General features: G+C 35.2%; 2 protein-coding genes across 5 annotated transcripts; one reads left to right on the top strand and one right to left on the bottom strand.

Annotated features, from left to right (window-relative positions):
• The first annotated feature begins 42858 nt into the window (after positions 1–42858).
• LOC110640839 (microtubule-associated protein 70-5) lies at positions 42859–48436 on the top strand. Its single transcript, XM_021792365.2, has 11 exons — positions 42859–43150; positions 45485–45570; positions 45658–45723; positions 45811–45981; positions 46086–46256; positions 46340–46495; positions 46645–46791; positions 46895–46966; positions 47053–47643; positions 47736–47884; positions 48014–48436. Exons 1-11 carry the CDS (start codon positions 43042–43044, stop codon positions 48030–48032), a joined length of 1737 nt encoding a protein of 578 aa, XP_021648057.1. The 5' UTR covers positions 42859–43041; the 3' UTR covers positions 48033–48436.
• LOC110640816 (pentatricopeptide repeat-containing protein At4g16390, chloroplastic) lies at positions 48179–52302 on the bottom strand. Of its 4 annotated transcripts, none has more exons than XM_021792327.2 (2): positions 50146–52302; positions 48179–48303 (listed from the first exon to the last, which is right to left on the bottom strand). In XM_021792327.2, the coding sequence occupies exons 1-2, from the start codon at positions 52159–52161 to the stop codon at positions 48223–48225; spliced, it is 2097 nt and encodes a 698-aa protein (XP_021648019.2). In that variant the 5' UTR covers positions 52162–52302; the 3' UTR covers positions 48179–48222. The 4 variants fall into 4 exon arrangements, with proteins under 4 accessions (XP_021648019.2, XP_021648037.2, XP_021648044.2 ...); XM_021792345.2 differs by lacking the exon at positions 48179–48303 and adding an exon at positions 48311–48615; XM_021792352.2 differs by lacking the exon at positions 48179–48303 and adding an exon at positions 48311–48601.
• Positions 52303–72089: the final 19787 nt, after the last annotated feature.

Below are 72089 nucleotides of genomic sequence, written 5' to 3'. Positions count from 1 at the left end.
TCAATAACACAACTTAGGCCATTACACAAAATTTCCAAACATGCCGTGTTGTACACCATGACAAGGCAAACTCACCCTACTAATAGAAATCAATGAGGGAGGTGGCAAGCTAGCTAATGAGTACTCATCCAAACTCACCTCCTGACTAGAAAGCCAAAGAGGGAGGAATATAGTCAAACTCACCCCATAAATGGAGGAGAAACATAGTGATATTGCCATGCCAAGTGTGAATAAAAAACAATTTAAATCAAGTTATTCAAATATTTCATACAATTCACAAATCATATTTCATTCTAAACTTTTTATTTACAAAGTAGGCAACACACTATTTTTCAAATAATATTTTCAAAGCCATAATAATCAAAATTATTCACAACATTTATTTCAATAATTGTCAAGTAGAAACAAAGAATTTTAAGTTTGTTGTGCACAAACCTGATGTGAGTCACCTCTAGGTCTTGACTTAGTTTGCCCTATCCTTTTCTAGGTCTTTTTCAGCTGAAATACGAAATTTATAGTGTTTCAGTATCTTATCTCACAATAATTCCAATAATTAATTTATATATGTTCAATTCTAGCTCCAATATGCTTAAACTTACATTCTTAAAAATTTTCATGTTGAGGTTACAATTCATGGTACTATTCAAGTCAAAATATTGACTTTCTTATGCTTAATAGGTATGGGAAATCCAATTATACCCACATACCACATTTTGGTTACCTAACTTGTTGGTTTTGGTCATTTTCTCAAAACTTAAGTCTTTTAGGCAAACTTTCAAATTTTCAGTTTTGGTGACCTATTTTGCACTATTCCATTGGTCATGTTGCTATTAAAATTTGGCCAAGTTTTCTTCATAAAAGTTGTTCCTTATTGTCTTAACTTTATTTCCCTTTTTTAATCACTCCATTTGGAGTTTTTTAGCTTAAGTTATAGCCATTTGAACATGGCTGGCCGGAATGGCCTAACCCAGATTTTCTGGGCACCAAAACTGGTTCTGGTAGTTTTAAGTTACTAAATTTGGGTGGCTAAATGACTTGGTTAAGGGCATAATTTGAGTTTGTGTTCTTCATGAAAATTGTAGGTCTATATCTCAGCTTTTTACTGGTAAAATTGCAGGTTATTTGGACCTGCCTAGCCCAAGTTATGGCTAAATGAACAAATACTGTTCATTTGGTCATTTTTGTACAGGGTAGATTGCCTAATCCGGATTTGGCCAATTTGTTCACTACGCTATAGTCACTTTTTAGGCATGATTCCTAAATGAAAAATGTGTCATTTTGTGTCTAGTTTCATCCCCAATTGGCCTCACACCGATTGGGTTGGTAAATTTTTAGTTTTGGTCCCTGAAAGGAACCTTAGTCATGCTGCCTGCATATTGACCATATCCAATCCGAATCTCCACTTGATTCCCACACTTCCAACATACCACAATTGGTCACATATAACCATTTTTCAGCTCAAACAAGGTCAAACACACCATTTAACTAATTCTCACATTTTTCCTCCCAAAACCCTAGGTGCCAAATCTTAATTTTCATGCAATTCAAATCTAATGCATTCCAATCACCAATATATAGTTTACATACATAATTCAACTTAAACACCCATTCAAATACATCAATTCATTTGTTAGAAGAAAGAATACAAGTAATGAAGGAAAGGATTGTGTATTTATCTGTGTCTTATTTACAGAGATGTTAGATCTATTTATACATGAGCTGAAAAATGGTTATATAACTTACTGCTTTTTACTCTAATCTTCTTCTTATTTCTTAATCCTAACTTAATTGGTAGCTCCACTATTTCTAAAATTCCAACTCAGTAATTTGCTCTTATCAATACATCTTTCATACTATATAACGCAAGCAATTCACCATGAAAGGTTCTTGTTGTATCTCCTTCTCCAACTTAACCATCAGAACATTATCATTCCCTAATACCTTTTGTAGGGAAAATGCTCATCATGGTTAAGTAGATGCCCTTAAACCTGTAAGTTCTACCTTAACTAACCATGGCAGTTGTGAATGTGTGTTCTGCCATAAATCCTGACAAGTTACCTTACACATTCATTCTCTTTGATATTGATACATCTATTGCCATAGCTTTCCAAACTTTAACCTCAAAATTACCCATATCTCTTAATATCCCACTTCAAGTTTCAACATCTCCTTGCTACTAATGTGCTCTTTCTATAGAATATCAGCTACACCAACCATTAATTGTACCACTATTCCACCTGACATCTTAGAATTTATAATCTTTTTTAATTCTCCATTTGTCCTCCATATTTATGATCATTTGTCTAATGCCCCTTATACTCTGCTATATTCTGGAAGATAAAGTATTGATAGATTCTTCCAGAACTAACTCTAGTCTTACAAACAATCACTCCTCTGATCCTTGTACTTCCTAATAAATTATGAGAAACATCTATACCTATCTTGTCCCATCCTGTCCCCTACTAGTGTTTTGTTACTTATTATCATACTGTCACTCATGTTTCCTTACAAAGTTATCCTGTTGATCATACTAAAAATGCTTGCCTAACCCCCAATTATAGACTCTAGGTGTCACCATTTTTAATTCTAACATTAAATCTTTGTGCCATTATCTCTCATTCTTTTCTCTCATCATGCATATTTAAATCTATTAGCTTGACTTTTATTCAACTTACTCCTACTGACTTTGCTTCTTTATCTAATAAGACAATTCAAGTTACTGTTGCACATCTTCTAGTTACTACTTACCTTGGTTGCATACCTTTCTTAACTTTCCTCATGCTATTAACAATCTAAAAGGTCCTTGTCCCATTACCCCTTATTCTACCTTGGGGACAGAAAATAGACAAAGTCTAATCCATATCCTATAACTTTGAGCTCTATGTTCTAGTTTTGAACACTACATCAACTATGACCTGTTTTGAGTTTTGCACTTCTGGGTTCTATTGTAAAACCCTCCCGGTAGCAACTCCGTACATTCTACTGTTCCGGTGACCAGTGTCTGTCCGGACAGCTAGAACGTTCGGAAAAATATTTTAACTAAAGTGAGGAACCATAATTAACTCAAATATTAATAATAAAAATTTAGTAAAAATTTTAGAAATAAAATACAACCAAGTTAAACGAGCCAGTGCCCTAGCGATGGGTAACCCAGAGGGAAGTTGCGGTTCTCGCAACTAGGAGCCCTAGACCCGAGGGAAAAATTATAAAATAATTTTTGGGACTCCAGAGAAGGGTCATTGAGGTTCCTAAGGGATTAGAATGCCAAGAAAATATTTAGAAAAATTTTTCAATCGGTACAGACAATTTTGACCCGTTAAGCCAAACGGAGGGCATTTTGGTCATTTCGCCTTCAGAGGTGATTTTTGGCCGACTTGTCCAATTGAGTAAATAATTATTATAACATAAAATATGAATTAAGGGTGATGAAAAATTAATGTAAAGCTAGTAGAAAAGAAAAATCAATAAAATGCCAAATATGACATCATTATGATGTCACTTAAAAGCTTCCACTAATTATAACTAAACAACCAATTAATTAACCAATAAAAGAGATAAAATTAGACCAAAGGAATTAAAAATGCCATCAGCCATCTTCCTCCCCAAACCATCCGAACCTATGCCTTGCCCTAAACCTGCATTAACACCCCATTCAAGCTTAAAAAAATCTCTCACACCTCACCCTAAAACCCTAAGTCACCTTCACTAAAGCTTATCTACACACCCTAAGGAAGCTCTAAGCAGCCACAAAGAGGAGAAATTCTAGAGTTTTCACAAGTTCAATAAGTTGAGCAAAGAGGTTAGTGCCTATTTATACACCTATCTTTCTTATTCCATGTTAATGACTCAAAATAAGTGTGAATTTGTGAACCAAATGAATAAAAGTTAAGTGTATGTAGCCCATGGATTTCGGCTGCCCCTAAGGAAGGAACAAGATAGAGTGTTTTTGATGGACTTGGAGTGCACTAGAGATTATGTTTAAAGTATGTAAATATAAGTATAATGGATTAGTTAGTTAATTAAAGTATGTTGTGAAAACTCATAATGGGAATTAGGGTTTTGGGAGTGAAAAATTGGACTTGGCTTATGAAATGATTAATGGAAATTCTAATGGTCAATTAGCAACCATTTGAGGCAAGTTAATCATAATTTGAAGTGAACTAAAGTGTTACAAACCCAATTGGTAGGCTGCCTAGTGACAGCAGCAATGAGGCTGTGAGTCCAGCCTGTTTGGATTGCCATATCTTTGACTGTGTAGGTTCAATTGGTGTTTGGCCAATTGGACATGAAACTAGACTTATAATGGCACAATTTTTCTGAAGAAACCATGCCCAAAAGACCAAAGCAAGTGGACCAAAAGTTGGCCCCAATCCGGATACCCTGCAAGCAAATTCTGCTGAATGACCAAATGAACAGTAAGGCCATAACTCACTGTAGAATGGTCCATTTGACCTGAAATTTTTACAGCAACAAGATGAGATATAGAAAAACAACTTTCATGAAGAAACCTACCCCAAATTATGACCAGAACCTATTCAACAAGGCAGTGGCAGTCACTGTTCATGGTACTGTAGATTTGGTAAATTCTGCAGATTGGAAATCCGGCCAGCTATGGTTTTTGGACCATATCTGGAGTTACAAAACTCCAAATGGAGTGATTCAAAAAAATGAATTAAACTAGACAAAATAAGGAACAACTTTCATGTTTACCATTTCCTCAAATTTCCAATGTAACAGTCCCTAATGGAACAGTAAACTTATGGTACAAAAACTGAAAATTCTGCCCCTTAGTACTAAGCTTGGAAATGGATTTGGTGATTAATTCCAACAAGTTTTAAATGCAAAATGTGGTACATTGGGAGTGTTAAAACCAATGCACCTATTTTCTATCCAAAAGTCAATATTTTTGTTGACTAATGAAGTGAATAGTGACACCAAAACTTGAAATTCACAAATTGAAGAATTTTGAAGTATCAAATGCCCTAGTATACCTAACAAGATTGGTTTGGATAGTTTGGCATGCCAATAGGGTTCAGTTAGCAGTACTGCACATGGCATTATGTCATTCTGTGATTTTATGGCTTTTAGCCATTTTGATATTGTGTTGAGACTTGGCCTCGTGCCTAATATTATTCTGACTTGTTAGCTGCTCATTTGCACACACAGAGATACATATGTGACCGATGGTGTGGCGGCGAGGTACTCGATACGATGCGGTTACCCGTTTATCCAGTCCAGTCGTTCAGTATAGGTTACTTGGGCAACCAAATGAATGAAAGTGGACAAAGTTAACGAAATAAATGGATATACAAATACAAAACAAATAAGACATATACATTCAATGCATATTTATTTCTGTTATTTCTTTCCATTTTATTATTGCACCACTAAGTATCATTGCTTAGCGCGTTGCTTTTGCCACGCGTAGGTTCTGGAGATACTGATCGTGAGCCCAGTAGACCGCAGACTGGGTGAGTCCATCCTGCAGCTCTGCACAGTGTCCGTGTCACCTCACCTTCCACAGTGCATTGGTAGGACACTAGGCTTCATTTTGGGTATTTTGTAACCAATTTTTATTTTCCTTTGTGTAAATGAAACTTATGTAATGTATTTTGATGTTCATGTAAATAATAAATATTTATGGTTATGTATGGAAAAATTTGAGTATTTATTCATTGCTTATATATGAGTACCCTGAGAAATGTTGTTGAAAAATATTGAGTTTGTGATGACATTGGAGTTTGAGAATGATTGAATACGATTATTGGAAGTGTTTTTCACAGGTTCCGAAGAACTGTTTTCTCCATTTTTAGCCGGTACTCTGCCGGATTTTCTATAAAATGTTCGGAACCTCAAATAAATTATAATTTCGATAAATGGCTCAAATATATTATATTTCACAAGTTATATTCAAAACTATGACAAAAATTGATTAAATTAAAATAGAGGGTGCCGATACACCGTGTGACATTGCTTACTCGGATATACTGTACACGGGTAAGGGGTGTCACATTTACGGTTTAGGCGTTTCTGGGCCTAGATTGAGTCTATACCATGCATTGCATTTGTAAGAGTCGAGGTGACACTAATGCAGATCTGTTTGTCTTTCTTATTTTGAATAGGATATAGACCCTACATCTCAGAGGGTAATTGAGGAGGAAGTGGAGAGTCATGCTCCACCTGCAGCAGCTGAGACTGGGGGTATGGGAGAACTGCTCGCCACTCAAGCGAGCACCTTTCGGCCTCCACAGGCCATGTTTCAGCAAATGGCCGAGTTCTTCAGACAAATGGTTGGGGTAATGCCAGCAGCAGCACCACCACCACCACCTCCACAACCAAAATCACACCTAGAAAAATTGAGAAAATTTGGAGCAGTGGACTTCTTCGGCAAGAGAGAAGATGATTACATTGCGGTAGAAAATTGGTTGAACGAGCAGTGAGTTCTAAAATAACTCCACTGCACCCCAGAGCAAAACTTAGAAACTGCCATATCTCTATTGCAAGATGATGCATATGAGTGGTGGGATACGGTGTCGATGAAGTCTGACGAAGCTATAACTTGGGACTTCTTCCTCTCCGAATTCAAGAAGAAATATGTGGGTACTATATACCTAGAAGAGAGAAGAAGGGAATTCATTAACCTGAGGCAGAGACAGCTGTCAGTGGCCGAGTATGAGAAGGAATTCGTAAGATTGAGCCGCTATGGAAGGGAGATAGTCCCTAATGAGGCTGAAAGGTGTAAGAGATTTGAAGAAGGACTAAATGACAACATAAAGATCCAGCTCACTGCCCTGGGAATCACAGAATTTACTAAGTTAGTGGAAGCTGCAATAAAGGTTGAAAAAGTAAGAATCAGTGAGCAGACCAGAAGGGATAGACAGCAGAAGAGGGGCCCGGGTCAGTCTAGTTTATCTCCTGCACCTGGGAAGAAGTTCAAGGGTCCACCGCACACGAGTTCGGGTCACCACACGGTCGAGTCGGTCTCGAGGCCGGGCCATAGTTTACCCCTAGGAGAGGTCGGTCCACACCATCGGTGGGCGACTTTCGAGGATGGGGTTGAGGACCAGCCCCAGCAACTTCTGCATGTCCACATTGCCTGAAGTGGCATAAGGGAGAGTGTTGGAGAGTGACTAGTGCTTGCTTAAGGTGTGGGTCAACAGAGCATCAGCTGAGGAACTGTCCACGCAGAACGACTACAGCTGCTCCAACACAAGCAGACAGACCTGCTCCTGCACCACAAAGGGGTAGGAAATCTGACAAATCTGAGGCAGTAGGACCATCACAGAGGCACATCCGAGCGGCAGAGAGGCGGATAACAGACCACCTACCAGAGCCTATGCCATTAGAGCTCAGGAGGAGCAAGATGCCTCGGATGTCATCAGGGGTACGTTCTCCCTCTACAATACACCTGTGCATGCATTGGTGGATCCAGGATCCACCCGTTCATACATCTGCATCAACTTACCCGTAGAAAGGGGGATACTAGTAGGGGAGAGTGACCAAGACATTCTGGTCACAAATCCATTGGGCCACAGTGTAATGGTGAACAAAGTATACAAGGGTTGCCCGTTAAGGATTCAGGGGTATGAATTCTTGGCAGACTTAAATGAGTTGCCCTTCCACGAGTTTGACGTGATTTTGGGAATGGACTGGTTGTCACGTCATCAGGCAATAGTTGATTGCAAATTGAAGAGAATTTCTCTGAAAACTTCTGAGGGTAATGAGATCACTGTTGTGGGTGAAAGGACAGATTTTTTGTCCAATGTCATCTCAACCACAGTTGCAAGAAGAATGATGAGAAAAGGCTGTGAAGCCTACCTAGCACATGTGGTGGATACTAGGCAGGCTAAGCCAAACCTGAGTGACATACCCATAGTAAGAGACTTCCCAGAGGTATTTCCTGAAGAATTACCTAGTTTGCCACCAGAAAGGGAAGTTGAATTTGCTATTGAGACACTGTCGGGTACAGCACCCATTTCCATTGCTCCTTATAGGATGGCACCCACTGAATTAAGGGAGTTGAAAACTCAGTTGCAAGAGTTGCTTGATAAGGGGTTCATACGCCCCAGTGTGTCACCATGGGGAGCTCGGTCTTTGTTTGTGAAAAAGAAGGATGGGACTTTGAGGTTATGCATCGATTACCGGCAGTTGAATAAAGTGACTGTGAAGAATAAGTATCCGTTGCCTAGAATTGATGATCTGTTTGATCAGTTGAAGGGAGTAGGAGTATTTTCTAAGATTGATCTCAGATCAGGGTATCATCAGTTGAGGGTGAAGGATGCAGATGTGCCAAAGACTGCATTCAGGACCCGATATGGGCATTATGAGTTTCTAGTGATGCCCTTTGGCCTAACAAATGCACCAGCAGCATTCATGGACCTTATGAACCATATCTTCCATCCATACTTAGATCGGTTTGTAGTGGTCTTTATTGATGATATTTTGGTGTATTCCAAGACCAGTGAAGAACATGATGAGCATTTGAGGATTGTTCTGCAAACCCTGAGAGAAAAGAAGTTGTATGCTAAGTTGTCTAAGTGTGACTTTTGGTTGAATGAGATTGCATTTCTTGGACACATAGTGTCAGCTGATGGGATTAGGGTGGATCCCAAGAAAATGGAAGCAGTGATGGAATGAAAGCCTCCCAGGAATACAACTGAGGTCAGAAGCTTCTTGGGGCTAGCTGGGTATTACAGAAGATTTGTGAAGGGATTTTCCTTAATAGCTGCTCCAATGACCAAGTTGTTACACAAGAATGTCAGATTTGACTGGAATAGCAAGTGTCAGACCAGTTTTGAGAAGTTAAAGGTTATGTTGACAGAGGCACCAGTGTTAACACAGCCAGTGTCAGGAAAGGACTTTGTGGTCTACAGTGATGCCTCTCATAATGGGCTAGGGTGTGTATTGATGCAAGAGGGGAAGGTGGTCGCTTATGCTTCCAGGCAGCTAAGGCCACATGAACAAAATTACCCTACCCATGATCTAGAGCTTGCAGCAATTATCTTCACACTGAAGATATGGAGGCATTACTTGTATGGTGAAAAGTGCTACATTTACACGGACCACAAAAGCCTAAAATACTTGCCAACCCAGAAGGAGCTCAACCTTAGACAGAGGCGATGGATTGAGTTCCTGAAAGACTATGATTGTGTAATTTACTACCATCCTGGGAAGGCAAATGTAGTTGCTGATGCTTTGATCAGAAAATCCATGACAACTTTGAGATCTTTGAATGCCCGTCTAACTTTGATTCGAGATGGAGCTATTTTGGCTGAGTTGCAAGTGAGGCCAAACCTGCTACAGCAGATTTTAGATGGGCAAAAGGCAGATGAAAAGCTAATGGCTATTATGAGTAAAATCCCAGAGGGAAAAGCAATTGACTATGGGGTGAAAGCAGATGGGTGTCTGTATTACAAAGGAAGACTGTGTGTACCAGATAATGGGGAATTGAAGGCCAGTATTCTGAAAGAGGCACACACCAGTGTATACGCTATGCACCCAGGAAGTACAAAGATGTATCATGATCTGAAGCTTCAGTATTGGTGGCCTGGTATGAAGAAAGACATAGTTGACTATGTGACTAAATGCTTGACATGTCAGCAAGTCAAGGCAGAACATCAAGTTCCATCGGGTTTGCTACAGCCTATACGCATACCTGAATGGAAATGGGATCGGGTCACCATGGATTTTGTAAGTGGTCTACCTCTCACCCGGAAGAAACATGATGCAGTATGGGTGATAGTTGATAGATTGACTAAGTCAGCACACTTTCTGCCAGTTAGGACTGACTACTCACTGGAAAAGTTAGCAGAATTGTATATCAGTGAGATAGTTAGACTGCATGGAATTCCACTTTCCATCATATTTGATCGAGACCCAAGGTTCACATCGAGATTTTGGAAGAAGTTGCATGAGTCCTTGGGTACACAACTCCACTTCAGCACAGCTTTCCATCCTCAGACGGATGGGCAATCCGAAAGAGTAATCCAGGTAAATAATTGAAACCAATGGAATTGATACAAATATTGAATTGAAATGATAAAAATAACATGAAATATATATCAGGTCCTTGAGGATATGCTGAGGAGTTATGTCATTGAGTTTGAGGGAAGTTGGGATAGATACCTCCCACTGGCAGAATTTGCATACAACAATAGCTACCAAGCTAGTATCCAAATGGCCCCGTATGAAGCACTGTATGGGAGAAAATGTAGATCTCGGTGTCTTTGGGTGAATTGGGCGAACAAAGCGGTGGGGCGGACACAGTGAAACAGACTGAGGAGAAAGTGAAACTAATCAAAGCCAATCTGAAGGTTGCCTCGATGCATGAAATCTTATGCCGACCTGAAGAGAAAAGAAATAGAATATGCGGTTGGCGACAAAGTGTTCCTCAAGGTGTCACCGTGGAAGAAGGTATTGAGGTTTGGAAGGAAAGGTAAGTTAAGCCCTAGGTTCATTGGCCCATATGAAGTCATTGAACGTGTGGGTCCAGTGGCCTATAGGCTAGCTTTACCACCAGAGCTGGACAAGATCCACAATGTGTTCCACGTGTCCATGCTCAGAAGATACCGCTCAGATCCTTCACATGTCATCTCAAGGGAAGAAATTGAAATACAGCCGTATTTGACATATGAAGAAGAACCTCTACGGATCCTAGCTCGGGAAGTAAAAGAGTTGAGAAATAAGCAGATTCCACTGGTGAAAGTGCTTTGGAAGCACCACAACACCGAGGAGGCAACTTGGGAAAGTGAAGAGATGATGAGGCAACCGTTCCCTCAACTGTTTGCATCATGTAAATTTCTAGGACGAAATTTAAATTAGAGGGGAAGAGTTGTAACACCCTCCCGGTAGCAACTCCGTACATTCTCTGCTTAGGTGACGATTATGCATGCGGGCAATAGAAAGTTCGGAAAAATATTTTAACTAAAGTGAGGAACCATAATTAACTCAAATATTAATAAGAAAAATTTAGTAAAAATTTTAGAAATAAAATACAACCAAGTTAAACGAGCCGGTGCCCTAGTGATGGGTAACCCAGAGGGAAGTTGCGGTTCTTGCAACTAGGAGCCCTAGACCCAGGGGAAAAATTATAAAATAATTTTTGGGACTCCAGAGAAGGGTCATTGAGGTTCCTATGGCATTAGAATGCCAAGAAAATATTTAGAAAATTTTTTCAATCGGTACAGACAATTTTGACCCGTTAAGCCAAACGAAGGGCATTTTGGTCATTTCGCCTTCAGAGTTGATTTTTGGCCGACTTGTCCAGTTGAGTAAATAATTATTATAACATAAAATATGAATTAAGGGTGATGAAAAATTAATGTAAAGCTAGTAGAAAAGAAAAATCAATAAAATGCCAAATATGACATCATTATGATGTCACTTAAAAGCTTCTACCAATTATAACTAAACAACCAATTAATTAACCAATAAAAGAGATAAAATTAGACCAAAGGAATTAAAAATGCCATCAGCCATCTTCCTCCCCAAACCAGCCGAACCTATGCCTTGCCCTAAACCTCCATTAACACCTCATTCAAGCTTAAAAAAATCTCTCACACCTCACCCTAAAACCCTAAGTCACCTTCACTAAAGCTTATCCACACACCCTAAGGAAGCTCTAGGCAGCCACAAAGAGGAGAAATTCTAGAGTTTTCACAAGTTCAATAAGTTGAGCAAAGAGGTTAGTGCCTATTTATACACCTATCTTTCTTATTCCATGTTAATGACTCAAAATAAGTGTGAATTTGTGAACCAAATGAATAAAAGTTAAGTGTATGTAGCCCATGGATTTCGGCTGCCCCTAAGGAAGGAACAAGATTGAGTGTTTTTGATGGACTTGGAGTGCACTAGAGATTATGTTTAAAGTATGTAAATATAAGTATAATGGATTAGTTAGTTAATTAAAGTATGTTGTGAAAACTCATAATGGGAATTAGGGTTTTGGGAGTGACAAATTGGACTTGGCTTATGAAATGATTAATGGACATTCTAATGGTCAATTAGCGACCATTTGAGGCAAGTTAATCATAATTTGAAGTGAACTAAAGTGTTACAAACCCAATTGGTAGGCTGCCCAGTGACAGCAGCAATGAGGCTGTGAGTCCAGCCTGTTTGGACTGCCATATCTTTGGCTGTGTAGGTTCAATTGGTGTTTGGCCAATTGGAAATGAAACTAGACTTATAATGGCACAATTTTGCTGAAGAAACCATGCCCAAAAGACCAAAGCAAGTGGACCAAAAGTTGGCCCCAATCCGGATACCCTGCAAGCAAATTCTGCTGAATGACCAAATGAACAGTAACTGTTCATTTGGCCATAACTCACTGTAGAATGGTCCATTTGACCTGAAATTTTTACAGCAACAAGCTGAGATATAGAAAAACAACTTTCATGAAGAAACCTACCCCAAATTATGACCAGAACCTATTCAACAAGGCAGTGGCAGTTACTGTTCATGGTACTATAGATTTGGTAAATTCTGCAGATTGGAAATCCGGCCAGCTATGGTTTTTGGACCATATCTAGAGCTACAAAACTCCAAATGGAGTGATTAAAAAAAGAAATTCAACTAGACAAAATAAGGAACAACTTTCATGTTTACCATTTCCTCAAATTTCCAATGTAACAGTCCCTAATGGAACAATAAATTTATGGTACAAAAACGGAAACTTCTGCCCCTTAGTGCTAAGCTTGGAAATGGATTTGGTGATTAATTCCAACAAGTTTTAAATGCAAAATGTGGTACATTGGGAGTGTTAAAACCAATGCACCTATTTTCTATCCAAAAGTCAATATTTTTGTTGACTAATGAAGTGAATAGTGACACCAAAACTTGAAATTCACAAATTGAAGAATTTTAAAGTATCAAATGCCCTAGTATACCTAACAAGATTGGTTTGGATAGTTTGGCATGCCAATAGGGTTCGATTAGCGATCGCACATGGCATTATGTCATTCTGTGATTTTATGGCTTTTAGCCATTTTGATATTGTGTTGAGACTTGGCCTCGTGCCTAATATTATTTACAGCTTGTTAGCTGTTCTGTTGCACACCTGGAGATACATATGTGACCGATGGTGTGACGGCCCGAGGTACTCGATACCCAATGCCAGTTTACCCGTTTATCCAGTCCAGTCGTTCAGTATAGGTTACTTGGGCAACCAAATGAATGAAAGTGGACAAAGTTAACGAAATAAATGGATATACAAATACAAAACAAATAAGACATATACATTCAATGCATATTTATTTCTGTTATTTCTTTCTATTTTATTATTGCACCACTAAGCATCATTGCTTAGGGCGTTGCTTTGCCACGCCGTGGGTTACGGAGATCTTGATCGTGAGCCCAGTAGACCGCAGATGGGTGAGTCCATCCTGACTCTACGATGTCCGTGTCACCTCACCTTCCACAGTGCATTGGTAGGACACTAGGCTTCATTTTGGGTATTTTGTAACCAATTTTTATTTTCCTTTGTATAAATGAAACTTATGTAATGTATTTTGATATTCATGTAAATAATAAAGATTTATGGTTATGTATGGAAAAATTTGAGTATTTATTCATTGCTTATATATGAGTACCCTGAGAAATGATTGATTGAGAAATGTTGTTGAAAAATATTGAGTTTGTGATGACATTGGAGTTTGAGAATGATTGAATACGATTATTGGAAGTGTTTTTCACAGGTTCCGAAGAACTGTTTTCTCCATTTTTAGCCGGTACTCTGCCGGATTTTCTATAAAATGTTCGGAACCTCAAATAAATTATAATTTCGATAAATGGCTCAAATATATTATATTTCACAAGTTATATTCAAAACTATGACAAAAATTGATTAAATTAAAATAGAGGGTGCCAATACACCGTGTGACATTGCTTACTCGGATATACTGTACACGGGTAAGGGGTGTCACATCTATACCTTGACATGTTCTTTTTAATGTCATCCTTTTCTAAGCTCTTAATCCTTACTTTTTTGTCTACCTTGTTTACCTTTCTTAGAACTGCATTTTGCCCCCTTTGTATCTTCAATATACTTTTCTTAATCTTATCCTAATTTGGGCCTTTAAGTTTTTTTTTTTTTTTTTTTTTTTTTTAACCAACTCCTTTTATCTTACCCAAATTCGAACTCTGACTATTGTTATTCTTTAGCTTTATTCTCTTTCTTAGCCTGACTGTCATGTTAGAAAATTATAGCTTTTTACTGTCTCTACCAAGTCATCTAAACCTCGATGTTACTCAGAATTGGTCCCTTGACCACTTTAGCTACTACTTCCACTAGCATTTAGGTTACCTCTTCTGCTACATTTGAACCGATTGTTTTAACCTTCCTTTTTACACTTCTTCTATTTACTAATATCCTATGCTTTATTTCTACTAACTTGCTGCCTTTACCATTTCCTTTGCTTAGAGTATACTTTTGTCTTGAGCAATAAGAAGTTGAAAAGGAACTAAGGGAATAGCAGTTGTGCATTTACTATGCAATTTTTGTTCTTATCCATTAGACTACAGACTACCCTTTACTACCTTAAGGTGGAGATTTATAGGGATTTTATTTTCTCATTTCAACTCAAGTAGCCAAACTTAAGGTACTGGGTAGCCAAAAAAGCTTTATGTACATTATGATCTTATCACTTATAAGTCCCATAGTGGGATTTGTGTCCTCTTTGGGTACCTGCACTAACAACTATTTATCACAGATTATAGTCCTAACTGGGATGCTATTCAGTAAGTCACCAACACCAATAGTAATCTGTTGTCTCTCTTGAAGGACATTATCATACTCTGCAGCACATTTGACAGTAAAAGAGCTACTATATCTACTACATTGCCACAACTATGTAAGGCTATGTGCTCTCTTATCATACTCTAAACTTCCCTAAAACATCATCTCATAGGATATGAACTTTACTCCTAGCCTCTGCTCTCCTTTAGGCAGCAAGGTTGTACTTTGCACCTCGCTAACACATTAAGGATAAACTATTCTTACTAAACTTTAGGCAAAACATCCATCATAACAAAAAAACTGTCCAAGATCCCATATCGAAGACCAATTGATCTCATTTAGTAGGTGCCATCCTTACACTGCTATTATACTAAACTTTTAATCCAAGATAGCTCATGCTTTAACTCTAGCTCATATTAAGGTAACTAAGTCTCTGACTTTAGTTACCACTAAATTGTGATCTTTGATACTTTAGCTCAAGGATTTAAACCCCTAACTAAGACTTTCGAACTTCTCCATAGAGATAAAACTCTGTCCTAGCATAATTGTACCAAAACAAAGGTTGTCTATTAACACCCTCATCATGGAACACCATGGGGATGCACATAGCTCTACACAATAATCCTACAATGCCCTCACTTTAGGTAGTCCGTACATTCTACTGTTTCAATGACTAATGTCTATTCGGACAGCTATGATGTTTGAAACTACACTCAAACTAGAGTGAGGAGGCATAAATTGACTAAATAAAGACCAAGAAAAATTAAGAAAAAATAAAAGAAATGAATTGCAAAGGAGTTAAACGAGCCGGGGTCACAGCGATAGGTGACCTTACCCGGAAGCAACTATAGATACAGTTGCCAATCCCAGACTCGTGGGGAAACCCTGTGAGACAAATAATAGGATTAAATTGAAGGCTTTAAGAAATTTAAAAGGCAATAAAAATGCTAAGAAAAATTAACAAAAATTTAATCAATTAGTACAGACAAATATAAACCGATAAACTTAATAAGGGCCATTTTGGCTATTTCAACCCTAGAGTTGAATTTTGACCTAAATGTCAGTTAAAATAAGAGAGATTAAAATATATAAAATAAATTAAAATCATGAAATTATGTATGGGAAAATGAAGAAAAAGAAAAGGAAAAAGAAAGATTTGAAAATATATATACTAATTAAATTATGACATCATAAATAAAATGTGACCAATGGGAAATTAACAACCAATTACAAAGAGATAAGAAAGAGTTAAAAGAGACAAAAACTCATTAAAAGTCATCTTCTTCCTTCTTGAGCTCCATTTTGGCCGAACCACTTTAAGTCTTCTTCCACCATTTTTTCTTTAAATTTCAAGCATGATTCCTCCCTTTTTCTCACCCCAAAACCCAAAGTCACCTTTACTAAAATTAATCCCCACACCAAGAGGAAGATTTTGGTTATCAAAAGGTGAAGAAATTTCAAAGTTTAGACAAGTCAAGAATTGAACTACAAGAGGTTATTGCACTAAACAACTTTCTCTTCTTCTTTAACTAGCAGAAGCATGCCAAACTAAGAGTAAATCTTATGAAATTAAAAGAAAATCTTGAGTATATGGGAACTTTAATTTTCAGCAGCCATAGGATGAATGATAAAGTGATGTTTTTGAAAGTGTTGAATTGGTTAGTGATGTGGATTCATGACCTTATATGCATTAGAACTTGGCCAAATTACACTTGACCCCAGAATAGTGTTTATAGTATATCTTCCACTAAAAAACTCTAATTGGGATGAGCCATACTGATCTGAAACCCTAAGAAATAGAGCTCCAACTTTGTTTTAGACATTGTCCTCAAATTATGAACATAAGGACCTTAAAAGTTAAGTCAAAGCTACTAACCTAAACCTGGACCCTAAAGACATAGGGTACCTGAGTCCAAGCCAGTTATTTGGTCATAATTAATTCTACAAAACTTGGAAAATTATAATTTAAATTTCTGAATGACCATAAGACATAGGGTAACAATTTCTATAAAGAATACTAGGCCTAATTTTGACTGTAACATATTCAATTAATTAGGTAAAGTGTAACTCTAAAATTTGCCTATTTAAAGAACCAGGATTAGGAAATGAACTAGTTATGGTTATTTGACCATAACTTGAGTTCTAAAACTTCAAATGACATGATTCAAAAGGAAAAATAAAGACAAGACATAGAGGAACAACTTCCATGAAGGAAGTGTAGCCAAATAAAGGCCACATCTTGGCCAAATTGCTAGGTGAATCTAAGATACTAAACTTGGACCTTGAGAAAGGTTCCTAATATAATTTGGCATATGAGATGAAATAAATTACAATAACTTGCTAAGCATGAAAATGACATGAATCAATGAAACAATGAGTATTAAATAACATTATTTTGCCCAGAGTACACTTAGAATCATTTATATAACTTGGATGGATTGGTATACCAATTAGGGAGTACAGATTGCAGTACTGCCCATATGATTGATCATTGACAGACAACGTATGTCTGAAATGGCTGTTCTACTGGCTTTATGCCTGCCTGATGGTCATAGTGCCTATTATTATTATTACTGGCTTATGCCTGCCCGTTGGCCTAGTGCTTGACATGACCGTTGTATACTAGATAGACATATGGATGTCTAACTAGTATACTCTTGTGTATCCAGTCTTTATAGTCTGTCATAGGTTACTTGGGCACATATATGAGTAACACATCTTAAATTTAAATAAGTACATGAAGAGATCACTGTCATGGATTTAATAAGACTGAATATGAAATATATGAATAAAAAAATCTCGATAATCTGTTGCTTCCAAAGTTTTATAAATATGTAATTAATTAAAAAATTTAGTAAATTTTATATAGACAATTATTTCAATTGTTTTATTATTTTTATTTCAAATTATTGCACCACTAAGCAGAAATGCTTAGCGCGTTGATTTTTCCATTGCGTAGGTACAGGAGAGCACCAGCAGTCACAGCAGTAGTAGGAGAGTACAGATAGAGAGGATCAGATCTGCTACAGGGTCGGTGTCACCTCACCAGTTCTGTAACACCCCTTACCCATCTACAATGCAGCTGAGCAAGTTATGCCACTTAGTGTGCCAGAGCACCAATTTATGTTTCTATTACAATTTATCCCTTTTAATTCATTTATTTTCAATTTTTGATAAATCTGAATTTTTCCGCAAATTTTATAGAAAATCCGGCAGAGTGCCGGCTGTAAATTGGAAAAACAGTTCTTCTGAACCTGTTTAAAAACCCTTCCAATATAATTTCCAAATCCAAACTCCAATACACACATTTCAAGTCAATCTCAAAATCTCAATCTCAAATCACAATACTATTTTCAAAACTTTTCTGTTCACTTCATCACTTGAAGCATATTCATAAATATTTCTCAACATTTCATTTATCAACATACATTATACAGAAAATTTCAGTAACATGAAATTTCATATATTTACATTATTACATAATTTCAAGAGTTTATAGTTACAATCCAACTAATACAAAATACAAAATACAAAATGCTACCCCACAGTTCTAATGTCCTACCATGTGCACTGCAGATGTGAGGTGACTCTGGACTCCAGATGCAAATCTGAAAGCTCACCCGGTCTGATGTCTGCAGGGCTCCCCAGCTAGGTCTCCAGTACCTGTGCGTGGCAAAAGCGACGCGCTAAGCAATTCTGCTTAGTGGTGACAATATAAAATAAAATATAATATAATAAAAATAATTATGCAGAATGTATGTTTACATTTCTGGGTAGACTTAATTTCTGATATTTATTGCAGTATTATTCAATTTAAGTTTGGTAAGATTTATTAACATTGCCCGAGTAACCTATACTAGTCGACTGGACTGGATAAATGGGTAAACTGGCACTGGGTACTAAGTACCTCGGACCATCACACCATCGGTCACATTGTGTCTCCCGGTGTCCAACAGAACAGCTAATAAGCTATAATAATCATCAGGATTAAAACCCAAGTATATCAACTCAAATAACATAGCCAAAGCCTATTATGTCACAGAATGGCATGGGAAGCCATGAAACACAGAATGGCATGAAGCCATATGCAGTGCTACTAACAGAACCCTATTGGCATGCCAAGCTATCCAAACCAATCTTGTTAGGTATACTAGGGCATATTACACTTTTAAATTTCACAATTTTTGAATTTCAAGTTTGAATGTTACTATTCATTTCATTAGTCAACTAAAATGTTAACTTTTGTATAGACAATAGGTACATTGGTTTTAATACTCCCAATATACCACATTTTGTATTCAAAATTTGTTGGTATTGGTTGCCAATACCATTTCTAAGCTTAATGTTCATTGGGCAGAATTTTCAATTTTCATGCTTTATTTTTACTGTTCCATTAGTCATTTTTGTAGTAGGAATTTGGCAAAATGATCAACATAAAAGTTATTCCTTATTTTATCTAGTTGAATTTATTTTTTTGAATCACTCCATTTGGAGTTTTGTAGCTCAAGTTATGGCCCAAAAACCACAACTGGCCTGATTGAAATTTTGTCCAGAATTTCTGGACTGACCAAATCTACAGTGTTAAGAACAGTGACTGCAACTCACTTTTTGAATATGTTTTGGTCATAATTTGAGTTAGGTTTCTTCATGAAAGTTGTTGATCTATATCTCAGCTTGTTGTTGGAAAAATTTTAGGTCAATTGGACATTTCTACACTGAGTTATGGCCAAATGACCAAATACTGTTCATTTGGTTATTTTGCCCAGGTAGACTGCAGGTCACCCGGATTAGGGAAAACTTTTGGTCAACTTGGTTTGGTTTTCTGGGTATGGTTTCTTCACCAAAGTTGTGCCATTATGTGTCTAGTTTCATGTCCAATTGGCCTTACACCAATTGGACCTCTATAATTTAAGTTATTGCTGCCTAAACCTACTGAACTCATGTCCAATTCTGTAGGTCACCAAGGGCAGCCACACCAAACCCAAATCCCATTACTCAACACACTTCATTTTTTATTAAAATCAAACCAAATGGTCACTAATTGACCATTAAAATCTACTTCCATCATCACATGGTCAAAGTCCCATTTTTCCACTCCAAACCCTAACTCAACATTTCAAACCATGCATTAGGATTGCATTTCATCAATCCACATAAAAGAGCCATATTGTGGGCAGCCATACTACCCTTTTAACTTCATTAAAATCATCAAAATCTTGCCCTAACCAAGGCTGCCGAAACTTAGGGTTTACATACAAATGGTATTCCATCAATTTCCTTATCATTTGCACTCATTCATAATTATTAAACATGAATTTAAAGTGAAATTCAAGTTTAGGTCACTAACCTTTATGGAGTGAGATTTCCCACTTGCTAGAATTGCTCTTTTCTTTTTCTTTTTCTTTTTGCTCCCAAAAGAATCACCAAAGTGTAAGAACACTTTTTTGTGTTGGGAGTATAAGGGTTAGTGGGGTGAAAGCTAGGGAAAATCAAGCTTTGAAAGCTTGAAAATGGTGGTTAGGGAAGGAGAGGTCACGGCAAGAAGAGGGTGAAGGAGAGAGGTCTGATTTTTGTTTCATTTTCCAGCCCATTTTATCTCTTTTAAATAAAGTTATGCCATGTGTCCTTATTAGATAGGTTGGGAGAACTTTAATGACATCATTATGATGTCTTAATGCCATTTTCTTTAATTTTCTCTCCATTTATTGTCTAATTAATTTCAATTAAATTTTTAATAATATTTAGTCATATTTTATGTTATATAAATTATTTATTTAACTGGATAAGTTGGCCAAAAATCATCTCTGAAGACGAAATGACCAAAATGCCCTCCGTTTGGGTTAACGAGCCAAAATTGTCTGTACCGACTGAAAATTTTTTTTTAAGTATTTTCTTGGCATTCTAATGCCATAAGAACCTCAATGACCCTTCTCTGGAGTCCCAAAAATTATTTTATAATTTTTCCCCCGGGTCTAGGGCTCCTAATTGTGAGAACCGCAACTTCTCACTAGGTTACCCATCGCTAGGGCACCGGCTCATTTAACTTTGTTGTATTTTATTTCTAAAATTTTTTCTAAATTTTTCTTATTAATATTTGAGTTAATTGTGGTTTCTCACTTTAGTTTAAATATTTTTCCGAACGTTCTGGACCGACATTGGTCACCGGAACAGTAGACTGTACGGACTAGCTAAAGTGAGGATGTTACAACTCTTCCCCTCTAAGAAAAATTTCGTCCTAGAAATTTACCTGATGCAAACAGTTGAGGGAACTATTGCCTCATCGTCTCTTCACTTTCCCAAGTTGCCTCTTCAGTGTTGTGGTGCCTCCAAAGCACTTTCACCAGTGAAATTTGTTTATTTCTCAGTTCCTTCACTTCCCGAGCTAGGATCCGTATAGGTTCTTCTGTATATGTCAAGTCCGGTTGGATTTCAATCTCTTCCATGGAAATGACATGTGAAAGGTCTGAGAAATATCTCCTCAGCATAGAAACATAGAATACATTGTGAATTTTATCCAGTTCTGGTGGTAAAGCTAGCCAATAGGCCACTGGTCTCACACGTTCAATGACTTCATATGGGCCAATGAACCTAGGGCTTAACTTACCCTTTCTCCCAAACCTCAGTACTTTCTTCCACGGTGACACTTTGAGAAACACTTTATCGCCAACTGCATACTCTATCTCTTTTCTCTTCAAGTCAGCATAAGATTTCTGTCTATCTGAGGTAACCTTCAAGTTAGCTTTGATTATCTTCACTTTCTCCTCAGTCTGTTTCACCAGGTCTGGTCCTACCAGCTTATCTTCGCCCAATTCAGTCCAACACACTGGGGTTCTACATTTCCTCCCATACAGTGCTTCATACGGAGCCATTTGAATGCTAGCTTGGTAGCTATTGTTATATGCGAATTCTGCCAATGGGAGGTATCTATCCCAACTCCCCTCAAACTCAATGACACAATTCCTTAGCATATCCTCCAGGATCTATCACATAATTCACATTGTTACTATCATTTCAATTTATTAATTGCGAAAATTCAATTAGTTTTTAGGTTTACCTGGATTACTCGTTCTGACTGTCCATCCATCTGGGGATGAAAAGCCGTGCTAAAACAGAGTTGTGTGCCCAAGGTTTCTTGCAACTTTTTCCAAAATCTCGATGTAAACCTTGGGTCTCGATCATATATGATACAGAGTGGGATTCCATGCAATCTAACTATCTCATTGATATACAATTCTGCTAGCTTCTCCAGTGAGTAGTCAGTCCTAACTGACAGAAAATGTGTTGACTTTGTTAATCTATCCACTATCACCCATATTGCATCATGCTTCTTCTGGGTGAGAGGTAAACAACTAACAAAATCCATAGTGACCCGATCCCATTTCCATTCAGGTATGCTTATAGGTTGTAGCAATCCTGATGGAACTTGATGTTCTGCTTTAACTTGCTGACATGTCAAACACTTAGTCACATAATCAGTTATATCCTCTTCATACCAAGCCACCAATAATGAGGCTTCAAATCATTATACATTTTTGTGCTTCTCGGGTGCATAGCATAAACACTAGTGTGTGCTTCTTTCAGAATACTAGTCTTTAGTTCTCCATTATCTGGTACACACACTCTTCCTCTGTAGTACAGACACCCATCTGCTTTCACCTCATATTCAGTTTCCTTTCCCTCTGGAATTTTACCCACAATGGCCATTAATTTTTCATTTGCCCTTTGCCCATCTTGTATCTGATGTAGCAGGTTTGGCCTCACTTGCAACTCAGCCAAAATAGCTCCATCTTGAGCTAAGGACAGACAGGCATTTAGTGATCTTAAAGCTGTGATGGATTTTCTGCTCAAGGCATCAGCAACTACATTTGCCTTCCCACGATAATAATCAATCACAGAATCATAGTCCTTCAGGAACTCAATCCATCACCTCTGTCTGAGATTGAGCTTCTTCTAGGTTGGTAAGTATTTTAGACTCTTATGGTCTGTATAGATGTAGCATTTTTCACCATATAAATAATGCCTCCATATCTTCAATGCGAAGATAATTGCTGCTAATTCCAAGTCATGAGTAGGGTAATTCTGTTCATGTGGCCTTAACTGCTTGGAAGCGTATGCGACCACTTTCCCCTCTTGCATCAATACACACCCTAGCCCATTATGTGAGGAATCACTGTAGACCACAAAGTCTTTTCCCGACACTGGCTGTGTTAACATTGGTGCTTCTATCAACATAGCCTTCAGCCTCTCAAAACTGGCTTAGCACTTGTCGTTCCAACCAAATTTCACATTTTTGTGCAACAACTTGGTCATTGGAGCAGCTATAAGAGAAAACCCCTTCACAAATCTTCGGTAGTACCCAGCTAGCCCCAAGAAACTTCTGAGCTCAGTTGTATTTCTAGGAGGCTTCCATTCCATCACTTCTTCTATCTTTTTGGGATCCACTCTAATCCCCTCAGCTGATACTATGTGTTTAAGGAAGGAAATTTCACTCATCCAGAAGTCACACTTGGACAACTTAGCATACAGCTTCTTTTCTCGCAGGGTTTACAGAACAATTCTTAAATGTTCATCATGTTCTTCCCTGGTCTTGGAATACACCAGAATATCATTAATAAAGACCACTACAAACTGATCTAAGTATGGATGGAAGATACGGTTCATAAGGTCTATAAATGCTGCTGGTGCATTTGTTAACCCAAACGGCATCACTAGAAATTCATAGTGCCCATACCGGGTTTTGAATGCAGTTTTTGACACATTTGCATCCTTTACCCTCAACTGATGATACCCTGATCTGAGATCAACTTTTGAAAATACACCGGCTCCCTTCAACTGATCAAACAGATCATCAATTCTGGGCAACAGATATTTATTCTTCATAGTTACTTTGTTCAACTGCCGGTAATCAATACACAATCTCAAAGTTTCATCCTTTGTAACACCCCTATGTTCGGTAGTGCGTACTACTGTTCCGGTGACCAGTGTTGTCCGGACAGCTAGGATGCCTAGAACTACACTTCGGTATGAGTGAGGAGACACAAAATAATGAAATACAAGAAAAGAAAATACAAGAAAAATAGAGGAAAAATAATAGCAAAGAAATGTAACCAAGTTAAGCGAGCCGAGAACCCTAGTGATGGGTGACCGCACCGGGAAGTCGCGGCGTGGACCGTTGACTAGCCCTGGACTGTGGGAAACCCTGGAAAATATTTTTAGGACTTAAATAGACCCCTATTGAAGTATAAATATCATTAGAAATATTAAATAAAAATTAAATAATTAGTACAAAGAAAAGTGGGAAATCGAAAAACGGACAAAACCCGTTGTTACCGAAAAATCAAGAATACAACCCGAACAGGGGCATTGTGGTCATTTGACATCCCGAATTGTCTTTTGACCTAAATGTCCATTAAAAATACATGATATTACACTTGGAAAATATAATGAAAAATTAAATTAGGGGTACCTAATGTAAATAGCCAAAAGTGGAGTGAAAGTTGGGTAATTAGCACTTAAATAATATTAAATCAATTTCTTATGTGAGTGGACCACTAAGGGATTATAATATGCATTAAGTGGGCAGATTACTCCACTAAAAATTCATCTTCAACCTTTTAAAACCACCATTGCCGTAAAGAAAGCTTTAGAAACCACCATTGTTGTCCCATTTGTGAGCTTCATGCATCCATGATCCAAGCTTCAAGTGGTTAGGGTTTCTTCACTAAAAGTAACCACCACACCTTGGGCAGCATTTAGGGAGTGAGAAAGGTAAGTTTTGATGAGTTTTTAAGAAGCTTCAAAATAGGTAAGTTTGTGTTTTTGAATATTGCTTCGTTAAAGTTTGTAAGGATATTATGGGTGTTTGATTTATGGAGAAATTTTTGAGTTTTGATGTTGAATGGGAATGTGCACTTTTGGCAGCCATGGAAGCACCTTGAAGGCAGTTTACTTGTGCTTGTAAATGGTGAATTAAATGATTGATTAAATGTATATTGTATAGAAAATTGTTTGGGTGATGTATACTTAGTATATGTAAATGTAAAATGAAATTTAAAGCTTGGAAAGTAATGGAATGTAAGTGTACCATTGTGGTAGTTTGCTAACCCCCTTGAGGAATGCTGTAATTCATGCTTGGTTTATGGGATAATGATGTTAAAATGTGTTGGTTGTTATGGCAGTTTGAGTACATGTATGATGGTGTAAAGTTGAACATGAAAATGAGCATGAATTGGTGATTGAATTGTTGTAAATTGAATTGGACAAATTCTGCACTTATTGGTGCACATTGAATGTAATTGTAAGCTGCCAAAATGACCTATAATATGTTGTAAATTATGTTTAGGTTGTGGTACAATCAGAATTGGTTTGAATGTTAAGTTTGGTGAGTTATTAAAACTGATGCTTGATGTGTATACAAGAATTGCAATAAGGCAGTTTGTATTTTAGGCCTATAACTTTAAGTGTGTGGCTCCAATTGGTATGAGACCAATTGGAGGTGAAACTAGGCACAAAATGTGCCAACTTTCATGAAGAAAGCTTGCCAAAATTCTGCTTGCAAGGTAGCTTGAAAAATGACCAAATCCGAATTGAGTGCAATTGAGGCCTGAAAATTGATCATTTGGGCAGCAGTTAGTTTTTAGGCCATAACTCACTCAAAACAGGTCCAATTGACCTGAAATTTTAACCATGAATAGTTAAGACCCATATCTACAAGTCTTATGAAGACACCAAAGCCCAGAAATGACCATAAGCAAGTCAAACAGCTTGCACAAGTTCGGGTCCAAAAACTAGCCGAACCTAAAATGACCTAAAATGACCAATTTTGGTGCAATTTGACCAGCAATAGTAAAATGACCATAACTTGGTCTACATAACTCAGAATGACCTAAAATTTTGCCCCGCGTTCCATAAGACATAGATCTACAAGTTTGTAGTTTAGACCGAAACCCGAAAACTGAGGGAACTAGGTCGTCCGGCTAGGTCAAACTAGTATCCCGAAATCCAGCAAATTGTAAGAAAATGCAGTATACACGGAAATGAACTTGGTAACATGTACCAACCCTAAAATACTATCGAATGTGACATATTAATAACATTAAAACCTAATTTACCTAGAATGCATCGAGGGTTGACATCTTAGGTTGACTAAAGAAATAATAGAATTCGATAAATTAATTATTAAACCTTTTTCTTAGAGACAGTTTAAATGAGTACTGAAACACTTCAAATTGTGTTTCTCAGTTAGCAAAGACTCAGGGAAAGGGAAGGAAACACTGAGTCAGAGCCAAGAGACAGTTATCAGAGGTTTGTGCACAACTAGTTTTTAACTGATTTTGTTCTAAATATTTCATATGATTAAATGACATATTTTTCTTATGTATTATGTTTTGGAAAATTGTGATAGAACATGTTTTGAATTGTGATGGTAATTTTCATGGAAAAATGTAAATTTATGATTTGAATTGTGATGAGCATAAAAATTATTGGATATTAGAATTGACTTTGAATCAAATTATATTGTGATTTATGCTCACTAAAAGGATTGTGATATTGTTTTATATCTCACTATAGATGCTTGACTAGGTTATTACCCGTCTCTCTCATTTGTTGAGAAGACAATGGAGTTAGTTGTATTTTGATTACCATGGTACGTGCACAGGCTTAGATTTTCCTCTGATTTGAGGTTAGATCTAAGTTTATTTTATCGTTATGGCCCTTGTGGAAGATTCATTATTGTGATAGTACTGTGCACAATGATTCGACCTCTCCGACCATAGGGAGTTAGAATCACATCGAATATGGCCCTTTCGGATTAGTCTTGCATAGTTAGTGAGATAAAGAATGATTTTTGAGATACAGCATGGTTTTTGAGATACAGAATGGCTTTTGAATGGTAAAGAATTGTGATTTCAATTATGATTTATGTATAATTAATTTTGTTGGAATTACCTAAATGGTTAGTTATAATTTGATAAATTGAATTTCATGATCGAAGTCATTTTATACAAATGATTCACATTATTGGCAATGAATATTTTGAGTTTTGGAATTTGATGAGTATTCAGATTTCCAAATTATTTACTATAAATTTTATCAATGTATATTGTACTATGTTTTAAATTATAGTTGTGCACCACTGAGTTCACTACTCAGCGATAGCTTTGTATGCTGTCGCAGGTAAGAAGAGCATAGAGCAGTGAGTAAGTTTCTTTAAAGACACTTTCAGTTCAGCTCCAGGTATATCATAGGTATACCCATGTACATAGGTTTTGATGTATGCATGTAATAATATGTATGTAAATTATTTGAGCAGTTGTATAAAAACTCTTGTAAAATATTTTGGTATGTAATTAAATGTAAATTATTGTAAATGTAAATTTGGAATTTCAATTATTTGAATAGTTTTGTAATATTAATTTTGAGTTTTGTAATCAATGAAATGTTTCTTTTATGAGGAGATTGATTTGATTATTGAGATTTGAATTATGGGTTCAAATGAAGTTATTGAAGTTGTATTTGAGAAAGCATATTGGAAGAGTGTTCTTTATAGATTTTGAAGAACTGTTTTCTCAAAATACAACCGGCACTTTGCCGAAATTTTGAAAAAATTTTTATAACACCAGATTTTAATCGATGATTTAAATTTCATGAAAATTGTTTTAAAATCCCTTGTAGTATATTTAATGGATTATCGGTAGGCGAAGTACGGTAATTCATTAGGTGTACTACGGGATCATGTTACATCTTACAGGGGAGTAGGGTGTGACATCCTTCTTCTTCACAAACAGCACCGGAGCTCCCCATGGTGACACACTAGGGCGTATGAACCCCTTATTGAGTAACTCTTGCAACGGAGTTTTCAACTCCTTCAATTCAGTGGGTGCCATCCTATAAGGAGCAATTGAAATGGGTGTTGTACCCGGTATTACCTCAACAGCAAACTCGACCTCCCTTTTTGGTGTTAAACCAAGCAACTCTTCAGGAAATACATCTGGGAAGTCTCTTACTGTGGGTATATCACCCATGTTTGGCTTAGCCTGCCTAGTTTCGACCACGTGTGCTAGGTAAGCTTCACAGCCTTTTCTCATCAATCTTCTTGCAACTGTGGCTGAGATAACATTGGACAGGAAATCTGTCCTTTCACCCATAACAGTGATCTCATTACCCTCAGAAGTTTTCAGAGAAATCCTCTTTAATTTACAATCAACTATTGCCTGATGACGTGATAACCAGTCCATTCCCAAAATCACGTCAAACTCGTGGAAGGGCAATTCAATTAGGTCTGCTGAGAATTCAAACCCCTGAATCCTCAACGGGCAACGTTTATACACCTTATTCACTACCACACTGTGGCCCAGTGGATTTGTGATCAGAATGTCTTGATTACTCTCCTCTACTGGAACTCCCCTCTCTATGGGTAGTTTGATGCAAATGTAGAAATAAGTGGATCCTGGATCCACCAATGCATGCATAGAAGTGTTGTAGAGGGAAAACGTGCCCTTGATGACATCCAAGGTATCTTGCTCCTCCTGAGCTTTGATGGCATAGGCCCTGGCTAGTATTCTAGTCTCTGGCCTCTCAGCTGACTCGAATGCAGGCCTCAGTGATGGACCAGCTGCCTCAGATTTACCGGGCTTTCTACCCCTTTGTGGTGCAGGAGCAGGTCTGTCAACTTGTGTTAACTGTAGTAGTCCTCTTCAGACAATTCTTGATCTGATGTTTTGTAGATCCACACCGTAAGCATACACCGGTCACTCGCCAATAATCCCCCTTATGCCACTTCTGATAGTACTGACAAGCAGAAGATGCTGGGGCTGGTCCCCTAAACACCGTCCCTGGAGAGCTGCCCACTGATGGTGTGGACTGGCCTCTCCTAGGTGTGAACTGTGGTCTGGGCCCCTGAGACTGACCCTGACCCTGTGGTGGTCCTGAACTCTGAGCAGGAGGACCCTTACTCTTCTTGCTGGGAGCAGAAAATGCACTGGACTGATCCGGACCCCTCTTCTGCTGTCTCTCCCTTCTATTTTGTTCATTTATTAGAAAGGTCCCTTAGGCAAATCCCACATCGGCAAAGCACGGAGATGGTCTTGGGTTCAAAAAGTAATGATATATAAAATGGAGGAACTAATCACTAGAGGTGCCTTTTAGTGGAATGGCCTGGTGAGTTGGAAGAACTCCAGGATTAAGCGTGCTCACTTGAGAGAAATCCTAGGATGGGTGACCTCCTGGGAAGTTCTCCATTCCACCTATGAGACAAAACCGTGAGGCTTAAGGCTAAAGCGGACAATTCCTCTAGTGGTTGGAGCCCGATCGTTACAAGTTCATTTTGGGGTAGGGCTCATGTGTATTTAAATTTTATATTTTGGATCACTGTAGATAAGTAGATGTTGTAAATCATGTTGAGATATGTAATTAAATTTTGGATTGTAAATAGTTGTACATTATTGTATGTAATGTTATATGACAGAAATGAAAGTTTGTTTCTTGAAAATTGATATGAGTAATGAGAAATGAAGTGATGAAATGGGTATAAATTGTTATTAACAAGTAAATAAGAAAACCCGCCATGCACTAATAAAACAGAGGAGACTCTGTCTGGGTCTCCACAAAAATAAGATGTGATAAAAAAAAATTATACACATAAGATAATATAATTAAATAGACAATTAAATTAATTTTGTACACGATAAGAAAGGATAAGGTGCTCTGATATAGAATATAGCATGCCTTACTCGGCTACACTATAGATGGGTGAGGAGTATTACAAATCCCATGTTAGTACTGTAACCTGCAACTTACAAAACAAACAATGAAATTATTATATAGGTTACTATGGTACATTCCAATAGACCATCATCTCTAACCAACCCATGCACTTTTATATAACTTATGTGGGAAAACTGTATCCTGATAGAACACTCCATTAATACTATAAGCTGGACCTGACTGGTTTGTTCACTAACAACTGCCAGTAGTGGTACCCTTACCCCCCTCTAGGGCAACTATACTGCCATAACTCACTTTTATGTACTTGTGCCTTGCACTAGATAGACACGCCACTTAGCCCTATTCTGACAGCAACATAACTTTTCTTAGAGTAAGTATCCTCATGACAGACTTCAACACGTCTGCTAGCACAAACTCACATCATCATGTACTCCACAAAAATCAAAACACTAAACTAAAGCGCTCTTACACTACCCAAGGAAATAAGTAGAATCTAAAAATAAGGAATTATAGAAAAAGACGAAACTGGAACCTATACTCCGCATGTGACAACTCTAGGTCCATACTTTCTCATGAATCTATAGCCTAAGCTCTAATACCAACTTTGTCACGACTTAATTTCTGGACCGAACTGATGCTAGGACTTGGGTCCGAATAAGGCCTTCGAAGCCCACAGTGAGCCTAACTATTTGTAGCCCATAAATGTAGTCCAATTTCAAGAAAACAAACGTATAGAGTCTGGCCATAAATTGGACTATCCAATGAAAAGCATTAACTCACCTAACCTATAAACACAAAATATTAAAATCTGGAGAGCTCAGCTCACCCTCACAATCCTCAAACAGATAAAAATCAAATGGGAGCTCAGCTTCCTACATCCATAGAAATGAATATCTCTGACACACAAGCATACCCACTTAAATAAATTTACAACTCCAAAGGTTTAGTTACTACAAACCCAAATAAGGATAACACACTACTGGTACAAGAGGAGTTCTAAAATTTAACAAAAGATAATAAAAATAAACTGAACTTTTATGGGTTAACCTGCAAGAAAATAAAGCAGGTTATTTCCAGCAAGTCCACCTATCACCTAAGAAAAAATAGTTGAATAAAGGTGAGCGTTTGACTCATAGAGTAAGATATTGATTTTAAATATAATTTATATAACTATCTAATCCTAATGCATTTCTATGTATGAAATGCAATATACACACATAATTTCAAATAATTCAAATAATATTCACATAAAAGATAATTTAGAGCACTCACACACCCGTGTGTCCAATCAACATATATATACATATGGGAGCTGATCTCCTATACAGCTCTCTTAATTCTAATACCTGCCAGCGAAATCAACTCAAGCTGGACTTTCTCTTAATAATCCAAGTGAGGTCAACGAGATCAACTCAAAGCCATACTCACTCTGACTTATCCACATATAAGGATCAGGCCCCAGTGAGTCAAGCTCTAGCCACGACTATCCATCCTACCCATATCCATATCTCCACCACACGCACACCAACACACACCCACAGAGCTCCAAATTACCTTAAGGTGACATTCACAATAATTTCATTAATAAAATATGCAACACAAGAGCGTGCCTAGCATTTAACTATATAAACATATTTATAAGTGAATGTAAGAGCACGCCTTGAATATATAACAATAATATTAAAATTATAGATAAAATTAATATTTACTTATTGAACAACCAAAGATCACTATGGTTGGCCAGAGGAGGAGGGTTGGCCTGAATCAGCTAAACAATTATATTCATGAATCTATCGATATTAAATCAAAACAATAATTTAAAGAGTCAAAGACATCCTAAGTTTATACTAGAAATCTAGCAAAGTTTTCCCTATACCTAAGCTAATAAATTTAAAATATCTCAATTAAATTTATCAAGAAAATATATTTTCAATAATAATAATAATAATAATACAAATAACAAAAAAATAATAATAGTAATAATAATACACGTAAAAATAATATTCATTTTAAAAAATACCATTATGAAAATGTTAATTTAAAATAATGAATAAAATATTAATAAATTATTAGCTTAATAAAAAAAATTTATTGAAAAAAATTAGATTGTTACAATGGTGTTTGTCAATGTTGAGCTTCTCTTTCCTTGCGTTAACGTCAAGTGGTGATCTCCTTCTCACTAGTGTGGATGGTGTGGGAATATGGATCTTAATTTTTGGTAGACTTGAGAGGATGAAGCTTCCTCATTTGCTTATCTCTCCCATCATAATCCTCATCTTCCTCTTCTTCACAGTGACCTCTCAAGTTACAGAGTGAAAATGAGGGGTTAGTTTCTAACATCAAACAATTTTGTCTAGCATAAACCTTCTTGGGTTGGCCTTAATTTGAGCATTCTCCATTCCACTACTTCCTTCAATGCTTCTTTTATGATCAATATGGGAAAATGAAATTAAAATTGTAACTGGGGTATTGCAATTGTTGTGAATTATGATTATATTTTTCAATAAAATTATAATTTCACTAATATTTATTTTTTTGGAAATTCTTGGGTATTGAATAGTTGATTGAAGATTTAACTAGTTAGATATTGTTCAATTTGCAAAATCCATCTTAGATTTCGAGAGTTATTGAGAAATTGGGTTTTAAGAATCTGTTGTGATTGGATTTCACTATTGGAGTTGTTGAGAATATTGGGTTTGTATAACTGTGCCCGTTTGTAAGAGGGTTTGGTCTTTTTGTTTTGTCTTTGGTGGTGTAACACCCCACTTTAGGTAGCTCTGTACATTCTATTGTTCCGGTAACTAACATTTGTCCGAAAGACTAAGATGTCTAGAACAACACTTAAATTTAAGTAAAGAGTCATAATTTAAATTAATAAAGATCAAGTAAGGTTGAAGAAAAAAAAATAAAAGAAGTGTAGTACAAATCAGTTAAATGTGCACAAGTCCCGACGATGGACAACACCACTGGAAAGTGACTATGGGTTTGGTTCCTACTCTAATCCATGTAGGACCTTGTAAGATTCTTAATTAAGGCCTAATTGAAGTACTATTATGAATTAATAAGTCAAATAAATGAAAAAAAAAATAAGTTCAAACAAGCAGAGTAAAAACTAAAGTGAAAAACGGATTTTGGGACTTACCTGGCATTATGGAAAAGATAAACACAAACCCGATAAGAGCAAAATTTGATCAATTAAATTTAAAAGTCAAATATTGACCAAAAGATGTGATTAATTAAGTTAATGAAGTGGGATTAATTTAATTAATCATAATTATGAAAATTTAACATAATTAAAAGAATAGTTAAACCTAATGATTTAGAATTTCACCTGATTTACAAGTTTGCCATCCACCTGATTTACAAGTTTGCCATTATAAAATTAAAATAATACAAATATCTAACATTAGAGATAAATGATCATCATCTTCATCTTTTTTCTTCAAATGGCTGAACAACTCTCTCCCTCTTCCACCGTTATTGTTCCTTCATAGCTTGAATTCCCACCCATTTTCTCAACCTCCCTCTCCTAAGATAGCATATTTAAGCATCAATGTAGCAACAACATCTCATTTAAGTAAGAAATTTCAAGGATTTAGGAAGATTACCAAGTACCCAAATAGGGGAAAAAACTCAAGGTAAGGGAGAATTGAGCTTAGCATGCATGGATTCATATTATCATATTACAATCATAGCATAAGTGTGAATTGTGATGAGATTGTGATGAGAATTTTTGAAATTTTTGAAGAAGGCAATTCAGTCCACGCTAACAAGGGGCAAGGGAAGGATAACAAGGTTGATTAAAGGTGATTTTGAAGGGCTAAATAAGGATTAGAAGCTTAATTTTTAGTATGTGCACTATTAATGCCTTGATACTTCCTAAAAAGAAAAAATTTGCCACTTAGCGTTTTCATGCTACTAGGGTTTTAGCCAAATTGAATGTAAATATTTAATTTATAGTTAGAAAAATGATGTTTAGTGTGTATAAATGATGTTGTGCCTATTTGGAATCATGTTGCTTGGCTTGTGTTGATGTATGCCTTGTGAATGGGTATGTTAAGCAGTCTGGCTGAATTTGACTAGACTGGACTTTTAAGTCCATATCTTGAGTTATATAATTCCAAATGACTTGAAACTTTAGGAAAATTAAAGCTAAGATATAATGCTAAAACTTTCATGAAGACAAGTGGCTCTAATTCTATGTGTAAATACCTTGAAAAATTGCTAGAAATTGAGTTACAAAACCTGAAACCTAGGAGCAGGGCACTCTAAATAGTCCAGATTTAAATGGGTATAACTTACCCTAGGAAACTCTAAATGATATGATTGTTAATTTGTTGAAAAGCTAAGACATAAAGAAACAACTTTCATGGAGAACAAAATGACAAATTCTGATTGTAACTTGTTCAAATCTGGACTCTAAGAACTGCCCAAAACCTGACCTGCGATTTGTAAAGAATGTATCTGAACATGTCCTGTTTGTTTGGACATAACTCACTGTATAAAATTCCAAATGAGGTGACTCTTACCTTGTTGGAAAGCTAAGACATAGAGGAACAACTTTTATGAGGGCCAATTTGACAAATTATGACTGAAACTAACTGGAATATACCTGAATTATGGCTGAGATCTAGCAATACAAAATTGAAATCCTGAAAAATGACCAAATGAATAATAAGCACTAAATTGAGTATAACTCACTCTACAAAACTCCAAATTGAGTAGTTCTTGAACTTGTGTAATCTTGAGAGATAGGAGAACAATTCATATGGGGACCATGATGCTAAATTATGACTGTAACCTATTCAAATTTGCTTGACAAAGTGAGTCCAGAAATCTGCCTAGATTTTGAAAGTGACCTGAAAAACTGAGATTTGGTCACCGGAATAGTTTTGGCAAAATGGCCATAACTCAAGCTACACAAATGCAAATTCAATGATTCCAAAGCCAAAATAAACATAAGTCATAGATCTACAATTCTCATGAAGAAGGTATGGCCTAATTCCTATTGTACCTTAGCCAAATCTATTAAGGAAGTTGAGATACCAAATCTAGAATTTATGAAAGATGAGCCAAGTAAGCCTAGACAATGGGCATAAAATTGGATAAGTGAGCATGCTAACGGTCAGAGCCATTGAGTGGTCAGTATCGAGAATGAAAATCAGTGTTATACCGGTCAGAGCCACCGAGTAATCATTACCAAAAATGAAAATCAGTGTTAAACTGGTCAGAGCCACCGAGTGGTTAGTACCAAGAATGTAAGCCTGTGCTAAATCGATCAGAACCATCGAGTGGTCAGTGTCATGAGTCTCATTATTCAATCTATATGCCATCTGTCATAGGTCACTATGAGTACTGGAGTAAAGTCTCCAATTGTGATCATAGAGATAATAATTTCAAATAAGTTATGATAAAGTGCATTTAATCTCATTCAATGGTATGATTAACAAGTACTTATTGGCCTTTATGTACGTCATGATGTTATATTATTGCTTTAAATCTTTTAATTACACTTGTATGAATATTATGAACTTTTTATGTGTTAATGTGCGCAAGGAAAATTTTTTTGTTCTAAATTAAGAGTGTACCACTAAGCTATTTAGCTTAGCACGAAGATTTGTTTTCTCATGCAGGTACAGTAGATAGGGGCTGTCAGGGGATAGATTGGATCTGCAGAAAAGTAGACAGTCACCTTATCTCAGACTTTTGGGTAGATGCATCTTCATCATCTTCATTGTATAGTGTTACTCACATGCGTGTATACCTTATGTGTGTATACCTTATGTTGTAAACAATATTATATAAACTTTATTTTTTGGAAATTGCAATCATAGGTATGTAAACTTTAATTTAGCCACATGAGTGGTTAATAAAATTAAAAAATTATAAATATTCCTTGTGTATATGAGATGTGAATGAAGAATTGATATTGATGAGAAATTTGATGATTATTATTTGATAGAAATGATGTAGAAATTGAGACTTGCACAGGTTATGAAAATATTTTAATAGTTGAAATGTTGAAATTTAGGGAAAACTCTTGCAGTTTCTCCTTTTAATAAAAGCAGTTAGATTATAATATAAATAAATTGGTAAGAAAATAAGCAAAATAAATAATAGACAGAGATAGGTGCTCCGTGCACCGAATATGATATCTCCTTACTCATTTTCACTGTAGACTAAGTAAGGGGGTGTTACAGGTGGAGTACAGATGGTGGTTGTGATGTCAAGGTCAGAAGCGGGGGGTGGGTGGGGGGGAGAGGGGAGAGAGAGAGAGAGAGAGAGAGAGAGAGAGAGAGAGAGAGAGAGTGAGTGAGTGAGTGGGGAAAGCTAAGAGAGAGAATGGGGAAAGCTAATTTAAGCATTTAAAGTTTTCTCTTACCTTGAACTATTGAAATCAGTGAGACTAATAGTTAGATTAAATAGAGAGACTTTCAATTTTGACAGAATTAAAATTAATGGACTAAATAATTTAATTTTCAAAAATATAAGAATTAAATTATTATTAGTAACAAAACTTAGGGACTAAATAATAAAGTAACTTTTTTATTTTTAATTTATTTCCACCATATCTCTCAGATATCTCTCTCAAATGAAAATTTTAATTCACATTAGTATTGTTGAAACGACTATGTCAAATTATATATATATATATATATATATATATATTAAATAAGTTAATTTATATTTAATAAAAATTAAAATGTAAGTATCACTAAACTTTTCAGTGAAAATACAATGGCAATTAATGCATTTGACTATAAATCTTCGTTATGCTTGTAAATAACACAATACTCCCTTTACCTCCTCAAAGTTAAGGGAATGATTGAACAGCATCTTATATATATATATATTAAAAAAAAATACTAATATCTTCATTATGCTCGTAAAAATGATAATAATTCATGCTCACAAATATCTTCATTAATTATGGTCTTGATTGGTCTTAAATGTTAGGTAGAAAGACCATACCCGAAAGGAAAATCACAACAATGCTTATAATAAGTATCTTCATTATGGCAATAAATATCACAATAATGCTCACAAGTATCTTAATTATGATTATAAATATCACAATAAAGCTCAAGTATACAGTAATTTTTTTAAAAATATTTTATAGAACAAGTATACATATTGTACTCCCCCATCTATTTTTATTTGTCGTTTTTTAGAAGTTGCTTTATTCATAATCATTTATTGTTTTGAGAAGATCAAGGAGTATTATTATTTTACCCATACCTATATTAAACACAATAACTATTTATATAATTTTTTAAAACTCATTTTAGCACCTCCCTTCTGTTTATTTTAATTAGGTAAGATGAATAATAATTTAGTCAAATTAAAGAGTAATTTATTATAATTTAAGTGATTTATTACATTCATCCACTTTTATCTGTAGTTTAAAGTTTTTGCACAGTTATTAAGAAAACAATTAAATCACCGAGATTATAATGAAAATTTTCATAATTTAACTAAATTACCTTTTATCTCACTTAATTAAAAGAGAGAGAGATGGAGGTGCTAAGATCAATTATAGAAAATTATAAAAATAATTATTGTTCTTAGTGGAGATAAGAGTAAAATAAAAAAAAAATTTTAATTAACGCACATTAATCTTCTTAAAGTGATAGATGATTTTGAATAAAATAACTTTTAAAAAGTAAATTATAAAAGTGGACAGAGATAATAATTACTTTCTTAGAAGGTATTTAGTTCACCTTTTAGATACAGCTGACAGCTGATATACACCCAAACAGGTAAACTAAGATGTTTGTTAAAGTTCTAAAAATAGTGTTGATAGGTAATTGATAAGATATCATAAGTTACAATTTGTATTTTTCTCTATTTTTATAACTATTTCTATTGATTGATAGCTGATTTGATTTTATTTTTTATTTAAACCATACTACCCTTTTAAAAATTTTATTAATTATAAAATTTTTGTGTCTTTAAAATAATTTTGATTATTTAAAATTATAATAATAATAACTAAATATAAAATATTATGAATATAATAATTATAATGTTTTTTTATATATACTTAGAAAATAATTATATTATTAATATATTGTATAATAAATTAATAATTATATTAATAATCATATGTCTATTTTAATAATAAAATAAATAATATGGAGTACACACTTATTAGTCATTTTACACATCACTCACAACTAGATATAGTTTTATCAAATGTTTAGGATATATGAACTATAATAAGCTATAAGCTACTAGCTATCAATCATCTACTATCAATCATGATACTGCCGTGAGTTTCTAGTAGATCTGCAACAAAAAAAAAGGTGAAGTGAGTGGCTTTCTAGCTAGCCACTTCGTCGTTCAAGTAAAAAAATTGGAAGTGAAAATATGAAGAGGAATTGTAATAAGATTTGAGAATGAGAATTTGTGTACTTGTGTCCTCTGTCTTCTTTGTTATTTATAAGCTTTAAGGGAAATAACTATTGCCCTTATTATGGAGATAATTGGGGATTTTATCAAGCCAAGAATATCTTCCGTTAACGTATCTTTATCTTATTTTTTTTATGATGTCTCTGTTTGGTACACTTTATGCTTGGTTTAATATTGTTCTTTTGCTATTGCTTAGTTTAGGTTTGGGCCAGGCTACTTTTCGCTTAGTGTGAGATTTGGTGGTCTACTTGATCTGTGTAGGGATGGCAATGGATCGGGTTTTTACGGGTATCCGATCATACTGAAACCCTAATAGGATGAGTTTGGGTATTATATAATTAGATTTGGGGAGGATTCGGGTTTGAAAAATAATACCCGTGGCGGTTTGAATCGGGTTCGAGTTTTCTATGTTGGATATCCGTTACCCAAATCTGTTTGTAAAATACTTAATTAAATATAAAATATATATTTTTATAATAATATTTATAAATTTTTATATATTTTATTTTGAATAAAATAGAATTTAAATATTTTATGAAATTATTAAAATTTTAAAATATAAATTATTAATTAAAATAATTTTTTATACAAAATATTAATTAAAATATATAAATTAAATGAGTTCGAATTTTTTCGGATAATAATAATTGAGTTTAGAATGGATTTGAGTAGTTGAGAATAAATTTTAAATGGGTTTAATATAAATTCAGATTTTAATAATATTTAACAGGTTCGAATTCGAGTAGAGTAATTTTTGTTAATACTCTATCCGATGTCATCCCTATATCTATGACAAACTTTCACCTATTGACTGCTATATCAAATTTCTTATTTTTCAGGTGTTAATATTTTAACTGTCAAATTAAATATTTCATCCAAATAGCATCAAAATATCAATTATATCCTATAACTAAACTAAACTAAACAAACTCTTTATCACAGAAAAAACCTTAATTATAGATAGAAGTGAACGAATTGATGAGTGATATGACAATGCTCATAATTATCTTCATTATGGTAATAAATATCACAGCAATGCTCATAAGTATCTTCGTTATGGCTATATATATATCACAAGTATCTTTATTAATTATGTGTTTTTTTTTTTTTAATATCCAGTAATATGGCTTTGGCTGGCCGCGAGTGCTAATTAGACCTTAAAGGAAAAGAAGTTTCTTCTGTAAAATCAGTTGCCAAACCCAATAGCATAGCGAAACTTAGCATAGTTACCGATTGTTAAACTTAGCAATAAAAATCAAAGGCAAAAAAATCTGGTAAATTTAATGTTAATTAATGTTACTACTTGCCAAACTGGGCATAGTTAACAATTGTCAAACTTGGCATAAAAATCAAAGGCAAAAAAAATTTAGTAAAAAATCTTATTTATTTTACATAAAATAATTTATATATTTAAAATATTTTTTTATAAAAATTATTTATGAAAAAAAATATTTTTTATAAATATGCTACACATTATTTATTTTCAATGTTAAAGTAATATGTTTATATCATTTATTTATAAGTATTTTCATATTTTAATAAGATTATTAAAATTTAAAAAATAATTTTTAAAAAAAAAAGCTATCTTTTTAAAAAAATATTTAATTAAATTAATAATATATATTTATATGATTCATTTTTCATTAATAATTTTTTTAATATTTTAAACATTAAAAAATATAAAAATAATTTTCAAAAAAATAATTCTAGTAAAACAAATCAAGCTTTAATTAATATTACAACCTATCAACTAGGCATAGTGACCATGCCAAACTTAGCATAAAAATCTAAGGGAAAAGATCTTGCATAGTTAATGTTAATAATTGCACCTAATTAAAAGTGCATTAATGGATCTTAAAAGTCATTTTTGAAAAACTTTTCATTGCTTAGTAAAGAAATAACCAAAAAAGCGAGAGAGAGAGAGAGAGAGAGAGAGAGAGAGAGAGAGAGAGAGAGAGAGAGAGAGAGGGCCGAAGTTGTGTTATTAGTCAAGCCTAATGCATCTTTTTTTTTTTTTTTCTTTCCTTTAATTTTTATTTTTCTGTTCTTTAATTTTTTCAATTTACTTAATTTACATAATTATATTACCCATCAATCGAAAAACAGTTTTAACTTTAGTTCAATGATATTATCGTTGTCTCTAGAGTGAGCTCTAAAATTTGATTTCTAGTCAAATCAAATATACTATAATAAAATTAGAAGATCATTCTATTAGAATCATTTTGAGGTAAATATCAAGTGCGATCATTTAATTTTATGAGTATTTTCATAAAAATTTCTTTTATAAAATTTATTAAATTTTAATTTAATTTAAAAAAATCATTGTGACAAGAAATTAAAATTTTTTAGATTAATCTATTAATTTATTAATTATTTTATAAATAAAATTATCATATTTTATTAATTTAAAAAAAAAGTATAAAACATATTCAGCTATTCCTCTCAATATAAAATCCCTTTCTTTTTTCATTCTTTTCCACCGATCACTAGTCAGATTATTTTATTTGTAAAATAATTGATAGATCAACTTGTTAACTTAAAAATTTTTAAATTTTCAATTATAATGACTTTTATGAAAAAAATTAAAATTTTATAAATTTAATAAAAATACTCATAATTTAAGTAATTATGTATAATAATTACCTTTTCAAGAATTGTGAAGTTTTAAGTTCGAATTACAATAAGAGCTAATTATATATATATATATATATATATATATATATATATATATATATATAAAGAATACTTACTATTGTTGAGAATCTATTATTTACTCATTGACAGCCATGTTTTTTAAAGGATATTATTGGGGTGAAAACTCAATTTTTCGTGCTACAAATACTTTAGTTCAATAATTTAATTTTATTTCTATATTTTGATTGTTGTTACAAAACATTAAAACAACTATATTTTAGAAAATTGATTAATTGATGAAATAATTTTTTTAGTCTGTAAAATATCAAATGATAAAAAAAAGGTTACTAATCTTTTCTTTATTTATTTAACTTCGATTAAATTCAAGATGTTATTTTTTCGCTTCTGATTTTATATTCATAAAAAACAATGTTCAGACCAACCAGCTATATAATTTTAAGTTTTTTTTAGGCAATATTGAAATTTTTAAAAGAGGAGAGTACTTATATATAATAAACAAAGATACATTTTCTTTTTAATACATAAAAAATTATTAAATCGGAAGCAGAGGCGAAGCCACGTTGCAAGTAACCAAATCTTTTCAAAATTATAATTTTATCCTCAATTTTTTTTAATGAAATTACTGTTTTCCCTTTTAAAATTTTTAAATTTAAAATTTTGAATTATAAAATTTAGTGTATTGTTATTTTTAAAAAACTAGTATTTGCCCTCTAATATTTTTTTTTTATTTTGACTTATGCATTTTGATATAAATTTTATTTATATTTTATATTATTTAATTTAAACTAAATAATTAAAAAAATAAAACCTTTTAAGCCTTTTCAATTTTAGCAAAAATCTTTTAATTTTATTAATTTAATCTCAAACTTTCACATTAATTTTAATTTTTAAAGTTGGCCTAATTAGATGATTTAATTAATAAAAATAATTCAAATATTTATCAACATTATTAATATTAGCCAACCTTTTTAATTTTTTTTATTATTTAAGTAACTATTTTAAATAAATTAAATAAAAATATTATTTTACCGAATAAAATATTTACTGTTTTGAAAATTATAATTAGATTTATTTTGATTTATTAATATTTTATATTCAAAATTTTGATTTTTTTTTCATTTATTAGGCCTTAAACTTGAGATAAAATGATGAAAAAATGTGAATTAAAAGTATAACAGAAAGGGAGAAAAAAATTTAAAATTAAAAATATCAATATTAAATATATTATTCAATTATTATATTTTTTTATTAATAGTAAGTTTGTTAAAATTATTAAACAAATTAATAAAATTAAATAGATTAGCTAAAATTGATAACATAAAAATGAAAAAATTTGAATAATTTGTAAATTAATGAGTTTAATTGTTCTTCATTAAATTTATCACTAAATTGAAAATTATATGAATTTTTTTATTAAATTGATAAAATTAAAAAGTTTGGTTAAAATTAATAATCAATATAAATGTTTTGATTTTTTTAGTCATTTAACCTTTAACTTTGATCTCTTAATATTTTATATTTTTATTTTAGTCTCTATATTGTTATAAAAATTTCATTTAATTTTTTTAATATTTATTTTTGACACTAAAAATTAATTAATTTCTAATTACCATAAGGAACTATTGATATTTAAAATTTCTAAAAAAAAAAATTAGTTATCTGATTCAACGGTTGAAAGACAACTTACTCTCTTGTTTGGAGCGAAAAATTTTACAAAAATTTAATTTAATTAATTTTTTTTTATTAATTTTCACACTTTGAATGAAAAATTTATTTCTTTTTAACTTAATTTTTTAAGAATTTAATTAAATTTTTTTCTCATAAATAATTTATTTTAAAGAATGTCATTGTAATTAATGAATCAAATATGTCTTTAGCTATATATATATATATATATATATATATATATATATATATATATATAGACACACACACACTGTATGTATTGTACTAATATTACTATCATAGAGGTAGGTAATAATGGTTGATGAATTCAGACTATTAAACATTAAGTTATCCAAAGAATTATCATTCAAAAAAGAAATATTCAACATCACCAATGAGAACCCATTAGAAAACTACTGAGTATCCAAGATTTATACGAAGAGATAATGTTGTTAGCTTATCATTTAGTTAAGGAAACTTAAATTAAACTTTAAAATAATAATAATAATAATAATAATAATAATAATAATAATAATAATAATAATAATAATTTTTCTGTTTCATAGAAAAAAAAAATAAAAAAATAAAGAGAAAGCATGTAGCCTGTTACTATCAAGACGTGATTTTCGATATTTGCTTGAGAAGAAGGGAAGGTCCAACGTCCTACTCCTCTCTTTGCGGTCAATTTCTTAAAGGGAAGGACTCTTTCGTCTATATCTTCAATTATCTCTTGTGTTTGCCTAACAAGGATTATATATAAAACCCCATAACTTCTTCTTGTTTATTTGTGTTTTGCGAGTGTGTGTGTTGCTAAAAATATTCACTTTGGCATTTCAAGAACCTCAATAAACATGGTGGGTTATGAGGAAAAGCTTCTTGCAGGAGGAGAACAACAGCTCTCCCTTTCTCAACCTGGCCCTCTTGTCTTTGAGCTCGATCGTCTGCAGAACCTTCTTAGAGGTTTATGATCATTTCTTTTCCTTTTCTTTTCCATCACACTAGCACGATTGTTATTATTATTATTATTATTATTATTATTATTATTATTATTATTATTATTATTATTATTATTTTAAATTTTAGCTCTCTGTTGGCCAGTTCTTGAGCAAGCCTTTGTTTTTGTTTGGATTTTTTTTTCAAATTTTTGTTGCATTGAAGAAGTTTATTTATTTATTACAACATTATACTGGTATTATTAAGGTTATTATTATTTTTTTATTTTTAATTATAATTATCATGATTTGGTCTGGGGATGAATTTGGGTTTTCGACAGTTATTAGTTAAAACAAGGTGGTGCCTAGAGAAATTAATGAATGTGTAGTTTTGGGGCCAAGTGATAATTATTCCCTTTAAACAGAGATAGACCACTTATTTTTACCTGTTTAGATGGGCAATTGGTACTCTTTTTAATTCATTATTGGGGAAAAAGAGTGGATGACAGTGATTCAATACTCTCTTCCTGAGTTCTGGGGTATTGACCTTTGTGCTGTTTGACAAACCTACTTGATTATTCTAATTTCTTCAATAGGTATGTGTGCTGCTAATACAAGTATAAATCATAAATATTAACTTTGTCCTTTTTTTTTAAATTATTTTATCCATAATTATTTATTCTTTTTTAAAAAGATAAAATAATATTAATTTTTTTTTTCAATTTTATCTTTGTTTTTATTGAATATAATAATTATTTATATAATTTTTAAAACTCATCTTAACGCTCACTTTTTTTTTCTCTAAATGAGTGAGATAAAGAATAATTTAATTATATTATGGAGTATTTTATTATAATTTAAGAGATTTAATTATTTCTTAAAAGATTAAATTATAAAAATAGATAAATAAAAATGAACGGAAAAAGTATACAACTCAACTCAATTAAGTCTTTATCCCAAAAATTTGGGGTAGGCTATATGGATTCTATTTCTCCACTCTAAACGATTTTGGGTTAAATCCTCGGAAATGTGTAATGCTTCTAGGTCATGTTGTACTACTCTTCTCCAAGTCAGTTTAGGTCTACCCCTCCTTTTTTTTCTATCCTCTACCCTAATGTGTTCTACTTGTCTAACTGGAGCCTCCGTATGCCTACACTTCATATGACCAAACCACCTCAATCTATCTTCTCTCAACTTATCCTCAATTGGTACCACTCCTACCTTTTCTCTAATACTCTCATTATGGACTTTATCTAATCTAGTATGGTCACTCATCCACCTTAACATTCTCATCTCCGCAACTCTTATCTTAGACACATACGACTCTTTCAGTGCTTAACACTCACTACCATATAATATGGCCGGTCGTATGGCTGTATGGTAAAATTTTCCTTTCAAATTATTGTGAATCTTGCGATCACATAAAACTCTCGTGGCACATTTCCACTTTAACCATCCGGCTTGAATCCTATGACTAACATCCTCCTCACATCTCCCATCTACTTGAAGGACTAAGCCAAGATATTTAAAGTGATTACTTTGAGACAGTATTATTCCATCCAAACTAACTCCTTCCCTATCACTAGTTTGGCCTTCACTGAACTTGCAATAGGATGTATTCTATTTTCGTTCTATTTAACTTAAAGCTCCTTGACTCTAGAGTACTTCTCCAAAACTCTAACTTTCTATTAACTCCTTCTTGCGTCTCATCTATTAGAACTATATCATCTGCAAACATCATGCATCAAGGGATACTCTCTTGTATATGTTTCGTTAATTCATCTAAAACTAATATAAAAAGATAAGGGCTTACGGCTTAACCTTGGTGTAATCCAACTGAGATAGGAAAATCTCTTGTATCCCCTCCAACTGTGCGCACAATAGTAGTTGCTCCTTCATACATGTCTTTCAACACTTGTATGTACCTAATAAATAACCCTTTTGTTCGAACACTCTCCATAGGACATCTCTTAGAACACTATCATAAGCCTTCTCCAAATCGATAAAAACCATGTGAACGGAAGAAATATATTAAATTATATTGAATTAAAATATTTCCTCTCTCTAACTTTAAAAAGGAGGAAAGTGCCATTAATTTATAGTTGGGTGGCACAATATCAATCGGTGGATAATCCACCTAATTGGTGCATAGGGGACTCATGGCCTTGCAAGGTATGCACCACTGGACCAATTGCCTACTGGCAAGTTTCCATGACTTCATCTCGAAGACTGGAGTATCATTGCAACAAAGTCTTTACCCCTTTTCATGCTTTATCGATCTTATATACCTGAACAAGAAGCACAAAATAAGCATTTGCAACTTCACATATCTTATGGTGATTGATTTCCATCATTGTTTCAGAGAAAGACACGGAATTGGGAGCTGCTAATGCAGAAATTAAAGCTTTGAGAACAACAGAAGTTTCAAAGGATAAGGCTATAAAAGAGGTACTAAGAAATATAACTAAGCACATACCAGCCATATTCTATACCATCCAATTGCACTGTTACTTATCATTTTGCTACATTTTTCAGCTTGGAAATGAAGTTAATAAACTGGAGGAGAAGCTCACAATCTCTGAAAATCTTGTAGAGCATAAGGTTTGTTGAAGTACTTGATGAAATTTTGGCAAAAGATTCATGTGTTGACTTGTGGACTAAGATGACCCAATTCTTATTCATTTGTAGAATCTTGAAATCAAGAAACTCATAAATGAAAAGAAAGATGCATTAGCTGCACATTATGCGGCAGAAGCAACTCTTAGAAGGTTGCATGCAAATCTAAAGGATGATGATTCACTTCCTATTGAGTCCATCATAGCTCCTCTTGAGGCAGAGATTAAAATGTATAAAAATGAGGTAAGGGTTTGAAAGAATAAGATTGTTTTGAAAAGCTCGTTTGAGGTTATTGTTATTTTATTTACATATTTAAATATTTTTTCTTGCCAATTTGGCTTTTCCAGATTGCTGCATTACAGGAGGACAGGAAGGCAATGGAACGCCTCACCAAGTCGAAAGAGTTAGCTCTTCTTGAAGCAGAACGGATCCTTCAAAGTGCTCTAGAAAGGGCTTTAATCGTAGAGGAGGTTCAAAATCAAAATCATGAGTTGAAGAAACAGATAGAAATCTGCCAGGTGTGATTTCTTTAATGACAGATTACTTCTTACATGACCATGAGGATCCAGTAAACAAGCTAATATGAGTGTACTAAATGCAGGAAGAGCACAGAATTCTGGAGAAAACGAATCGCCAAAAAGTTATGGAGGTTGAAAAGCTTAGCCAGACCATTCAAGAGCTTGAAGAGGCAATTCTAGCTGGTGGGGCTGCAGCCAATACTATCCGTGACTATAAGCGACAAATTTCTGAGCTACATGTAGGTTTCAGGCTCATATGAGCTGATGCAACTCCTATATTTTTCTAAGAAATCATGGTTTTTCAGTTGCATAGATTGCAAAACATGGGGGTAGAATAGAACAGCATAGATTTCTAGGTACCTGGTCTTCACTCAGATTCACTTTTCAGGACGAGAAAAGATTGCTGGAGAGAGAGCTAGCCAGAGCCAAAGTTTCAGCAAATCGAGTAGCAACTGTAGTAGCTAATGAGTGGAAGGATGAAAATGACAAGGTCATGCCTGTCAAGAAATGGCTGGAAGGGAGAAGGCTGCTGCAGGTATTTTTACCATAGAAAATTCTTGGACCAATTTGAGATCATGATATAAGAAAGACGTCAAATCCGTTTCCATTTCTGTTGTTTCTAATCTCATCATATGTAGGCGGAGATGCAACGGCTAAGAGACAAGTTAGCTGTAGCAGAGAGAACAGCTAAGGCAGAAGCACAGCTCAAGGCAAGTTTTATCTCCTATTTTCCTATATTTCATCTATCTTGTTACTCAGTTAGGTTCTGTTTCTGAGCCACATAAATTTGCTTCAGGACAAGTTGAAGTTAAGGCTAAAGACACTGGAGGAAGGCTTAAAGCATGTATCGAGTTTCTCTGTTAACTTCACTAAGCCAGCAAAAACCAGTAACATTCTAGGATTTCTAACAAGTAATGGAGGATTAAGGAAGAGGTCAACTTCACAGCCAAGGGCTTCCACCATCAGTAGAGGTATTCCTTTGCAGCAACCAAACATAGAAAACGAAAATACCATTGCTGGTGGGGAGCTGAAACAAGCTGATAGCTTCAAAAAGAAATACTGTTACGCAGAAAACAAATTGAGAAATAGTCTATGGTCATCTAGGAGTAAGATTATTGATAGCAACGGAAAGGAAAACACAGAATTGAAGGCGAATACTTACGCAAATATCGACATGTATAAGAATGATGATACAACAATTTCGACAGAACTCAAAAACAAAGCTGGTGGCAATGAGGACTTACATTGTAAGAGAAGTACCAATCCTGAATGTGAAGACGTAGTTTCAGGATTTCTATATGACAGACTTCAAAAGGAGGTCATAAATCTAAGGAAGATTTGCGAGGCTAAAGACAGTAGCTTGGATGCTAAAGATAAAGAAATTCAGGTGAAGTAACGACCTCTTCCCCCTCTTTCTTTTCTCTATTAGAAGCATTCAATCACGAGTTATTCACTTCAAAAAGTAAAAATTATTTTCAGATGCTCATGAAGAATGTTGCTGCACTGAACAAAGCTATTGAAGTTGAATCGAAGAAAGTGAAGAAAGAAACTGCAGCCAGAGAGAAAGAAGCTGTATTAGCAAAAGTGGATCATAACAAAAAGTTTGGGAGTATGAACTCCACTAGAAGGCAAGTAAATTCAAACCTTTACCTTTTTTGGTTTATCTTTGATCATAACAAGAAATGACTGTATTGCTAAATTCAGAATCCTGATTGATACACAGTAAATAACCTTCAAAATTATTTGGACTGCAGCAGGTTAATGAAAGTGTCTTGAAGAATTCTTTGATTGGATTTACTTGAAATCTATTCTACCTTAAATTAATTTCATTCTTCAACCTGGTGTTCTGATTTTTCCATGTAAATCTGGGGCTGCTTTAGTGATGATAGATAGTTGAAATAAAGTTCAGATTCAATGCGAAAGGAGTTCTGACCTTGTTACCTGATAGCATGGAGTTGAATTGCAATTATTTCTGCTTTGAGATATACTTGAATGATTTCCAATTTGGTTTGCTTTGTGTATATGAATAAATAGCAATACAGATGATCTGAAAATTGGAAACAAAATGTTCTACTCAGCAAGAAATATGTACATAGAAACGGTTTTTATACAAATAAAGGCCAGAGAGATTCATTGGAAAATTATGTGTACAACAAAAATATAGACCCCATCTTGCCTCTTCTTATCTTCTCTTTTGCTCTGGATAAGGAATTTGTTGGTTATTAATAATTGCAGTTCAATTCCCTTAAATTCCTGTGGTAGTATTCTGTTGGCCTTAATTAAAAGCAGGCTTCACTGAGCACTTCTCATTCAATGGTCTATCACAGGGTATTCAGATCCTTTCCCTAAAGAACAAAAACTAAAACAGAAAACCTCAGATGTATAAATGTGGAGCAAATATACAATCCTTTACTTGTAATAATATCAAACAAGGCTCTTTCATGTTCTTCCAGCTTGTTTTCTTGCATAGTTGTCATCAGAATAATAATTTACTAGCAAGATAAACATCTAAATCTAAAATGTACAGGAAGTGATCTTCCTAGCTTGGCTCAGAAAAATTAGAAGTAAACAAATAAGAAGAAATGAACAACTGCTTAATTAAAATATAGCAGAAACAGAGGCGGCAAAACATATAGACGCCTCCTGTTTATTCAGAATTTACTCTCTACCATCTATCATGAATACACGTCCCATTTGTAGGAAGAGTTGCATTAAATTTCTGTACCTCTTGGATGGCAGCTAAAGATGGCTGCCATTTTCCATACCCTTCCCTAAAACTCCCAGAGAATCGGACAGCAATTCCTTTAGACATGAATTCTACATTTCTTAACAGTAACTCCAACTGCTGCCTAGTCAGCACAATCTTCGCTTTCTGCTTTGTACGAGTTGTTTGGTTGGCCAACTTAAAACAATCCTTGGAACTAAAAGGCTTCTTCATAAGGGGTGGCATTAGGTAATAAAGCTCCCCTAATTCTAGTTTGGTGTTGGTTGGCAATGCTGAGAAAGGAAGGGCATGGGGTACAATTTTATAGCCACGGTAGCGACCAGAAGTGATCTTTTTAACTAGTGTTGAGGCTTTGAATTCTTTTTCTTCTCCATTGCACATGATGACTCTACTCTTCTCTGCAAGTTGATGTGATGGTACTATACAGTTCCCCATCATTCAATGGTGTTTGAATCGTAAACAAGTGATTACTCATCAATTCATAATGTGGCTTTAATTGATTTCACGTTGGAAGCAATTTGACGCGCAAGCCATCACACTTACAATTTATTAGCTCTTTATATTGGGAAAGTGAAGTTTATTTTATTAACTTATTACATACGCTATTGGGTCACCGGAAGTATGCATTTTCAGCAAGGAAACATTTTGATAATATTTATTTATCATAAAAAGGTCTACAGTATGAGTATTTTACATTGTATTGTGTCCTCTGAAGAAATAAAAATTGATGTTAAAAGTCAAAGAAATAAAAATTGATGTTAAAAGTCAAAAATTCAGTTTATCTTTTGAACTTCTGGAAAAGTCAAGCAACCAGCAGATTAAAATATTGAGATGCTCCTAAGAAAAAGACTATAAAAGAATGTTGTACATTAAAAAGTGCTGAGCACAAACGAGGCCAACAAGGTTTTTTTTATTTTTATTTTTTATTTATTTTTTATGCAACAACTCTATAATACTCCCAACATGTATATTGGTTTCATAGTGTAACAGTGCAAAAGTTCTCTATCAAGAGAGGAGGCCAACAACAGATAAAGAGCATACAATGTGTGGACTCTAGGAATGCAAAATCTACAAGAGAATATCAACCTAGACAGCACCTACATTTGATTTTCTAGATTCTAACCATGGCTCAGCTGCAATTTTTGTAGTTAGGAACCAACCAACCTTATCAGGAGCTTCATGAAATGGAGCATTTAGTTCCTTCAAATGCGACTCGAACACTGCAGCCAAACCTTTGTCTGAATATTTGTGTTTTCCATGCCCAGTATTGATACCAAGCAATGGTGGAAGATTTTCTCCAGATTCTACTGCCTTGGACAATTCATTTATCCAAACATGTAAGGCTGTCAAAGCGGCACCTGAAGAGAGACTCTTTAGATGTAGAGACCACTGGTTTGATGACTTAGACTGTAAATCTGTGTAAATTTCAAGTGTTAATCCCAAGTCTAGTAAATCACATGCTCTTTCCAACATATCGAGGTTGACGCAAAGGTCGATTAAGCAATTGCAGAAAGCCTTCCTTACATCAGAGCCAATACAATCAAAAAGTTCAGCAGCTTCCTTCTTAAAATTTCCCTCAGTGCCTTTCTCTGCTATCAGAAGTTTTACCACAAAACCAAGCTTTGAATTAGCTTTCTCAATACATTCAGCAAGTTTACCAAGTTCATTCCTTGGTGTTTGAGTCATGACATTTAGAAGACAACCACAAAATCGCCCATCAGGAGTTATGCCCAATTCTAAGAGCCGGTTCAATGTCCTCACAACATCATCAGTACGTTGGGCTTTCCCATAGCACTGGATAAGCGATGTCAAAACAAATATATTAGGCTCAAAACCAGCTTCCAACATCTGATTCAACATATTCTCCGCCTTATATACTTCTCCACTACATGAAAATATGGTAATCAAAGATGAGAAAGTCCAACTATCAGGATTTGTCCCAGAACTTCTCATATCCTCAAAAATCTCAATAGCTTCATTGACATAGCCAAGATCAGCACACATGGCTAATAGGGTATTATAAAGAACCTCAGTCAAACCAATTCCCTTTTCCTTCATCTCTCTGTACACAACAAGAGCATCCTCACCATATCGAGCTCGACCATAAGCACGCAAAAGAGCTGCGTATGTCCCAAAAGTTGGGGTAAAACCATTGCCAATCATTTCTTTGTATATTTTCTTTGCCTGCCAAGGCCTCTTGGCTCTTCCCATTGCGTCTAACAAAGTGTTATATGTAACCATATTGGGCTTCGCACCTACTGCCTTCATTTCTTCATAAACATTTAAGCAACCATCAAAATTTCCAGACATCCCATAAATTTTAATCAAAGTCGAGAATGTCACTGCATCAATACGCCATTTCTCTGTTCTGGCATGGTCATACAAACTCAAAGCTTTTTCAACATTACCTGCCCGCCCATAGGCATCAATCATAGCTGAGTAGGTAACATCATCAGGACTAAGCCCAAAACTCGGCATTTTCTCGAACCATTCCACAGCCTTGTTAGGCAAATTTGACATCCTAGCACAGCTAAGTATAGTTGAAAAAGTGGCATTATCAGGCTTAACCCCTCTTTGGAGCATTTCCTCAAACAGTTTCTCAGCTCCATCTAAATCCTTGCACTTCCTAAATACTTTTATGGTTACATTGTAAATAATAGACTCCCTATCAAAAGTTAGTCTCTCTGTAAAATACCTAAGAGCAAGCAATGCAGTTTCTGGGTTGGACATGTTATTGATGATAACCACAGCATCTTGCTCTAATATTCTACCACCTAAACCACTCAAAATGTTACAAACATCTTCATCACTTGGGTTACTTGAATCTAAAGCCTCAGCTACTTTAACAAGAGAAGAATACCTAGTATCATAGGATCTTTTCTTAAGCTGTGAAGCTCTGGGGCTGTTGGGATTGACCCAGGCGTAGGATTTTGAAGAGTAAGTTCTCCTTTTTCCATCTGGGTATTGGACATTTGCATCTTGTTCTTGTGTAGCTTCTTGTGCTATTTGGTCCTGTAAAGAGACACGAGTGATTTGGAGAGATGTTCTTGATTGAAGCTGGAAAGAGGTAAGTCCAGAAGAAAAGTTGAAGTATCTTGGTTTAGGATCTCTAGAAGACAAGATAGAGTTGCAGAGAGGTTGATAGAGAGAGGATGGAGAAAAGCAGAGATTATATGCCATCTCTCTCCCGGTTCGGCGTCCTTGTGCAAGATTTTAGCTTTTGTTATTGAGACGGGGGAACACAGAGAGACCTTATCACATTTGCAAAGATCCTTTTTTTTTTTTTTTTAAACACTACATTCGCAGAGATCTTGTGATTTGAGTTTCTTAATTTTACGATATTAGCTTTGGGCCACACATACTGGTCTATCTTCCCTATAAATATCGTAAATTTGTTCTAATATTTTTTATGGGATGCTATAAAAAGAATTTTTTTAAAAAATTAGCTAAAAAAGAAATTAATCTGCGAAAATATTAATAAATTAATTACTAATTAATTAATAAAAAATCTAATATTTATACCTTTTAGATAAGGGATAACTGTAAAAAAAATTATGTATTTTTAAAATTTTTATAATTCTATTTTTACTATAAAAATTATCAATTAAATCATAAACTTTTTAACTCTTATCAATTTTACCATAACGTTAATAAAACCGTTATCTTACTAATGGAGACAGCACGTCAACTGCCACATTAGCTGACATGTTATACAAATAATATGGTATAATTAGTAAAAGTTGAAAGGCATATAATTCAATTGGCAATTTAATTAGTATAGAGTATAACTACAAAAAAATTAAAAGTACAAGATTTTTTCTGGTAATTTCTTTTAAAATTATTAAAATTAAAATATAAATTATTAATTATTAGTTATAAATATATTTTATGTATATAATTTTCATGAGTACTTTACACATTGTCGTCCCTGACATAATCTAAAGACTTAAAAAAAAACCACATTAAATATTTACCATAAAGTTATATATAATTTGTAACACCCTTATTTGCATAGTCTGGTATATTTTACTGTTTCGGTGACCTGTGTCAGTCCGGACAAGTAAGAGAAGTAGAACCACGTCTAAGACACCTAGATAAGCCTTGAACACAAATAATTAGTAATTGTCAAATAGTTAAATATAAATAAGAAAAACAGAACACAAAAAGTTAAATGAGCTGAGAGTCACAGCGATGGGTGACCTTCTCGGGAATGATTACGAGGACAGTCTAAACTCAAATTTCGAACCAAAAAATGTGACATTGCGGTCCTTAGGACTATTGCGAACACAGTGGAAAAAAGAAAATCACAAAAAAGAATTGTTAAGCAGGTCAAATAATTAGGTCAGGGTTCTGAAAGAAACACTGAATTATTGGTAAACCGGATCAGACCGACAAGGGGTAAATTGGTCAATTCACCCCTAGAGGTGACTCATGACCTAACTGTCCAATAAAATCTGAGAAATGAAAATTTTGAAATATATAATTAAATTAAAGAAGTGTGAAGAAAACAAAAGAAAAAGAAAATGAAAATGAAAAATTCAAAAAGTAAAAGCATTATGACATCACTTAAGTGATGTATGCATGACACCAAAATTAATTTAATTTCTAATTTAATTATTTTGAGAATAATTATACTAATTAAAAGACAAAGTAAAAAACAAATTTTATTGTTTTTCTTTTTCCTTTGCCGTGACTTCTCTCCCTCCTCACTCTCTCTTCCAATTTCCTCCATTAAAGATTATTATTAAGCCTTTTAAACCCTAAATTACACCATAAATCTTTTGTGAAAAATAGTAGAAACCTCAAATTGAACCTCAAGAAGAAGATTTAAGGAGAAAAACTTGAAGAAGATTTGAAGAAACAAGAATTTAGAAGAGCTCCATAAGAGGTAAGCTCTCTTTTAAACTAATTAGGCTTTGTATGCATAGATATAAGCTTCAAGATAAGAATTTAACTTTAGAAAACACAAAAATTATTTATGAATTTTAATGAAAGAAATTCTGCCAGCCATAGTCCTTTAGAGTTTTGATGGTGTTTAGTTAAATTAACTATGAATTCTTGGGCAAAATATGGATTTTAGCAATTTTTGTGGGTTGATTGCAGGTGATTTTTCAAATAGGTTATGGTCAAAATTTGAGTTTGTTTTCTTTGTGAAAGTTGTAAGGCTATGTCTCAACTTTCTATCGGTATAAAATTCATCATTTGGACCTTCCTAGACCAAGTTATAGTCATTTACGTAACTACTGTTCATTTGGTCATTTTTGTACAGGTTAGTGTGTCCAATTCGGATTTAACCTAATTGTTCACTAAGTTATGGTCATTTTCTGGGCATGATTCCTAAATAAAAAATGGTTCATTTTGTGTCTATTTTCATTCCCAATTGACCTCATACCAATTGGGATAGTAAATTTTCAGTTTTGATCCCTGAAAGGGACCTAGGTCAAGCTGCTAGAATAGTGACTCTCACCAATCTGAATTGTAATCTCATTCTACCAATTCACACACATCACAAATGGTCCAAAGTAACCATTTCTCAACTCAATTAAAGTCAATTACATCAATTGACCAATTTCCCAATTTTTTTCCAATTTTCATGGCTCAATAACCCTAATCTTCTAATTTCTTCAATTCATGCAATTTACACATACACATCATCTATACAACATCAATTCGGGGCGACAAAATTTAAGGGTACAGTAGACCCTTTAGAGGCAGAGCAGTGGCTAGAGAGGATGGACCGAGTATTCAAAAAACTGCATTGCCCGAATGAACTAAAATTCGAGTACTTAGTGTCTTTGTTGCAGGGGGATGCGTATGACTGGTGGAAGACCATCCCCCATAGCTTGGCAGAACCGCCAGTATTGACCTGGGATTTGTAACATCCTCCCGGTAGCAATTCCGCACAGTCTACTGTTCCGGTGACCGGTGTCGGTCCGGACAGCTAGAACTTCTGGAAAAATATTTAAACTAAAGTGAGGAACCATAATTAACTCAAATATTAATAAGAAAAATTTAGTAAAAAAAATTAGAAATAAAATGCAACTAAGTCAAATGAGCCGGTGCCCAAGCGATGGGTAACCAGAGGTAAGTTGCGGTTCTCGCAACAAGGAGCCCTAGACCCGAGAAAAAATTCATAAAATAATTTTTGGGACTCCAGAGAAGGGTCATTGAGATTCCTATAGCATTAGAATGCCAAGAAAATATTTAGAAAAATTTTTCAATCGGTACAGACAATTTTAACCCGTTAAGCCAAACGGAGGGCATTTTGGTCATTTCGCCTTCAGAGACGATTTTTGGCCGACTTGTCCAGTTGAGTAAATAATTATTATGACATAAAATATGAATTAATGTTGATGAAAAATTAATTTGAAGTTAGTAGAAGAGAAAAGAAAAGAAAATACAATAAAATGCCAATTATGACATATTATGAGGTCATTTAAAATTGTCCACCAATTACAATTAAGTAACCATCAAATTAACTAATAAAAAGAGTCAAAAGAGACCAAAGAATTAAAAAGCAAACAGCAGCCCTTCTTCTCCTTCAAAAACGTTTTTCACGTCCTCCCTCACTCCTCCATTAACAAACTTTCTAAAGCTTCATTTTCCATGCTTTCCTCACCCCAAAACCCTAAGTCCCTTCACTAAAAACTTGTCTCTACCTCTTGGGAAGTGTTTGGCAGCCTAGAAAGGGAAAGAAAGTGAAGATTAACTTGGGAAAATTCTGCCCTACAAGAGGTTAGTGCACATATATACTTAAAACTCTTTAATCCCATGCTAGAGACTTGAAACAAGTATGAATTTGTAACTTAAATGAATAAAAGTTATGTGTATGTCCACCATGATTTTTGGCAGCCCTAAAGAAGGAACATGATTGAGTGTCTTGATGGACTTAGAGTGAACTAGAGAGTATGTTTAAAAAATATATATATATATGTAAGGAATGAAAGTGATTAATTAAGGTAGTTGTGAAAATTTATAATGGAAATTAGGGTTTTGAGGTGTGAAACTTGGATTTATCTTATGAAATTGTGAAAGAACATTATAAGGGTCAATTAGTGACCATTTTAGGTAAGTTGACCACAATTTGGACTGAAATATAGCATGGCAAAGTGAATGTGTAGGTCGCTAAGGACAAGAAGCAGAGTGATCAAATTTCAGTCCACTTGGACTGCCATATCTTGGGCTGTGTTGGTCCAATTGGTGTTTGGACAATTGGACATGAAACTAGGCTTATAATGGCACATTTTTTCTGAAGAAACCATGCCCAAAAGAGCAAAGCAAGAGGACCAAAAGTTGGTCCCAATCCGGATACCCTGCAAACAGCCCCTGCAGAATGACCAAATGAACAGTAACTGTTCATTTGGCCATAACTCACTGTAGAATGGTCAAATTGACCTGAAATTTTTACAGCAACAAGATATGATACAGACAAACAACTTTCATAAAGAACATTACCCCAAATTATGCCATTAACCCATTCAAATTATTGAACAAAGTTGAGTTATCAAACCTGCAACTCTGCAGATTTACATTTGAACAGTAATGTTTGGATGGCTATAACTCACTCTAGAAAACTCGGATTTAGGTGATTCTTGAACCGATAGAAACCTAAGGCATGGTAGAACATTTCATATGAAGAAAGTTAGACCAAATTATGAACTTAACTTGGTCAAATTACTGACCAAAGTTGGACCAAAATCTGCCAAAACCCAAAATTTCAGCATGAACAGTGCATGTGAACAGTAAACTTATTTTGGCCATAACTTGGGCTACAAAACTCCAAATGGAGTGATTCAAAAAAGGAAATTCAACTAGACAAAATAAGGAACAACTTTCATGTTTACCATTTCCTAAAATTCCCACTGCAACAGTGCTTAATGAAATAGTAAAGTTAAGTTTCAAAAACTGAAAATTTTGTTTCCCTTGGTTAAAGCTTAGAAATGGTATTAATGCTTAATGCCAACAAGTTTTAAATGAAAAATGTGGTATGTCTGAAGTGCCAAAGTCAGTGTACATATTCTCTATGCAAAAGTCAACTTTCTTGTTGACCAATGAAATGAATAGTGACACCAAAACTTGAAATTCAAAAATATGAAACTTAAAAATGCAAAATGCCCTAGTAGGCCTAATGTGATTGGTTTGGATAGTTTGACATGCCAATAGGGTATTGTTTTAGCAGTACTGCGAAAGGCTTTATGCCTGTATTCATGGCTTTATGCCCGTATTCATGGCTTTTATGCCCGTATTCATGGCTTTTATGCCGATTATGTGATATCATGGCTTTGTATCCATACCGATCGTGATACGTGGTTGACGTTCTGCGTCCCATGGTATGACGGCCCGAGGCACCGCGGTGTCCAGTGCCAACTTCCCGTTATCCAGTCCAGTCGTCCAGTATAGGTTACTTGGGCATGGAAAAGTATAACTGTGATTGAACTGATCATTAAAGAAAATACGAAAATTAAGTATCAGGAATGATTACCAAAAATACAAAGAAGCTCAAGATCATGAAGAAAATAATTAACAAAATGCATGAAGAAGTTAATATTATAAAACATGAATAGCCCTCGACTAAACAATAAGTTAGTAATTATTCATTTATTATGAACACAATAGCAAGGAAATTATTATCTTTATTTGCATATTATATTTTCTTGTATTATTGGCACCACTAAGCTTTATGCTTAGCGCGTCGCTTTTGCAACGCGTAGGTACTGAAGATTTGGACAGAGGGCCCAGTAGAACACAGATTCGGTAAGGTAGTTCACAGTTCTGCATAGCGTCCGTGTCACCTCACAGACTACAGTGTATTGGTAGGACACTAGGTCCCATTTTGTATTTTGAGATTTTTGTAAATTTGGTAATTAAACTCTTATTTTATCATATGTGTTTGAACAAATGTAATATAATTTTGTATTAATGTAAGTACTTGTAATTTGTGATTATAAATCACATGTGAGAATTTATTTATGATTTGAGTCTAATGATGATGTGAAATGACAAATAGAGGAATCGTTAAGAAATTGTCAGAACTTGATGTGATACAAAATGTGAATTGTATATGAGTACCATGAGATGAATGATTGAGAAATAAATGAAATTGCTGAAATTATTCTGAGACTTTGTTGATAATTGGAGTTGGGATTGATTAAATATGATCATAGGAAGTGTTTTTCACAGGTTCCGAAGAACTGTTTTCTCTATTTTTAGCCGGTACTCTGCCGGATTTTCTTTAAAAATTTTCGGAACCTCAAATAAATAATAATTTCGATAAATGGCTTAAATGAATTATATTTCACAAATTGTATTCAAAACCATGATAAAAATGAATTAAGATAAAATAGAGTGCTCCGGCACACTGAGTGGCATAACTTGCTCAGCTACACTGTAGTCGGGTAAGGGGTGTCACATTTAGTGGTATCAGAGCACGGTTTAGGCGTTTCTGGACCTAGATAGATTGCATATCATGCATTGCATTCATAAGAGTCGATGTGACACTATTGCAGATCTGTATTTCCTGTTTATTTTAGGTTAAGGTATGGAATAAGAGAGTGAAGAGACAATGAGATAGCAAATGGAGATGAGAAGGAGACTATATTTAAGATGAAAAAGGATGAGTACATAACTGTTTGAGGATAGGATTGAGACTAAGGAGAAAGTGAAGTAGGATAACACGGAAAGGTGAAGAAATAAAGAGGTATTAGCTCCTTGGCTATTTACATTGGGTAAATTTCGAGGACGAAATTTAAATAAGAGGGGAAGAGTTGTAACATCCTCCCGGTAGCAATTCCAAGATCTCTTATTCGGTGACCAGTGTCGGTCCGGACAGCTAGAACTTCTGGAAAAATATTTAAACTAAAGTGAGGAACCATAATTAACTCAAATATTAATAAGAAAAATTTAGTAAAAAAATTTAGAAATAAAATGCAACTAAGTCAAATGAGCCGGTGCCCAAGCGATGGGTAACCAGAGGTAAGTTGCGGTTCTCGCAACGAGGAGCCCTAGACCCGGGAAAAAATTCATAAAATAATTTTTGGGACTCCAGAGAAGGGTCATTGAGATTCCTATGGCATTAGAATGCCAATAAAATATTTAGAAAATTTTTTCAATCGGTACAGACAATTTTAACCCGTTAAGCCAAACGGAGGGCATTTTGGTCATTTCGCTTTCAGAGATGATTTTTGGCCGACTTGTCCAGTTGAGTAAATAATTATTATGACATAAAATATGAATTAATGTTGATGAAAAATTAATTTGAAGTTAGTAGAAGAGAAAAGAAAAGAAAATACAATAAAATGCCAATTATGACATATTATGAGGTCATTTAAAATTGTCCACCAATTACAATTAAGTAACCATCAAATTAACTAATAAAAAGAGTCAAAAGAGACCAAAGAATTAAAAAGGAAACAGCAGCCCTTCTTCTCCTTCAAAAACGTTTTTCACGTCCTCCCTCACTCCTCCATTAACAAACTTTCTAAAACTTTATTTTCCATGCTTTCCTCACCCCAAAACCCTAAGTCCCTTCACTAAAAACTTGTCTCTACCTCTTGGGAAGTGTTTGGCAGCCTAGAAAGGGAAAGAAAGTGAAGATTAACTTGGGAAAATTCTGCCCTACAAGAGGTTAGTGCACATATATACTTAAAACTCTTTAATCCCATGCTAGAGACTTGAAACAAGTATGAATTTGTAACTTAAATGAATAAAAGTTATGTGTATGTCCACCATGATTTTTGGCAGCCCTAAAGAAGGAACATGATTGAGTGTCTTGATGGACTTAGAGTGAACTAGAGAGTATGTTTAAAAAATATATATATATATGTAAGGAATGAAAGTGATTAATTAAGGTAGTTGTGAAAATTTATAATGGAAATTAGGGTTTTGAGGTGTGAAACTTGGATTTAGCTTATGAAATTGTGAAAAAACATTATAAGGGTCAATTAGTGACCATTTTAGGTAAGTTGACCACAATTTGGACTGAAATATAGCATGGCAAAGTGAATGTGTAGGCTGCCTAAGGACAGCAGCAGAGTGACTTAAATTTCAGTCCACTTGGACTGCCATATCTTGGGCTGTGTTGGTCCAATTGGTGTTTGGCCAATTGGACATGAAACTAGGCTTATAATGGCACATTTTTGCTGAAGAAACCATGCCCAAAAGAGCAAAGCAAGAGGACCAAAAGTTGGTCCCAATCCGGATACCCTGCAAACAGCCCCTGCAGAATGACCAAATGAACAGTAACTGTTCATTTGGCCATAACTCACTGTAGAATGGTCAAATTGACCTGAAATTTTTACAGCAACAAGATATGATACAGACAAACAACTTTCATGAAGAACATTACCCCAAATTATGCCATTAACCCATTCAAATTATTGAACAAAGTTGAGTTATCAAACCTGCAACTCTGCAGATTTACATTTGAACAGTAATGTTTGGATGGCTATAACTCTCTCTAGAAAACTCGGATTTAGGTGATTCTTGAACCGATAGAAACCTAAGGCATGGTAGAACATTTCATATGAAGAAAGTTAGACCAAATTATGAACTTAACTTGGTCAAATTACTGACCAAAGTTGGACCAAAATCTGCCAAAACCCAAAATTTCAGCATGAACAGTGCACGTGAACAGTAAACTTATTTTGGCCATAACTTGAGCTACAAAACTCCAAATGGAGTGATTCAAAAAAGGAAATTCAACTAGACAAAATAAGGAACAACTTTCATGTTTACCATTTCCTAAAATTCCCACTGCAACAGTGCTTAATGGAATAGTAAAGTTAAGTTTCAAAAACTGAAAATTTTGTTTCCCTTGGTTAAAGCTTAGAAATGGTATTAATGCTTAATGCCAACAAGTTTTAAATGAAAAATGTGGTATGTTTGAAGTGCCAAAGTCAGTGTACATATTCTCTACGCAAAAGTCAACTTTCTTGTTGACTAATGAAATGAATAGTGACACCAAAACTTGAAATTCAAAAATGTGAAACTTAAAAATGCAAAATGCCCTAGTAGGCCTAATGTGATTGGTTTGGATAGTTTGGCATGCCAATAGGGTATTGTTTTAGCAGTACTGCGAAAGGCTTTATGCCTGTATTCATGGCTTTATGCCCGTATTCATGGCTTTTATCCCCGTATTCATGGCTTTTATGCCGATTATGTGATATCATGGCTTTTTAGCCATACTGACTGCATACGTGGTTGACGTTCTGCGTCCCATGGTATGACGGCCCGAGGCACCGCGGTGTCCAGTGCCAACTTCCCGTTATCCAGTCCAGTCGTCCAGTATAGGTTACTTGGGCATGGAAAAGTATAACTGTGATTGAACTGATCATTAAAGAAAATACGAAAATTAAGTATCAGGAATGATTACAAAAAATACAAAGAAGCTCAAGATCATGAAGAAAATAATTAACGAAATGCATGAAGAAGTTAATATTATAAAACATGAATAGCCCTCGACTAAATAATAAGTTAGTAATTATTCATTTATTATGAACACAATAGCAAGGAAATTATTATCTTTATTTGCATATTATATTTTCTTGTATTATTGGCACCACTAAGCTTTATGCTTAGCGCCGCTTTGCAACGTAGTGATCAAGATTTGGACAGAGGGCCCAGTAGACCACAGATTCGGTAAGGTAGTTCACAGTTCTGCATAGCGTCCGTGTCACCTCACAGACTGCAGTGCATTGGTAGGACACTAGGTCCCATTTTGTATTTTGAGATTTTTGTAAATTTGGTAATTAAACTCTTATTTTATCATATGTGTTTGAACAAATGTAATATAATTTTGTATTAATGTAAGTACTTGTAATTTGTGATTATAAATCACATGTGAGAATTTATTTATGATTTGAGTCTAATGATGATGTGAAATGACAAATAGAGGAATCGTTAAGAAATTGCTGTAACTTGATGTGATACAAAATGTGAATTGTATATGAGTACCATGAGATGAATGATTGAGAAATAAATGAAATTGCTGAAATTATTCTGAGACTTTGTTGATAATTGGAGTTGGGATTGATTAAATATGATCATAGGAAGTGTTTTTCACAGGTTCCGAAGAACTGTTTTTTCTATTTTTAGCCGGTACTCTGCCGGATTTTCTTTAAAAATTTTCGGAACCTCAAATAAATAATAATTTCGATAAATGGCTTAAATGAATTATATTTCACAAATTGTATTCAAAACCATGATAAAAATGAATTAAGATAAAATAGAGTGCTCCGGCATACTGAGTGGCATAACTTGCTCGGCTACACTGTAGTCGGGTAAGGGGTGTCACAGGATGACTTCATCAGAGAGTTCAGACAGAAATATGTCCCAGATGCATATGTGGATCAAAAATTGCAAGAATTTCTGAGTCTGAAGCAAGGGAACAGATCAGTGGTAGGGTATGAGAGGGAGTTCTCCCGCTTAAGCCACTATGCTGGGAGTCTCCTGTCTACCAGCAAGGAAAGGTGCAAGAGATTTGAGACCGATTTGAAGCCCAGTCTGAGGATGCAAGTAGTGGGATTCAGACACAGTGACTTCTCTGAGCTCATCTTTTAGGCACTTGAGTTAGAAAGGATTGAATTAGAAGTGACACCAGCGAAAGAGAAATTAGAGAAGGCTGAGAAATCAGAGAAAGATAAAAGGAAAAAATCAAAAGAGCAAAGTCCCAGTGGTACATCTGGGAAGAAGAAAAAATTTGGGGAACCAAGCAGAGGTAGAGGTGGAAGGTTCGAAAGGAGTAGATTCTCTAGATAGAGACCCCCTAGATCTGGTCAACTGTCGATCAGGGGTTCATATCCTCCCCACTCCTATGAGACATGTGGCAAGATTCATGGGGGAGAATGTTATTGGGCAACAGGAGCTTGCTTTAACTGTGGAGGCAAGGGCCATCTTGCTAAGGACTGCACCAGTGCCCCTAGATTTGGTCCAGCTTCTACTACTGCAGAAGGATCCACTCAAAGTCTTGCTACCAGAGGTTCACAACCGGTTAGTAGAGGAAGAGGGAGAGGTAGAGGCAATGTTTCTGGCAGTCAGGGTACTATTAGCTAGTCAGCATAAGGGAGTGCTCCAGCCAGGGTTTACATGATGAGACAACGAAAAGAGGCTGAGACTTTCGATGTTGTAGCCGGTACATTATCTATCTCTGATCAAGATGTTTTTATACTGTTTGATCTGGGTTCAACCCACTCATATGTTAGTGCTAGCATAGTTAGTTTCCTTGCGGTTCCATGTGTCAAAATGGATTTTGAAGTGCTAGTAACTAGTCCGTTAGGACAAGAGGTCCGAGTCAACCGAATATATAGAGATTGTCCTTTGGTGATCCAAGGACACACCTTTCTGTCAGATTTGATTGAAATGCCCTTCCAAGATTATGATATCATCTTGGACATGGATTGGTTAGCTAGGCATCACGCCATGATTGACTGTAGACTGAAGACAGTCACTTTTGGTCTCCCTCTGTATGGCGATGTGGTAATACATGGGGAGAGGCAGTTACTGCCATCAAACATCATTTCAGCTACACTAGCCAGAAAGATGATCAGAAAAGGGTGTGAAGCATACTTGGCACATGTGATAGACACCCAAGTGGGGAGTCCAGCACTGAGGGACATCCCTACAGTATGTGACTTTCTAGATGTGTTTCCTGATGAATTGCCAGGATTACCTCCAAAAAGAGAAGTGCAGTTTGAAATTGATGTTTTGCCTAGTGTGGACCCAATCTGTGACACCCCTTAGCCGTCTACAGTGTAGCAGGGCAAGTTATGCCACTTAGTGTGCCAGAGCACCAATTCATATTTAATTACAATTTATCCCTTTTTAATTCATTTATTTTCAATTGTGATAAATCTGAATTTTTTGGCAAATTTTATAAAAAATCTGGGAGAGTGCCGGCTGTAAATTGGAAAAACAGTTCTTCTGAACCTGTTTAAAAACACTTCCAATATAATTTCCAAATCCAAATTCCATAATACACATTTCAAGTCAATCTCAAAATCTCAATCTCAAATCACAATACTATTTTTAAAACTTTTCTGTTCACTTCATCACTTGAAGCATAATCATGAATATTTCTTAACATTTCATTTATCAACATACATTATACAAAAATTTCGATAACATGAAATTTCATATATTTACATTATTACATAATTACAAGAGTTGATAGTTATAATCCCAAAACTAATACATAATACAAAATGCAAAATACAAAATGCTACCCAAAATCCTAATGTCCTACCATATGCAGTGCAGATGTGAGCTGACTCTGGACCCCGGATGCAGCTTTGAAGACTCACCCTGTCTGATGTCTGCTGGGCTCCCCAGCTAGGTCTCCAGTACCTGCACGTGGCAAAAGCGACGCACTAAGCAATTCTGCTTAGTAGTGACAATATAAAATAAAATAAAATAAAATAAAATAAAAATAAGTATGCAGAATGTATGTTTACATTTTTTTAGTAGACTTAATTTCATATATTATTTGCAGTATTATTTAATTAAAATTTGGTAAGGTTTATTATCATTGCTCGAGTAACCTATATTAGTCGACTGGACTGGATAAACGGGTAAACTGGCACTGGGTACTAAGTACCTCGGACCATCACACCATCGATCACATTGTGTCTCCTGGTGTGCAATGCACTAATAAGTCAGATAATTATCAGGGTTAAAACCCAAGTATATCAACTCAAATAACATAGCCAAAGGCTATTATGTCACAGAATGGCATGGGAAGCCATGAAACACAGAATGGCATGAAGCCATATGCAGTACTGCTAACAGAACCCTATTGGCATGCCAACCTATCCAAACCAATCACATTAGGCCTACTAGGGCATTTAACACTTTTAATTTATGTAATTCTTTGAAATTGAAATTTTATGGCTACTATTCATTTCATTAGTCAACTAAAATGTTGACTTTTGCATAGACAATAGGTACATTGGTTCTAATACTCCCAACATACCACATTTTGCATTCTAAATTTATTGGTATTGGTTACCAATACCATTTCTAAGCTTAATGTTAATTAGGCAGAATTTTCAGTTTTCATGCTTTATCTTTACTGTTCCATTAGTCATTTTTGCAGTGGGAATTTGGCAAAATGACCAACATGAAAGTTGTTCCTTATTTTGTCTAGTTGCATTTCCTTTTTTGAATCACTCCATTTGGAGTTTTGTAGCTCAAGTTATGGCTCAAAAACCACAACTGGCCGGATTGAAATTTTGTCCAGAATTTCTGGACTGACCAAATCTATAGTACTTGGAATAGTGACTGCAACTCACTTTTTGAATATGTTCTGGTCATAATTTGGGTTAGGTTTCTTCATGAAAGTTTTTGGTCTATATCTCAGCTTATTTCTGGTAAAATTTCAGGTCAATTGGACCTTTCTACACTGAGTTACGGCCAAATGACCAAACACTGTTCATTTGGTCATTCTGCCCAGGCAGACTGCAGGTCATCGGGATTAGGGCAAACTTTTGGTCAACTTGGTTTGGTTTTCTGGGCATGGTTTCTTCCCCAAAGTTGTGCCATTATGTGTCTAGTTTCATGTCCAATTGGCCTTGCACCAATTGGACCTCTATAATTCAAGTTATTGCTGGCCAAACCCACTGGACTCATGTCCAATTCTGCAGGTCACCAAGGGCAGCCACACCAACCTCAAATCCCACTACACAATTCACTTCATTTTTGATTCAAACCAAACCAAATGGTCACTAATTGACCATTAAAACCTACTTCCATTATCACATGAGCAAAGTCCCATTTTTCAACCCCAAACCCTAACTCTAACATTACAACCCATGCATTTTCATTTCATTTCATCAATCCACTTAGGAGATACATATTGTGTGCAGCCATACAAGCATGTTAACTCCATAAAATTCATCACAAGCATACCCTACCAAGGCTGCTGAAATTTAAGGGATGGCATACAAATGATATTCAACAAATTTTCTTTGTAATTTACACTCACTTAAGGTCCTTAAACATGAATTCAAAGTAAAAACCAAGGTTAGGTCACTAATCTTTATGGAGTGAGATTTTCCACTTGCTAAAATTCTTGTTTTCCTTTTCTTTTGCTCCCAAAAGACTCACCAAGGTGAAAGAACACTTTTTTGTGTTGGGAGTATAAGGTTTGGTGGGGTGAGAGCTAGGGAAAATCAAGCATTGAAAGCTTGTTTATGGTTAGCTATGGAGGAGGTTCACGGCAAGGAGAAAATAAGGAAGAACAAGTTCTGATTTTTTTTCATTTTTCCAGCCCATTTAATCTTTTTTAAGTAAAGTTATGCCATGTGTCAACATTGGTTTGGTTGGGAGAACTTTAATGACATCACTATGATGTCATAATGTCATTTTCTTTCATTTTCTCTCCATTTCTTGTCTAATTAATTTCAATTAAATTTTTAATAACATTTATTCATATTTTATGTTATATAAATTATTTATTTAACTGGACAAGTTGGCCAAAAATCATCTCTGAAGACGAAATAACCAAAATGCCCTCCGTTTGGTTTAATGAGCCAAAATTATCTATACCAATTGAAAATTTTTCCTAAGTATTTTCTTGGCATTCTAATGCCATAAGAACCTCAATGACCCTTCTCTGGAGTCCCAAAAATTATTTTATAATTTTTCCTCCGGGTCTAGGGCTCCTAGTTGCGAGAACCACAACTTCTCACTAGGTTACCCATTGATAGGGCACCGGCTCATTTAACTTGGTTGTATTTTATTTCTAAAATTTTTTCTAAATTTTTCTTATTAATATTTGAGTTAATTATGGTTCCTCACTTTAGTTTAAATATTTTTCCGGACGTTCTAGCTGTTCGGACCGACACTGGTCACTGGAACAGTAGACTGTACGGACTAGCTAAAGTGAGGATGTTACAACTCTTCCCCTCTAATAAAAATTTCGTCCTCAAAATTTACCTAATGCAAACAGTTGAGGGAACTATTGCCTCATCATCTCTTCACTTTCCCAAGTTGCCTCTTTAGTGTTGTGGTGCCTCCAAAGCACTTTCATCAGTGGAATTTGTTTATTTCTCAGTTCCTTCACTTCCCGAGCTAGGATCTATATAGGTTCTTCTGTATATGTGAAGTCTGGTTGGATTTCAATCTCTTCCATGGAAATGACATGTGAAGGGTCTGAGCAATATCTCCTCAGCATAGAAACATGGAATACATTATGTATTTTATCCAGTTCTGGTGGTAAAGCTAGCCGATAGGCCACTGGTCCCACACGTTCAATGACTTCATATGGGCCAATGAACCTAGGGCTTAACTTACCCTTTCTTCCAAACCTCAGTACTTTCTTCCACGGTGAGACTTTGAGAAACACTTTATCGCCAACTGCATACTCTATCTCTTTTCTCTTCAAGTCGGCATAAGATTTCTGTCTATCTGAGGCAACCTTCAAGTTAGCTTTGATTATCTTCACTTTTTCCTCAGTCTGTTTCACCAGGTCTGATCCTACCAGCTTATCTTCACCCAATTCGGTCCAACACACTGGGGTTCTACATTTCCTCCCATACAGTGCTTCATATAGAGCCATTTGAATGCTAGCTTGGTAGCTATTATTATATGCGAATTCTGCCAGCGGGAGGTATCTATCCCAACTCCCCTCAAACTCAATGACACAACTCCTCAGCATATCCTCCAAGATTTATTACATAATTCACATTGTTACTATCATTTCAATTTATTAATTGCGAAAATTCAATTAGTTCTTAGGTTTACCTGGATTACTCGTTCTGACTGTCCATCCGTCTGAGGATGAAAAGCAGTGCTAAAACGGAGTTGTGTGCCCAAGGCTTCTTACAACTTTTTCCAGAATCTCGATGTAAACCTTGGGTCTCGGTCAGATATGATGGAAAGTGGGATTCCATGCAATCTAAGTATCTCACTGATATACAATTCTGCTAACTTCTCCAAAGGAGTAGTCACCCTAATCGGCAGAAATGTGCTGACTTCGTCAATCTATCCACTATCACCCATATTGCATCATGCTTCTTCTGGGTGAGAGGTAGACCACTAACAAAATCCATAGTGACCCGGTTCCATTTCTATTCAGGTATGCTTATAGGCTGTAGCAATCCTGATGGAACTTGATGTTCTGCTTTAACTTGCTGACATGTCAAACACTTAGTCACATAGTCAGCTATATCCCTCTTCATACCAGGCCACCAATAATGAGGCTTCAAATCATTATATATTTTTGTGCTTCCCAGGTGCATAACATAAATACTATTGTGTGCTTCTTTCAAAATACTAGTCTTCAGTTCCCCATCATCTGGTAGACACACTCTTCCTCTGTAGTACAGACACCCATCTGCTTTTACCTCATATTCAGTTTCCCTTCCCTCTGGAGTTTTACCCACAATGGCCATTAATTTTTCATCTGCCCTCTGTCTATCTTGTATCTGCTGTAGCAGGGTTGGCCTCACTTGCAACTCAGCCAAAATAGCTCCATCTTGAGCTAAGGATAGACGGGCATTGAGTGATCTTAAAGCTGTGATGGACTTTCTGCTTAAAGTATCAGCAACTACATTTGGCTTCCCAGGATGATAATCTATCACACAATCATAGTCCTTTAGGAACTCAATCCATCGCCTCTGTCTAAGATTGAGCTCCTTCTGGTTTGGCAAATATTTTAGACTCTTGTGGTCTGTATAGATGTAGCATTTTTCACCATATAAATAATGCCTCCATATCTTCAGTGCGAAGAAAATTGCTGCTAACTCCAGATCATGAGTAGGGTAGTTCTGTTCATGTGGCCTGAACTACCTAGAAGCATAGGCGATCACTTTCCCCTCTTGCATCAATACACACCCTAGCCCATTATGTGAGGCATCACTGTAGATCACAAAGTCTTTCCCCGACACTGGCTGTGTTAACACTGGTGCTTCTGTTAACATAGCCTTTAGCCTCTCAAAACTGGCTTGGCACTTGTCGTTCCAGCCAAATCTCACATTCTTGTGCAGCAATTTGGTCATTGGAGCAGCTATAAAAGAGAACCCCTTCACAAATCTTCTGTAATACCAGCTAGCCCCAAGAAACTTCTGACCTCAGTTGTATTTCTGGGAGGCTTCCATTCCATCACTGCTTCTATCTTTTTAGGATCCACTCTAATCCCCTCAGCTGATACTATGTGTCCAATGAAAGAGATTTCACTCATCCAAAAGTCACACTTGGACAACTTAGCATACAGCTTCTTTTCTCGCAGGGTTTGCAGAATAATCCTCAAGTGTTCATCATGTTCTTCCCTGGTCTTGGAATACACCAGAATATCATCAATAAAGACCACTACAAACCGATCTAAATATGGATGGAAGATACGGTTCATAAGGTCCATAAATGCTGCTGGCGCATTTGTTAATCCAAATGGCATCACTGAAAATTCATAATACCCATACCGGGTTCTGAATGCAGTTTTTGACACATTTGCATCCTTTACCCTTAATTGATGATACCCTGATCTGAGATCAATTTTTGAAAATACACCGGCTCCCTTCAACTGATCAAACAGATCGTCAATTCTAGGCAATGGATATTTATTCTTCACAGTTACTTTGTTCAACTGCTAGTAATCAATACACAATCTCAACGTTCCATCCTTCTTTTTCTCAAATAGCATTGGAGCTCCCCATGGTGACACACTAGGGCGTATGAACCCCTTATCAAGTAATTCCTGCAACTGAGTTTTCAACTCCTTCAATTCAGTGGGTGTCATCCTATAAGGAGCAATAGAAATGGGTGTTGTACCCGGCATTACCTCAATAGCAAACTCGACTTCCGTTTCTGGTGGTAGACCAGGCAACTCTTCAGGTAATAAATCTAGGAAGTCTCTTACTGTGGGTATATCACACAGGTTTGGCTTAGCTTGCCTAGTATCAACCACATGTGCTAGGTAAGCTTCACAACCTTTTCTCATCAATTTTCTTGCAACTGTGGCTGAGATAACATTGGACAGGAAATCTGTCCTTTCACCCACAACAGTAATCTCATTAACCTCAGAAGTTTTCAAAGAAATCCTCTTCAATTTGCAATCAACTATTGCCTGATAACGTGACAACCAGTCCATTCCCAAAATCACATCAAACTCGTGGAAAGGTAACTCAATCAGGTCTGCCAAGAATTCATACCCCTGAATCCTTAACAGGCAACCCTTGTACACTTTGTTCACCACTACACTGTAGCCCAATGGATTAGTGACCAGGATGTCTTGGTCACTCTCCCCTACTAGTATCCCCCTTTCTATGGGTAGGTTGATGTAGATGTATGAATGAGTGGATCCTGGATCCACCAATGCATGCACAGATGTATTGTAGAGGGAAAATGTACCCCTGATGACATCCGGGGCATCTTGCTCCTCCTGAGCTCTGATGGCATAGGCCCTGGCAGGTACTCTAGTATCTGGCCTCTCAGCTGACTCGGATGCAGGCCTCAGTGATGGACTAGCTGCCTCAGATTTACCAGGTTTCCTACCCCTTTGTGGTGCAGGAGCAAGTCTGTCAGCTTGTGTTGGAGCAACTGTAGTAGTCCTCTTTGGACAATTCTTGATATGGTGTTCTGTAGATCCACACCGTAAGCATGCATCGCTCACTCACCAACAGTCTCCCTTATGCCACTTCTGGCAATACTAACAGGCAGAAGATGCTGGGGCTGGTCCCCTGAACACCGTCTCTGAAGAGCTGCCCACTGATGGTGTGGACTGGCCTCTCCTAGGTGTGAACTGTGGTCTGGCCCCCTGAGACTGACCCTGACCCTGTGGTGGTCCTGAACTCTGAGCAAGAGGACCCTTACTCTTCTTACTGGGAGCAGAAAATGAATTGGATTGACCCGGACCCCTCTTCTGCTGTCTTTCCCTTCTAGTTTGTTCATTTATTCGGACCCTTTCCACTTTTGAGGCAGCATCAACCAGTTTAGCAAAATCCGTGATCTCCAATGCTGTGATCATGACTTTGATGTTGTCATTGAGCCCTTCTTCAAACCGTCTGCACCTCTCTGCCTCTGTAGGGACTATCTCCCTCCCATACCGGCTCAGTCTGACAAACTCACGTTCATACTCAACCACTGACAATTGCCTCTGTCTCAGACTGATAAATTCTCTTCTTCGCTCTTCTAAATACAATTTGCTAACATATTTCTTCCTGAACTCTATGAGGAAGAATTCCCAGGTGATCCGTTCCGGTTGCACCTCACTGGTTACTGTGTCCCACCACTAATATGCATCATCCTGAAGTAGGGACACAGCACCCACCAGGTTCTACTCGGGGGTGCAGTTTAGCTATTTCAGCACTCTGATGGTTCTATCCAACCAATTTTCTGCTGTCATGGGGTCATCCTCCCTCTTCCCAAAGAAGTCCACAGCCCCATGCTTTCGCAGTTTCTCTAGATGAGATTTTTGTGGTACTGGTGGAGGTTGTGGCTGTGGTTGTAGTGGTGGAATTGCCCCCATAATTTGCCGATAGAATTCGATCATTTGCTAAAATAGCGCAAACTGAGGTTGGGCAGGTGCCTTAGCTGCTGGTGGGGTAGATTCTCCCCTGCCCCCAAATTCAGCCCTTGGTGGAGCATGACTCTCCACTTCTTCATCAACTGCTCTTTGTGAAGCAGGATCCATATCCTATTCAAAATAAGAAAATAAACATATCTGCATCAGTGTCACCTCAACACTTACAAATGCAATGCAATGCAATGGTATGCACTCTATCTAGGCCCAGAAAAGCCTAAACCGATGCTCTGATACCACTAAATGTGACACCCCTTACCCGTCTACAGTGTAGCCGGGCAAGTTATGTCACTCAGTGTGCCGGAGCACCAATTCATATTTTAATTACAATTTATCCCTTTTTAATTTATTTATTTTCAATTTTGATAAATCTAAATTTTTCCGTAAATTTTATAGAAAATCCGGCAGAGTACCGGCTGTAAATTGGAAAAACAGTTCTTCTGAACGTGTTTAAAAACACTTTTAATATAATTTCCAAATCCAAACTCCATTATACACATTTCAAGTCAATCTCAAAATCTCAATCTCAAATCACAATACTATTTTTAAAACTTTTCTATTCACTTCATCACTTGAAGCTTAATAATAAATATTTCTC

This window comes from Hevea brasiliensis, chromosome 5 (genome assembly GCF_030052815.1).
Source record: "Hevea brasiliensis isolate MT/VB/25A 57/8 chromosome 5, ASM3005281v1, whole genome shotgun sequence".
NCBI classification, from domain to species: Eukaryota; Viridiplantae; Streptophyta; class Magnoliopsida; order Malpighiales; family Euphorbiaceae; genus Hevea; species Hevea brasiliensis.
The sequence above is the reverse complement of the archived record's forward strand: the minus strand, read 5'-3'. Positions and strand labels throughout refer to the sequence as shown.

What these genes read in the sequence shown, in the direction of transcription:
- LOC110640816 (XM_021792327.2), bottom strand. Translation starts at nt 52,161, where the DNA reads ATGGCATATAATCTCTGCTTTTCTCCATCCTCTCTCTATCAACCTCTC. An exon ending in TTCATGAAGCTCCTGATAAG is followed by an intron (nt 48,304 to 50,145) that starts GTTGGTTGGTTC and finishes TCCAATTTTCAG; the next exon opens with ATCATCTGTATTGCTATTTA.
- LOC110640839 (XM_021792365.2), top strand. Translation starts at nt 43,042, where the DNA reads ATGGTGGGTTATGAGGAAAAGCTTCTTGCAGGAGGAGAACAACAGCTC. An exon ending in AAAATCTTGTAGAGCATAAG is followed by an intron (nt 45,724 to 45,810) that starts GTTTGTTGAAGT and finishes ATTCATTTGTAG; the next exon opens with AATCTTGAAATCAAGAAACT. An exon ending in CTAAAGATAAAGAAATTCAG is followed by an intron (nt 47,644 to 47,735) that starts GTGAAGTAACGA and finishes AATTATTTTCAG; the next exon opens with ATGCTCATGAAGAATGTTGC.